Source organism: Silene latifolia, chromosome X, assembly GCF_048544455.1.
Source record: "Silene latifolia isolate original U9 population chromosome X, ASM4854445v1, whole genome shotgun sequence".
Taxonomy (NCBI): Eukaryota; Viridiplantae; Streptophyta; class Magnoliopsida; order Caryophyllales; family Caryophyllaceae; genus Silene; species Silene latifolia.
The window spans coordinates 263,503,839-263,575,927 of record NC_133537.1 but is presented as its reverse complement, the minus strand read 5'-3'; the positions used below and the strand labels follow the sequence as shown (position 1 = coordinate 263,575,927).

The 72,089-nt window shown below is 36.9% G+C and overlaps 2 protein-coding genes and 1 long non-coding RNA gene across 5 annotated transcripts; 2 read left to right on the top strand and 1 right to left on the bottom strand.

Moving 5' to 3' along the window:
- Positions 1 to 5,807: 5,807 nt before the first annotated feature.
- On the top strand, positions 5,808 to 8,065 carry LOC141621790 (uncharacterized). The gene is made up of 3 exons (XR_012532674.1): positions 5,808 to 6,319; positions 7,276 to 7,439; positions 7,736 to 8,065. It is a non-coding gene; the product is annotated as an uncharacterized LOC141621790 (long non-coding RNA).
- Positions 8,066 to 9,733: 1,668 nt separating this feature from the next.
- LOC141623955 (putative serine/threonine-protein kinase At1g54610) lies at positions 9,734 to 24,050 on the bottom strand. Of its 3 annotated transcripts, none has more exons than XM_074440116.1 (8): positions 22,875 to 24,050; positions 18,624 to 18,908; positions 18,196 to 18,513; positions 16,642 to 16,869; positions 15,252 to 15,352; positions 13,209 to 13,323; positions 10,844 to 11,302; positions 9,734 to 10,211 (listed from the first exon to the last, which is right to left on the bottom strand). In XM_074440116.1, exons 1-8 carry the CDS (start codon positions 23,256 to 23,258, stop codon positions 10,197 to 10,199), a joined length of 1,905 nt encoding a protein of 634 aa, XP_074296217.1. In that variant the 5' UTR covers positions 23,259 to 24,050; the 3' UTR covers positions 9,734 to 10,196. The 3 variants fall into 3 exon arrangements, with proteins under 3 accessions (XP_074296217.1, XP_074296216.1, XP_074296218.1); XM_074440115.1 differs by having other exon boundaries at positions 9,734 to 10,216; positions 22,875 to 24,045; XM_074440117.1 differs by lacking the exon at positions 16,642 to 16,869 and having other exon boundaries at positions 9,734 to 10,216; positions 22,875 to 24,045.
- Positions 24,051 to 33,411: 9,361 nt separating this feature from the next.
- On the top strand, positions 33,412 to 62,580 carry LOC141620040 (protein FAR1-RELATED SEQUENCE 5-like). Its single transcript, XM_074437014.1, has 5 exons — positions 33,412 to 33,430; positions 34,531 to 34,599; positions 34,746 to 34,823; positions 61,151 to 61,321; positions 61,379 to 62,580. The coding sequence occupies exons 1-5, from the start codon at positions 33,412 to 33,414 to the stop codon at positions 62,578 to 62,580; spliced, it is 1,539 nt and encodes a 512-aa protein (XP_074293115.1).
- The last annotated feature ends 9,509 nt before the right edge of the window (positions 62,581 to 72,089 follow it).

Below are 72,089 nucleotides of genomic sequence, written 5' to 3'. Positions count from 1 at the left end.
TTGAGTTTTAAATCATTTACATGTATTGTGATATTATTTGCTTCAGTGATAAATAATCACCATTAAGGCCCTTATTAAACTACCCTATTTAACATTTAGTTATTTTATTTAATAAATGACATATTGTTTCCCTTTAATATTATTATACTTTGTATTTATGTTACCATAATTTATTTTTTATCTTCACCTTCATTAACAAAATCTTTTTTCTTCCCTGTAATAAATTGTTGAAATTAATGTGAAGATTAATTACAAAAAAAATTCTTATATAAATATTATAATAATCCTAATTTAAAATTCCTTACCAAAATTGATTATTACTCCTTTATATAATTCACTTTTTGAAACTTACTCTCTTATATAATTTTTTTCCGGAAATTATTTCCATAAAATGTCACATTTATCAAATATTGCTCCCATTTAACGACTTCAGTCAATAAAATGAAAATATTCCATTCAAAAATTGAAATTTTGTACTAACTTTTGTTGTTTATGGCTATATTGTCTTTAGCCTCATTATAATGAATACTTCAACTACATCGAGAGGCCAGGAGAAAAGGATTTAACAAATTTGGGAGGAAGAGTTGATTTAAATTAAGCATATAATAAGGCTAATGGTAATGTAGTCAGATGTAAGAAAAATTAGTACCAAATTTCAAATTTTGGAGGAAATATTTCTCTTTTATTTGACCAAATTAAAATCACTAAATGGGAGCAATATTTGAAAAGAGTTATATTTTATGGGAGTAAGTTTCGAAAAAAAATTATATAAGGGAGTAAGTTTCAAAAAGCGAATTATACAAGGGAGTAATTATCAATTTACCCTTGTTTCTATATTAAATTAATTGTGTACAATAAAAATTTCATGAGTTAAAAAATTCCAAGACTCTACAGATCACATCTAAGTTTCATATTTTATAATTAAAATTGACATTTTAATTAAATTTTTCATAATTGAACGTGTTAGTGAATCGATTAAGTTTTTTCATACTAATTTTTTTTAACTGCCTTATTATGATAAAATATTGATTGAAAATGATATATATTTTTTTCTTTGATAATTGTTAAACTTAATTATTCAAAAATCGTACTACTTAAACATTACACATTTATTTATTTATATAAAATTTTAACAAATAAGTAGAATTTTTTATAGAAATATTAGTTGCTAACACAAAAAAAAAAAAAAAAAAAAAAACAAACTTTTTATTTCCCTCTCTTTTGTTATTAAACTACCCTATTTATTTAACCTTTATTTATTTAATTTAATGGGATGACCTCTTTGTTTTCCTTCAACATTATTATACTTTGTATTTATGTTACCATAATTTTTTATCTGCCCCTTCATTCACAAAATCTTTTTTCTCTCCTATAATAAATTGTTGAAATTAACGCGAAAATTAATTACAAAAATTTTCTTATATTAATATTATAATAATTGAGACAGTCCTACTGTGAAAAAAAAAAAACATCTTATTTATCACTCAACAAATGATTTTTGTTAACGCAAATGAAAAGTCGCATATTTATAATTTGTGTTACGGAGTAAATAGTCTTTGAGCTAGTAGTTTGTTTATATTGCAATGATTCCTCTTTAATTTGTTGGATCTCACATTACTAAGATCACTAGAAAAATTTATCACTAAAATAAAGTCACAATTTTAACAACGTACCTAAATAAAAGGATCTTATAGCATTTAAACATACCAAAAAAGCTATTGAGAGTAAATACGAAGAGCGATGGAATTCCAATAAGACAAATTATTATTAAAAAATGGAAAAATTCAAAATTACTCCCTTATATGTACACTTTTTTCAAAGTTACTCCCTTATAAAACAAAATTTCAAAATTACTCCCTTATAAGAGGCTTGCGATCAAAAATTGCTACCAAGACCTAACTCAAGTCATAATTAGAAGTATTTTCCGACTAAATTCAAACTTCTTACAATTTCCTTCCCAGTTTGCCCCTCTTCTTTTTACTCGAATCTCCTCATCACTCTCTGCCTCCTTCTCTCTCCTTACACTCGTTTCTCTCTCTTCTCTTCCTCCATCTCACTTGTCACCTCTTTTCTCTCTTTTGTATTCCTTCATCTCTTTATTTACTATGACATATTAAATCAATGTCAAGTTCTAATTCCCACTCAAATTCTCATTGTAGGTGTGATGGTCCAAGGTTGTGCTTTTGTGGTCTTGTAGCTTCTAAGCTAACTTCTTGCCAAATTTACAATCCATTACTAAGGCTCGCGGGTGTAAGTATTTTTGTTGGTTGAATCAATCTCAAACCAATTGGCAAAGAAAGGTGATTAATGAACTTGTAGGAAGAAATTGAAGTTAACTATTGGAAATCCAAACAGAATAAACAATTTACAAAGTAGAATAGAATTACAGTTGGACTTACCTAGTTAGCAATGATCGAAAGAGTAGTTGTAATTGGCGGATTAAGGTTAATTGCTTTTAACCCACTAATTTTGGTTGATGATATTTGAGAGTCAATCGATAGTCAATTATGGTAAACTGTAATGAGATTTGTGTTATAAACAAAGGGTAATTTCATCACTACATCTAATTATGACTTGATTTTGCTCTTGGTAGCAATTTTTGATCGGAAGCCTCTTATAAGGGAATAATTTTGAAATTTTGTTTTATAAGGGAGTAACTTTGAAAAAAGTGTACATATAAGAGAGTAATTTCGAATTTTTCCTTAAAAAATAAGGATTACAATTTTGTCATTTATTCTCGAACTCACTTTAGTAGCTAGTAGTCTAAAAGTTTTCGTCTATCAATTTTGTATTCAATCAAAAGGATTAGTCGCTAAAAAATCACACAAATTACGTAGTCGGGGGTTTGGGGATTTAGGAAGTGACCATTTTCATCCGAACATCTCAAAATATATACACCTGACAAAATAAGAAAACCATATAAGGACATGACATGAAATAATTAAAGGCACAATAATCTAGAGTACTATATCAAATCTTACTTGTTAAAAAACGCAAACAAAAATCATGGCAAGATAAAACATGCATACTGCTTACATCTCAAATCTGTACCATTAGAAGACAATATATCAGTGTATTTGAATTCCGATTAAAAAAGTCCTACAAAATAAATACTAAAGTAAAAGTTAAGATAATTTTACGATTGTGGTAAACAAATTTCGCTAAACACTTGCTAACAAATTACTTAAAGAGTCGAAGTTTTGGTGATTTAGGAAGCGACCATTGAACACCTCAAAACATATAAACCTGACAAAATAAAAAATCATATAAGGACATGGAATGACATAATAAAGGCCACAATCATCCAAAGTAATATATCAATAAGTTAATTTTACTTGCTAAAAAAACTAAACAATAATCATATCAAAATAGAACATACTACTTACCTCTTAAATCTCCTCAGTTAGAAGATAATATATTGGTGTATTTGAATTCCCATCAAAAAAATCCTACAAAGTAAATAATGAAATAAAAGTTAAGATAATTTTACGATTGGAGTAACAAATTCCAATAAACACTCAACTCGATAACAATTTGCGCCACATAATGCATTTGGCTTGTAATGTGGAAGACATCATTTAAAATCTACAAAACTTCCATATGCAAACAAATTGTTTGGTTTGAATAAAACCAAGAAGAAACTACTATGTAATTGGTAGAGCAAAGGGTGGATATCGACATGTAATAGTGTTCATCTATTGATGTCAATAATTTAAATGATAAAATGAATAAGACTTATAGTTAAATGGAATAAATGGGGAATTTTAAACGGTAGGAATAATTTCCTAAAAAAAACGTAGAATTAACAAACTCATAAATGAGCGGAGTAAATGGTAGAATGTTGATAGTTTTTTAATTAAATTGCTCAATTATTTGTTTTGACATTTAAGAAGCAAATATATATATGAAAATCTCTAATTAAATTTGGTAGGGTATTATAAGTGGAATTTACTTAAGAGATGTCACATACAGTATGTTTTAGATGGCTTAAGAACATGTCATGTCACATTGTTCAAGCTAGCCTTTTTATATTGTTTATAGATTATAGATAGATATAACATGTCACCACGTATCAGAGATTCATATTATCATTTTATATTACACACCATAATAGAAAAAAGAAAAACTCGACAAAAATGAAAGAGTATTCAAGCCAAAAGAAAAGTGTAAGCATTACCATTATTTTCTAATTTCATGTAATGTTATTGATATGTGAGTATGTCACCCTCCTGCAATACGAAAACAAACACAAAATAATAACTAAATTAGATTCTAACTATTAATTCAAAACATAATAAGGATAAAAATCAAAACAATACATTTAGTTCTCTATGTATTTTTTACCTACCGACTTTTGTAATAAAATGAAAATTAGGATTCGTGTGATATTTATATAAGATCATTTTTGTAATTAATTCTCCTATTAATTTCAACAATTTAGTTGGAGGAAGAAGAAAAATTTTGTGAATGAAGGGAAGATTAAAAATTTATCATAACATAATTACTAATAATGGTGATTAATAACATACTACCATTAAATAAAAGAAGTATATGTTACATAAATATGATAGTTTCATAACCAAAGTTGTAAGTGGAAAATAAAAAGTTTATATTAATTTATTTTTTGTGTTTGTTGTATTAATTTATTTAAGAATAATGATGATAATAATGACATTTTTGTTAGACATTTTGATACATTTTATGCATATATAAAAGGGTTAATTTAGTAAATTTACATTGTATAGGTTAGTGCCATGTCACAATTAAATTTTTGCCACTTGGCATTATCTACGTGGCTTTAATTGGTCATTTTTAAGGTAGCCTTTTAATAATATTTATAGATTAAATAATTAACGTAATTTATTTTCGCAGTACGTTTTTTTACTCATTTCAGTACTTTTTACGCATTAATTTCCATTTAGATACCCCTGACAAACAATTGCTCTAAACCTAATTCCTTCAACTACTAACCACACAACCTCTCAATTAAATCAAATTATCAATTATGGATGATAATTTGAGTATAAATCATGAATATAATTCGTTAAATACATATTAAATCAATGTTTTATGAGTTTTTAACCTTTTACTAATGATTTATTTGTTTTTTTTTTTGGCAACAATGATTTATTTGTTGTTTGATAACGAAATCACCGATTAAAATGTTGATGAAATCATTGTCATTTGACCATTTTAATCGATCATAATGATTATGATGTTGATGATCAGTAGATTAGCATGACCCACAAGTTAACTAAATTCGCATATCATGCTTGTATTCTAATAAGTCATTGGCTGATCTTGCAAATGTTGATCAAGAGACTCAAAATGATATACTGACATGTAAATTATCACAAATGTCACCTATACGATCGATCATGAGTTCACGACTATCAGAGGGCTAGTGGGTGGTCATGGCGATGTGTTGGGCAGGGGAGGGATTGGCAATGGGTGTGGTGGTTGTGGGCAGTGGAGGCAGTTGGTGGATGTGGGGAGATGGAGAAAGATGATAGGGTTTTGGAAAACACAAAGGGGAAATGAGAGGGTTAAAATGGTAAAAAGTGTACTGTAATCAGTAAAAGATGTACTGCGAAAATCAACACCCATAATTAATTACTCATTAATTAAATTATACAAAAGTTACACACATAAAAAACTAAAGTTACACCCAGAAAAAATTAAAATTACACTCATAAAGGGCAAAAGTTACGCCATCAAGAACTAAAGTTATACTCGTATAACATTAAAATTACATAAAATTGTCTTAAAATTACATAAATTCAAATTAATATATTCAAAATCACACTATCAAGTACTAAAATTACACTCGTAGAAGACTAAAGTTATACTCGTAAATCAGTAAAATTACATATAATAAATAAAAATTCTTCATTTCTTCATCCATCAATCGAAATCTCTTCACCCATCAATCTAAATCTCACATTTTCATCATCAATTTATAACGCCAAAGACTCATCAAGATCTTCATCGTCAATGTATACCGTCAAATACTCATCATCATCATCTTCATCATCATCAACATCATCATCATCATCATCATCTCCATCTTCATAAAAAACCCATAATGGCATGTCGATTGTGGTGGTGTGGTGAGTTAATTGGTTGGGTAGTGGTATTTTCGGTGGTTAATGGGTGGGTAGTGGTGGTGGGCGCCAATAGTGGTGGCGGTGGCGGTGATTACAACAGTGGTGTTGGCCACACACCTAGGCCATTGAAGTATTGTACAGTCATGAAGAACTGGAGGCAGCATTATTCCTGCAAATTCATCTTTAAATTGCAGCTCTGCACAACTAGTATTGTTCGTGAACAAATCTCTCTCTTGTAAATTTAATTTTCGAGGAAAAAATTCATCTATGTTTCCTGTCAATAACATTCTTATCCAACTTGCCTTCGACGGCTGGAATCAGTTGTTAATGGAATAGCTGTTTAAGTTTTGATTGCCTCCGCCTTTGTGTGTGTTTTTTTCTTTTTTTCTTTTTTTTTTTTTTTTCGGATAGTCTGCTTTCTACTACTGTACTGTTTTAGTTACTAGTTTTGCAATACATGTTTCTGATGCCTATTAAGTAGAATTAAATTTAATAACTTGATCGTCAAATTCCCAAGTCGACCCCTGAAACAGGACAAAAGATCGTTTTCTGCTATCTTTCTCAAGTAGATACACTCCTTTTACAAGCTAGATACACTCCTTTAGCTGGTTAGATACACATCTTTGACAAGCTAGGTACACTCATTTACCTTGTTAGATACACATATTTGACAAGCTAGATACACTTTTTTACCTTTGCTAGATAGTCATACACTCATTTGACAAGCTAGATACACTCTTTTATCTTGCTAGATACACTCTTTTACCTTGCTAGATACACAACTTTGCCAAGCTAGATACACTCCTTTACCTTACTGGATACACTTCTTTACCTTGTTAGATACGCATCTTAGGCAAGCTAGATACACTCCTTTATCAAACTAGATACGCTTCTTTACTTTGCTAAATACATGAGATGTATCTTGCTAGATACGCATCTTAGGCAAGCTAGATACACTCCTTTACTTTGCTAAATACACTCATGTACCTTGCTAGATACACATCTCTGGCAAGCTAGATACATTTGACTCACCTACAAAATCATTGCTTATTATTGTAGGTTTAATATGAATGGTATAGTATACTCCGTATTTTAGAAAATGATCCTCAATTTTTATCTTTTCTTTTTTAAACTTCAGCGTTTAATTTCGCTCGTCTTTGTACCCTAGGCAAAGGATGTGCTGTATCATTTATACACAACTGCTAGAGGTAATCTTCAGAGACTAATGCCGAAAGAGATACGAATTGTAAAGTATCTTCCCATGATTTGAGGATCCAGAAGAAAAAAATTCTGCTCTCAGTGATGCATTTGCTCTCAGTGATGCCTCTATACGTATGTCTATCTGTTTTAATGGTATTAAGAGTTGCTTTTTTAGTTTATTGAACTATCCAGAATCTTTCAGAGACCCCAATTTAGATGTGGTTCATTGTCTGATGGCATTAAATTCTTGTTTCAAGTCTTGATCAATGGTCTAATATCGGTCATTGCAGCATAAATGTCTCAAAATGCGGCCAGCATCCGATATTTGATAAATACCATGCCTTGCATCCCTCCCTCCATTTCATTTGAATTTTTCCTCCCTAAATGACTTCTTAGAAACTCACTGTGGTCTGTTATAAAACGTGTAGGACACCTGAGAAACTGCACACGTGGATCAAATCCGTCGTGAATGCTTATAATTTCAGCCAAGAAGGAACGCTGATCAGGGAAGCAAGGGATTTGATGAATCCGAAAATTATCCAAAAGTTGGGAGGAACTGCAGAAGATTGTGGAAGATAAATTCTTGTAAGATGAATCTGGGTTTCTGAAAGAATGATATTTAAACACACCATTGAAGATGATGGCCGATACATTGCTTATAATAAAACATTGCTTATTATTGTAGCTTTAATATGAATGGTATAGTATACTCCGTATTTTAGAGCGCGACATTATGACCAGTTATATTATACTTATTCGTACAAATCCAGTTTTTAAGTAGAAAAGTTCTAGAGTAACGGAATGAACAAAAAGACCCAAATTGCAATTTTCTTTTAATTTGATGACAGGAAGAATGAGAAAACAGCATTACGAGTTTGAGAGAGGTGCATTGAATTCAATCAATTCCAATACATACCCGAAATTCTCACATAATTCAAATTCAACAAAGGGTAGAACATACTGACATTATAATCTCAAACCGTCTATCCGTCAAAATTCAGAAGCCTCCTTTACGGCACCAGAATACTTGTAACATAATGCACATACCCAATTAAAAGTGGGGATTACACACTATGGCCAGATAAACCTGAAGGATGGAGAAAAATAACAAAAGAGTACAGTGATAAGATGATGGAACTAAGTCACAAACTCCTTGGCCTTCTTTCTGAAGCAATGGGTTTAGAAACTGATGCCTTAAGCAAGGCTTGTGCCGAAATGGACCGAAGGGTTATGATCAACTACTACTCTAAATGCCCACAACCTGACCTCACCCTTGGCCTCCTTCGCCACACCGATCCTGGAACCATTACTCTTCTTTACCAGGACTAGGTTGGTGGTCTCCAGGCCACCTGTGATGATGGTGTCACTTGGAGGTTCCTCCTATTTGACTCACCTACAAAATCATAAATCTCCAAACACCACCATTTGAATAACGATATCCAACGCAAAATCACAGCCCGAGTCCACAAGGCACAGAGAACCATCGCACTAGTCACTGTCGCCGGCGAATACTCCGGTGACCAAAGACGAAATGCTGGCCATTTTGTCACTTTCACGACGTTTACGTCTCTGGCCACTGCTTCGACTAACACCGACATACATCTGACCCCAATCACTATTGCCTTTCAATTAACAATCATCCCAAGCTTCAAATGAGAAATCCTAATTACCGATCGGCGCCTATCAATCGAATTCATCAACATTGATAATATCAAATCCTTAATCGAATGATGACAACTGATATTTCATCCTTCACATACCTTTATCACCCTATTTTTATACCATTAAATCCATCAGCCCGCCTCAACAAAATCACCAACTTCTTCAACTTTGACAATCGATCAGAAGAAGAAAAGCAAGACCGTCGGTGTCAGAGTTGCGTCTACGTGATCGGCGTTGAAGTCCCGTAGAGTAGGTCGCCTTCGGATGAGGGTGGTGGTCTGGGGAGGTGGAGGGAGGGTAGTGGGTGGGTGGAAGGGGATAAAGAAAATATATGGGGGGTTGGTTTGTAAAAGTAAAGCTTTTAATGTCGGGGGTAGTCGCGTGTTTTATTGACGTAAGGTAGTTCGCACCGTACTTTAGTTCGCATCTGATCCCGCCCCTATATAGAAATAGGATATATATGTTGGAAGTCAAATGGCAGATGGCACGCAAAACTCCCATTCGAGGATTGAGAGATATTAGGACTACTGAGACTGTTTGGCTACCGAGCTTTTGCAGCTTCTAGATTCAAACTTCAGACGCCTCGCAATGATAAGAAAGAGACCTACCCAATAACCAAAAGTTGGCAGCTCTGAAACCCTTGCAATTTTGCAAGTACTGTGATGGGTCCAGAATCCGATCTGCAGAACCCAGGCCGATTTCAGCTTGTTCCTTAAGATTTTCAATATGATCATAAAGAAATGGATAAATTACAAAATCATGCCTTTTAGATGAGAAGATACTTGTATACATCTATATATATTGCAACAAATATAATTCCTCTGAATCGTCACCTTGACGATCCAAACATATACACCTATTTGTGTGTATTTACATGAAATCATGGTATTAAATCTAGAATTTGTCATGGTCATGGTCTGGTTGTCGCAGCCTAACCTTGATTAATACGGCCAATATCAACTTACAATCCAGCAGAGGCGATAGTTCAAAATCTTCACAAAACCACCATGATTGGGTGTCGCAGCCTTGATTAGATATGTTACATTGTCCACCCCAATTCTCATAAGCAGCGGTTACTTTGATCATCTCACGAGTACTTTGCCATGCTTAAACTTGTCGAACCGAGCACGACGAGCTGCTTCATGGATCCTGAGATCATGCTCCTTGAGCATCCAATCCAGATCTTTTGATGGATCAGGTAATGGGCCGGAGAAATGAATCCTTTCGTCATTTGGTGCATAACTATGCTGGATAAAAGGGCAAAGCAGAAAATAGTCATTAGTTATGAGCAGAAAGTTAACTATTTTCTTTGTTTTCACGAGGCCAATAATATAGCTAACGTAATGACAAATAAAGGACAACCGTGTCCTACACTCTCAGGTGGGTTGAAAGTAAATGGCAATCACTTTCCTCACTTCTCCAAAAAGATGAGATAGATTTGTCCTAGTTTCTGTTCGTTAAGAAAAATGAGCATGACTTTTAACAGTTTCAAGTCTCGTGTCACAAACATCTCTGATGAATTCAGATACTCGAGATGTTACAAAGTTGTAATTTAAAATTCCTTTTCAAAGATGTGTACACAGTACACATATCCATACCCACTTCTTCAACGTCTAAGAAATTGAAGAACAGCACGTCCAGCACTTGTGTAGACGTATCTGACACTCACGTCCAAGATCATGTAACATAGCCATAACAAAATCACAGTTTGAATCAGCGAACTGATCTCCAGTTATATAGATTGCTCAATTTGTATCTTATGCAACCTAGGGAATGCCTTCTGAAGGATAGTTCACATCATGCAGGAAAGTTTACTCCCTCTAAATCAAAGATAATGCTGGTACATCACATCAGATAAATGCCATAAAACTTACTAGTGCTGATCTTCTAGTGCATGTATTTTCTTCATATTGAGGATAATCGGAGTGCAGCAAATTGTCATTTCGTATCCTATCCAAATCACTCGTAGTCACTGGAAATCTTCCTGTTGCATCTGTTGCTTTCTTATTTTGTAAGGAACCATGGCTTCCAGAATTATCTCCAGATGCCAAAGTCCTATTTGGTGCTAAGCTAGATAGAGTTGTTAGATTGGGCAGCCTTGAAAATGAAGAAGAATCTAATCTCTTCTCGTCAGCATTCGACCATCCCTTCCCCCCAGTTAATGGTCCCGAATATATACCTCTCTGATGAAGGCGGTCAAAAATTTCTTTACTCACTTCTTTGACATCTTGCGTATTCCTGCTAAGATCAAATATGGGACCCAAAGTTGAATCATGCCGACAGGGCCTGAACAATTCTTGTCGAGGCTTTGCTTGGGATTGGCTTTTCTTTTTCTGTAATCAAATAATGGAAACATTTTAGTAAATCCATTACACCATCCACTGGTGTGGATCTCACATACCATAAAACCACAATTAATTGAAAGGGCAGCGATTGAGAAGCCTTATTCAAGAAATAGCATGGGGTAGCAATCTCAATTGTTATATGAATTGCAGAAGCCTAACGAATTAACTCTAGATAATAAAGTCATACAACAACATTACGCCAATGCCATATGGGCTACCGTAAAGCTCGGAGTAAGTAGGGTCCGATAGAGGCAGGTTCACCAACGTGTTAACAAATTCCCAGACTACACTAATGGAAACTTGCGTCAAAAATCACATTTGAGTCAAAGTTGAGACGTTTTGATATATTCTAGGATAATAAAACAAAATTAAAAGATAATGTAGCAATATATGTGAAATATACCGAAAGTCAAATTTGCATTAGAAAAGGGTGTATCCGGTATCCCTCCCTCATAATATCACTCCAGTGAAATAAAACTAAATGTAAGGAGAAAAGGTATAGTAAGAAGGACAAAGGTGAGTTCAGGAACAGTGAGATAAACTGACATCAACTAAACAATGACTACTCAAAAATAGACAAAAGGTATTTTATGATAACATACCGACCACGGGTAACTAAATGAGTGAAAATATGGGAATGAATGATTGAAGAAATGCCCCGAATATGTGTAAAACTCTCGGTAAAACAATATGGATTTATGCTTAAGAGATCTACTACGGAAGCAATTATCTTATGACACTCATGATGCTAAACAGCTAAAGACTTACATATGAATGATTTTATTTTTAATCAATTAATAGAAGGCATATGATAAAGCAACGGAAGTATACATTGATGGGCCTAATAAAAGATAAGTATGAGGCAGCTACTATAAGAAAAGACAATGATGTATTGCGAAACATATTGACCTAATAAAAGACAAGTATGAGGCAGCTACTATAAGTGTACAACCTAACAATGGGAGAACAAAAGAGTACTTTACTACGATTTGGGCTGATTAGACGAAGGAGAGAATTAAAGAAACTTGGAACATTAGAGGCATACTTTGGGCGCCCGAGGCTTTATACTTAAGACTGAATATCTGGACTGTAGGTTAGCGAAAAGGGAGGTAGAGAGATGGGGATGATCACTTCTAATGGGAAGGTTTCTCAAACATCCATTTTTTTTGTCATCTAGCATCTATTACCCAAAAGGATGGAAAATTAAATGGCTTATAAAATTAAGGCGGGTTGCTTGACAAGAAATAGTGTCACATGGTTTCTATGTGATCCCGACATAGTGAATTTATTCTACCGCATGATAATTAGGCTTGCACTCTTATATAGCACTGAGTGTTGGGCACTAAAACAGTGTCATGTGCACAAAATGAAGATGGTGGAGATCAGTCTGCTACCGCTGCATCTATGACCATATAAAAAAGGATCGGCTCAAATTTGAAATATGAGGTTATTAGGGAGAAGGTAAGAGTTGCGTCAACGTCAATAGAATATAAGATGATGGAAAATCGTTAAGATGGTACTCCTAGTAACAGTACATTTACTGTATGATAAGATGAAAGGCTTTCTGCCTTAAAAATCTATAACACCTGGTATTACAGTGGAGTTATACTACAACAAAACCTTAGTCAACAAGGATTTAGGGATCACCTAATCCAATACCTAAGACACTTCAAAATACTTATTTCTATTAAAGATAAGCGAACTAATTTAAGGTAACCTCAACCCAGCCTCATATTTCACACTTTGCCAAATACTTAGCACTATAGGATCATAATGCATAATCTAATCAAATGCAAATTTTTTTTATACTACTGAACTACATACTAGAAATTGAAGTATCTAAAGGTGATTTAATCATTCAAGCTAAAGGGCACCTCAAAAATGCCTATTTTACCTGCAACGAAGAGACAAATTCAGCATTAACCTTGGCCGAGAGAGACGCTGCAGATTCTTGTGAGCCCTGTTTTATTTGATCAACTCTATCCCGCTTGTTCTCTAAAGCTTGATGCCTACAACCAAGAAAACAATGCAAAAAATACATCATTGTCATCTACTCATTACGTGTATAAAGATAAGAGTAGGAATTGATGTTCTCAACTCGCACTTCAGCAATTATCATTGTTAATAATCAAGACTGAAATCAGAAAACTTCCACAGTGCAATTAGTTTTGGCACACAGCATGAACCTCCAATCAGATGGAGTTATTTTATTTTTTCCATTCTATAGTACATTCAGTAGCCTCTTTCCATCAAACAAAATAATCAATAACAGCAAAAATGACAGCACTATTTGGGGCCATGGTAATAGTACACACGGTGGTTACCATTTACGCCTGAAGTTAGATAATTGACCAACAGTAAGCATATCCATAGCCTTGGTAATAGTACAAAAGTTTACATAAACCATTATTTTAGTCCCTCCTAAACAAATGCTCCTGGATATTGGCCAGGTAGAGGCGTCAAGGGAGGGGAAAGATGCATGTAACCTTTACACCGCCATAATATAGAAGTTACTTGAACTACTTCTGTTGGACAGATCATCCATCTATAGTATCTAAATGATAATTCACGAGTCCGGTGAACTAAAAATTCCAAGATTAGCAAAGTAAATCCGAAGCATCTATAAAATCACAAAAAATGACGATAAAACTACTTCAATTACTGAAAAAAATAAACTATTAACAGCCAAAAAGTAAATGGGTATTTCACCATTAGATTCGCCAACAGCGGCACCAGTCAAATTGGTACAAGGTGCTTGAGGCGCATGAGACGCATCCAAGGCGCTTGAGTTGAACCAAGAAGCATTACTATTTTGTTTCCAAATTTTTCTATTTTACTTTTCTCTTCTATACCTATTGCTTAATCGCTCTACCTAACGTTTAATGTTCACTTATAAATTCATGTTAGCTCCTTTAAAAACAAAAATGGGACTACTGTAGCACAAAATTTTATTCTAAAATATAATTTTTTTTTATAATCAATTGCGCCTCGTGTCCATAAGGCACGCGCCTTGCACCATGAAACCCCATGGCCTCAATGCCTCACGCCTTCTCACAGCAAGTTCAACAGGACCTCAATGCCTCAGAAGGCTTACATTCCAAGCGGTTAAGGAGTCAATTGCAGCACGTTCTTTATGCATTAAAAAGCAGTTTTTTTATCTGACCTTCATTTAAAAAATGAAAAATGGAGCGGTCATCAGCTCCTCCATGAAAACGACTACTCCATATGGTCCTAAGAGCCCAACTTGATTGGATAAAAAACTGTGGTACCCTTATCTGCCTTAGCCACAAAACAACCTAAGCCTATTCTGAATTAGACTTGGAACAGCAACATTAGCATTGACATCATAATTTCCCAACGTTCCATATAAGAAGCCTCCTATGTTTTCAGAAAGTAAAAATGACATAAAACGACAGTAAGAAAAATTAACTTTGAAAGACGGTCATATCTTAGGGTCAGAATATCGCCCGGCAGAATCAAGGCGCTAGTAGATTTCATTTAGTATTCATGCTTAGACATAGTCTACTGGTTGAGAAGAAACCAATACTACTGGTCATGTCAGCAAACGGACTACTACTCTGAGTCACAAAAGAACTAGCTTTATAAAAACTTACAATTATCCAAATGGTGGTGGAAAGTTACAATGTGCAGTGAAAATTTATAAATAGATTACAGTATGCTAACTAAACTTATTACTATAATTCAAACAGTGGCAAATGTATGAAGTGCTTAACCAAGTGCTGTCTTTGGCTCGCGCCGTTCATCGGGGTAAAAAGATTGAATTGAGCAACATATTTACTCACGTAACTCTATGGCACCCAGCTAAAAATGGTTCTGGATCTGCTTACTAGTTAAGGTTATAAATTAGCATTGAAAATAAGTAACATTATATTAAACGAAGACATACATAATTAATAAAAAAATATAACGAACCAACCTTTTTGTTTCTTCCTCACGTTTTCGTGCATCAATCTCTTTACTAGGGGGATATTCAGGTAAAGTTGAGGGATCACAAGCAAAAGGCTCTGTAGTGAAAAACTGCAATTCACGACGAATGGTAATTATATGCATGCTAACACTATACTTCAAGGAGGAAAAATAAGAGTACGCATAATGCCACAGGTAATGTAGACTTTTATGCAGAGACTAGGTGGAAATGAAAGGCCTTCCGGATAGAGGACACACAGCCACGGAAGTTATCTTCCCGTGGCAATCTCACTCCTAAAAATAGGAAGTTTAATGATGGCTGGCACAATCACCTTCTTATTATCCCAATAGAGGAAGACTGGAGAGCCTAATGCTTGATGTTATTCTCTCTATATGTGGACTATACCATTAATAGTTTAATACCAATATAAATAGGGTTTTTTGTCAGAAACTGCCTTTTATTTAGGGCCATTTGTGAACAACTACCTTTCATTTTATTTTTGGCTTTCAACTACCTTTTATTTCTTCATTTTGCGAAAGACTACCAAAAATTCCACTTCCGGCGAACAAAAGTCAACTTTCCGGCGTTGACTTGCTCTTTTCTCCCTTTTTCACACATATAACCCATATTTCTCCCTTTGTTCACCCAACAAAATCCGAAAAAGTTCATCTCCATGCCCAACACCTTATCAAAAGTTTGTTCAAAGCAATATCAACGCATCAACCATCTCAATCTCCATCTCCATCTCCGTCGTCACCTTTACTACCACTTTCACCTTCACCCTTACATTTCAACAACCTTACAGACTAATCATGATTCATCAACCTACTGTCCATCTAAGTCATATTAAAGTACCTTCTTTCTCTCTTCATGGTAAGATGGTGGGTATACGAAAACTAATGAGATAGTCGCACACAAGTGATCCTACGAGTGAATCCATGATTATTTTCAAATAGTTAACACAAGGAGTTAATTTTGCCAACAAAGCCATAATAGATCATTATTGTTGAAGAATTATTGACCATGTTAAGATTAATATCAATGATGATTTTGTTTCGGTGATTAGGACTTTGATTCGGGTAAGAGATAGACAAATTGAGGTGATTAATGTCGGGTTTAATCAATCTTTATCATCGATTATTAAGGTTATGAAGTAAGGAGTTAGATTCAACATGAAATGGTAAGTCAATGCCGGAAAGTTGACTTTTTTTTGTCGGAAGTGGATTTTTGGTAGTTTTTCGCAAAATGAAGAAATAAAAGGTAGTTGAAAGCCAAAAATAAAATGAAAGGTAGTTGTTCACAAATGACCCTAAATAAAAGGTAGTTTCTGACAAAAAACCCATATAAATATGATGTTTCATTCACTAATCCACAGTAATGAATATATGAAATTAAATACCTCGCTATTAAGGGCAGAAGAAGCAGTCCCACGAGAAGCAGGGTCCACAGAGAGTAAAGTCTCAACAAGAGCCAAAGCAGGAGTCGAAAGTTCCTGAAACCGTTCGGCAAGTCGTCTGGGGTATGGCCTTTGAGGTTTGAATGCTGTCGAGTGGAGAAACTTTGAGTTTTTCCAATATTCGTCAGGTGGAGAACCACAGAGTTTAAAAATTTTATGCAATTGCTCAACCTACATTGATTGAGAAATACTTTTAAACAATAAGCTTTGGCTAAACCATGTCGACTTGAGTAAAACCGAATTTAATGTTTTGATGATTGGAATTGGTGGTAGAACCAACATTAACGGAACAGCTAAAGCATGACATTGTTGGGAGCATCAACACCCTCTTACAAAATACTTACTTCGACCCTTTAGTTTCTTATTACTTTCTGGATCCTTGCCATTTTAAGTAAATTTGAACTTATGAATAGACAAGAGTGTCTTTAAAAAGGTAACAAAGAAGACATGGGGAAAAAGTGGGATGTGAGGAGAGGGTAGTGTCCGTGTCTAATGTAGGTTTAATTGTTGTGTAGCATAATTTCGAAACGGAGTGTCTGATACCGTATCCGAACGAACACCTTGTTGGCAAATATGAGTAACATAGATTTGCTCAAGGGTGGTCTTGAAACACATCAACTCCAAGTAATTATGAGCAAAATATAATACACATAAAAACAACGTAAATATTTGTAATGGAAAAAAAATTCAGGAGTGACAAATTAAAAAAATGCTAAAAACCACTATAAGACCTTCGACAATCAATAATCGGGAAACGGAATCGAAACACATTCTGAAGATCTAGAAGAGTGCGTGAGATACTAATCCAATAGACATAGATGAATCAATAAGTAAAATTTAGGAAATGATTCCTATAAGTTAAAGACCACTATAAGACCGCTATAAGACCTTCGACAATCAATAATCGGGAAACGGAATCGAAACACATTCTGAAGATCTAGAAGAGTGCGTGAGATACTAATCCAATAGACACAGATGAATCAATAAGTAAAATTTAGGAAATGATTCCTATAAGTTAAAGACCATCTTTCATCTATTCCATACTATATGAGGGGGTACGCTTATAGAACAAGATTGCTCAGGATGGTGTGATGAGGAGAGATGTAATGAGCTGCTGTAAAGTGTGAACTGTTGTGTAGTGGCAAACTTGAGAAGCTAGACTTGGGTGTTAAAAGAGAAATTTCGGCTATTTGACCTTTACCTTGTTCTTGTACCCAAAAGAAGTGAGATAACATTGTATAATGAAGGAAGTACTATCTAGACAACAACAAGAATAATGAATAGAAAGAAATAGGCTCAATAGAACATGAATTAAAATAAATAAATAAATCAAATCAAATCAAAAGGTACACATTTTAAACCAGCTCAAACGTGTGCCAATTAAAACTTCAAAAAAAACAAGCAAAAGGTTCAAAACGGCACATGTCTGCGATTGATCAGAAATTTAACCCAAACAAAATGTAAGTTCTATTTTCTGAAACAAAGGCAGCAAACTACCTCTGTCCTTCCAGGCATTATGGGCTTCCCAGTATATAGTTCTCCAAGAATACAACCAGCACTCCACAAATCAACAGCGACACCATAATGAGTTGCTCCAAGTAAAAGCTCAGGTGGTCGATACCAAAGAGTTACCACACGACTTGTCAGCGGCAGGCTTTTTTGGGGATCAAAAAAAGTAGCCAGCCCGAAATCCGCGATTTTCAAGATGCCAGATTCATTAATCAAAAGATTTGACCCCTTTATGTCACGATGCAACACTCCACGACTATGACAATGGTCAAGTCCACTTAATAGCTGCTGCATAAAACATTTTACCTGACAAAAATATATCTGCAACCTGAGAACTTGCATAGTAGAAAAACAGAATATAGTTAACATAAAAGGACGATGCACAAGCAATATTTTGAAATGTAAGATGAATGTACCTGCGGCTCTGTGAACTGGAGGCCTGGAAGGGATGAAAGACCAGTAAGATCATGTTCCATATACTCAAAGATAAGGTATAAACTTGTAGATGTGTTGGAAGTAATCAGCCCGTCTAATTTAATTATGTTCGGGTGGTCAAGTCTACGTAATATGAGAATTTCCCTTGCCATGAACTTGACACTTTCTCGGTCAAGGTTATCGAATCGTACTCTTTTCAGAGCAACAATGTTGCCACGGATAAGATCTCGAGCCCTGTACACACTACTATAAGTTCCTTCCCCAATCTGAAAAATAGGCAGAACGAATAGTGAATAACACAGTGCCCTGTTTCGTAATGGAAATTAGTCAGCTTAACCACCAAATGCATATTTCACCACTAAGGAACAACAATAAGGTAATTCTCCCTCTAGAAAATACATATAACTGCTAAAAGTTACAAAAGAAAGAGCTAGAGCTGAATTCCTCTATTTGCTAAATTACTTACTAAAGCAACAATTTAAGTTCACAGAAAATCTATCTATATTAATAAAGGAAGCTTTTTTCGAGCCATCACAGAGTCTCCAACTTTTACGAACTACCTATAATAAATCTATTCAATTTAAATTTGCAATTTTGTAATTTAAAGGATAATATTTGAATCTTACCTCAACAACAATACGTAGAACAGGTAGTTTGTATAACCAAATGATAGAGTTTGTATAATCAAATGATAGAGTTGATAGAGTTTGTATAATCAAATGATAGAGTTTGGCTACAGTACGTAGAATAGGTAGTTTTATTTAATAGAAATAAATAAACAATTTATTCCTAATAACTATACATAGTCTATATATTTGAGTAGGACACAATGTATATACTATATATAAATTCAACTCATCCTAGATTTTCCCTTCAATAACAATATTTTTGGTCTTTCCTGCTTATTAGTCTCAAGCTATACAGTTTTATATTACATATACAAGATGTTGGTTACAATGTTTTTACTAATAAATTTCTTTTGTTATAATGATAGGATGAACTATGAAGATGTCAACAACTCGAAAGGGAACGCGGAACTTGATTAATATCGATGGAAAGCACACTGCACACCACAAGTACAATGTATTAATGTGTCCTACTTCATTCATTAATATACTCTATTACAGAGTGTATAAATCTGTGATATTATTTCCCGTTGCATCTATTATTGATGAAAAGTTTTTAAAATTATGAAGAACAGAGTAATAATTAACAAACTTAGTGACGTTGCTAAGTGTGTTATTGTGAGTTAGCTAAGGCACGTTTAAATTTTGTTCTAATATGCAAATGATAGGTCATTGAAACATTTGAACGAGAACGGATTCGTAATGCGTACCACTTCTTTATTCGTGAAGTACGTACTACAACTACACGTACAATTACTTTTTTATAACTTTCCTCATGCATAGGTTCGTTGTGTTAATAAAGAGCTAAAAATTGACCTTACAAATAGGGATGACAGAACTGTGAAGACCTATCAGAGGAGGCGGATTAGAGGAAGAACGAGGATTGGAGATGATGAGATTTGCGTAGGGTTGGAGATGAACAAGGATTGTGTAGTAGTAGACTAAGCATTTTGTTCTGATTGGAAAAATAATGTTACAATGAAACGTAGGACAAAAGTTATTACTCCGACCGGTTATTTGTTTGTAAGTTAAATCTAAATAGAGGTTGTTTACATAAAGGTTGCTTAAAACGGATATATTAATAACAATAACATAATCCACTAGAATGAAATGATATTATTAAAAGATCTCTTTTACAAAGTCTATTTATAAGGTCGTCTTATATGGGAATTTATAAGGTCGTCTTATATCAGTTTAATTTTCTATTGTACATATTAACTACGAAACAATAAGAGCACAAATACTATTCTACAACAACTTTATAAGTTATCGAGCTCTCACACAAAGTCGTATTGAGCTATAATTTTGTTATATACAACCGGTTGTATAATACATTAACTGCAATTAGAATCATAAAGCAGGGCCAAAATACTCCGAAAATCCAACATATTTTGCTTTTTTAGATGATAAGAAGAAATCTTAATGCATATTAATCACGGTAATTAAGCTAGGTTTACGCTTACAAAAATGCATGTTACTAATTACAGTAATTATATCATGGACCGTGTGATAAGTAACTATTACTGTTTTATAATATTTTTTTTTATTATTGTTAATAAGTCTTTCTCAAAGGACCGTGTGATGAGTAATTATTTTCGTCATTCTTTAGCTATAAGACTGTTTTATAAGGTATTTTTTTTATTATTGTTAATAAGTCTTTCTCAAAGTTGAATTTAAAAAAACTCTCTACCAAGCGGTCCGTGCATCGCACGGGCATTAAATCTAGTATATATATACACAAGACTGACAAGTTGGACAACCAAATACTCCCTCCATTACACCAAAATGTTTATGTTTTCCTTTTAGGCTTTTCCAGCTGATCGTTTACGTTTCTAAGTTGTGTAAGTTTTACCTTTGTATAATGACCAATTTACCCCTCTTGTTTTTTTTACGAGGAACATCCCGTATGGGAATCGACCACATAAGCAGCCCACTATTATATCACTAACAATAGTAAATTAACTTCAACAGTTCAACTAAACCCGTTAAATCCTCAACAACCCAATCTTCACCCTAACATCGCTTAGCCTCAACACAGCTACCACCACCTTCATGCCTTCCTTTGCCTTTACTCCCTCAAGAATGATATTGTCGAGCAAGCAGCCGACCTCTAAATCGACCATCGACACCAACACCTCTCTCCCTAAACATTTACAACTCCACAACCAGATTTTACTTCTTTGTGTGAACCTAATCCCATGAAAACATCCTTTGCTGTGAAATGGATCTGGTATTGTGGAAATTCAGGAATGGCATGAAATAGGATGAGTGTGGTTATTTGTGCGGTGGTTGTAGGGGTGTGAATCTAGTGATATTCGGAAAGGCAAGAGCTTGGTAGTTGTGGAGCTTGATGGCTGTTTTGGTGGTTGTTATGGAGGTGTGATGGTGGAAAGTGATAGAGGTAGTAGTCGTGGTGCAGTGGGCAAGGAATGCGGCGGTGTCCGACATGGACCAGCAGCTGGTGGTGCTTAATGTTGAGGGGAAGGAACAAATAATAGGAGTTGGTTTTTTTTTTTTTTCTCCGACTCTTCTATATGCTCGTACACATGTCGACATTCTGCACTCCGCCAAGGTATGAAACTTGAGTACCTCATTTTAAGCCCAAATATACATGTTTTTCATAAAAATGGTCAAGTCCGACATAGTGGCGGAGCCATGATTTGAAGAAGATAGCGGAGGAGTGTAATAGTATAAGGTAAACTTGAAAAAAACCCAAAATTTTAACTAAAAACTTCGAAATTTCTATCCTCCAACGGGGACGACTGCCCCTGCCAGCCCTCCCCTAGCTACTGGTCCGATAATTGGACACGCGCCCGCGACAGATACTTCTAAATGAGTATAATTAACATAGAAGCACAAAACTGGCACTTTACACTCTCTAATCCACTTACTTTGCTCTACCTGAAACATTGTGTTAAAAGCAAATGGAAACTCCCATGCGGGACGGAGGGATTAAGCCATATATGCACTGAACAGTTTGCTTTTTGCCTTTTCATGACAAATTACAATACAAGGAAACAAATAAAATTGTACATCAAGGAATTAAAATTCAAATTTCAACAGTGCACAAAGGACCTCAATTAGAGCTTTGAATCCCTGGACATGAATTCAGTTTTAAACCCATGACACACAAAGTTGAGCATCCATGTTACCATTAAAATTTATCTTATAGTAACTGGCTAGTCAAATGACCAATCCAAGCATATAATGTATCATAAGTCCTAACACAATATAAGTCTTGCAGTCTTGGATACCAAAGCATTAATGTTCATCGTATTATCACATTGACAATTAATAACTTACAGATTACTAGTATTGCTAATAGATGTGAATATCAGGTTTTATTTCACTCTCCTAATACTAAAAACTGTCAATATACTATTTTGTAAATCACAATCTTAACATGGTTTAACTCCAAACTTTGGGCAATTCTATATCGAATACTTCTAAACAGTATATACAACTAGGAGTGTTAAGGTTCCTAGAGCTGAATTAACAAACAATATTATAAAGAATCAGCTACTTCACCATACAAGAAGCATAAAAAATAGAACAAATAAGTAGTGAAAAATAAGCAACTTGAAAAGTATGCTGCATAACACATACTTTATCCAATCTCTCGAAACTATCCGAACGTCTTGGAATCCAACCACTGATAGCTTCCCCAGCAGCTGAAGCGAGCCAAGAAGGCCAACCAGCAGCAACAAGCTCAGCTTCCTGGCCTTTGGGGATCATCCTAATGCTCGAAAAATTAGCTAAAGCATCATCATCGGGTTTGACTCTAGTTTTCTCAAAATTGTCCTCATTTAACCGAATTGAACGATTAGTTTGCCTATCAATCAATAAACTTCTACTATCACTTCTATTCATCAATGGGGGATTCCCTTCTCGACACGAAGACGCCCGAGAAAGCCTTTTACTTTGTGTTCTCTCTAATGGCCTCCTAATATCATCTTCAGTTACATATGGCTTAGTACTAACGCACCCCATAATTCACCCAAATACTTGAAAATCTCAATTAATTAAATTAAACCCTTTTTATTCACAATTAATTAAATGAACATCCATCCATCTCCATCTAGTAAATACCAATTACACAAACAATGCCCAGAATCCATAAAGAACCAAACTTTGGGAATCTCACTAAATTATAACAAAAACCCAACAAAATCTAACCTCATATAATCGCTTTTTCAAGCCATTGTAATTCACCAAATTCCCAAAAATAAAACAATTAACAATAATTACCCAATAAACGCACAAATTACGACATGGGCACCTTCAATCGAGTCCAAATTCAGGGTTTATGAGTGTTAAAGGGGACAAAAAAAGGGATATTTTTAGGGTTTACTTTTTGATGAATAAAAAAATTAATTCAAAGACAAAAAAAGGAGAATTTTCCCGGAATTAAAATCAAACGGGTACAAAGGAAGGAACAAAAAGAGGGAAAAAGGTGGCAATTTTTTGGGTGAATATCTAAGTAAATTGTACAGCAAAAGAAAACCCTAAAAAAAGAAAATGGTTGATAAGTTATAATTCTAGGTAATTTAAGTTGTAGTATTTGTATAATTGATTAATTGGGGGAGAACCGTTAGAAGGGTAGTTTAATGTCCTGGTCAATTTTTGAAATTATGGAAATGAATGCTAGTAGACTAACCAACATAACCATCGAGAGAGATCATAGAAATGAATATGAATGTGTTGCTTTTTTTTCCAAGTTGGGTGGGTTTGGTTTAGTGTGTTGGTGCCATTAATTTGGCGCCTTGATTGTGACTTTTAGGGATTTGTTATACTTGATGGAACTTCTCCTAACAAGTTGTACCAACCCCACAAGGGGTCTTCGTTTTCCTCTGGATGGTTTGAACAAGATTGTGTATATCAAGTGACATAAATTATACAATAAGATATACTGTATTAGAGTGTAAGACCATTCTTTAGTAAGTATATACTCCTTCGCAGTCACTATAATGTTCTCTCTTTTCCGAAACGGATTATTCAGCTAATGTTCTCCTTTCTATTTTTAGAAACTTTTACTCTTATTTATTCATTCCTCTCTCCTATCACCAAACCCCACACAACTCTTTTATTCATATTTTATTATTTTCCTTTATGTTTTGGTCTCACAATTCTTTATTTAACTACTACTCCCTCCTCTGTTCATTATATGACGTTTTGTATATGTGCACATGAATTAAGATGTGAATTTCCTCCACTTTCTTATCTCTCTTCATTTATTTACGGTACATATGTCAGTATGTGAATTCTAGTATTTTATAGGCATTTTGTTATAGAAAATGGTGCATTGTTAACCACTTGTCTTTCTTTTGCTTTTTTCTATTGGTTGGAATGGAAAAGCTGCATAAACCATATCTTGGAAGATGTGGAGCCTTAATAAATAAAGATTATAACGTCATATATAGAGTAAAAATAAGAAAACCTTAAAACGTCATATAAAAAAAACTGGAGGGAGTAATAATTCATCCCTCTCTCTATCACCAACCTCACACAACTCTTTTACTATTATTTTAATACTTTTCCTTAAGTATTGTGCTCATATCAAATGGAAACAATATAATGACGGGAGGAGTATATATATATATATATATATATATATATATATATATATATATATATATATATATATATATATATATAGAGAGAGAGAGAGAGAGAGAGAGAGAGAGAGGGTAGGATCCAGTGAGTTTGCCACTTTTCGTAAGTTACCTCCGCATATATATACAATTGATCTAACAAAATCAATTCCTCACAATTACACGTAACAAAAACAAAGATCGCTTCTCTCTCTAATCTGACTACTCCCCTGTCTCTAAACCTAATTTCTTTGTTTTCACATCAAACAAAAAACATGAAAATCAATTCATCGACAATTTCATCGAATTCTCCATAAAAACTAGAGTAATTCAAGTCGAAAATACAAAATTATTTCATTATCTTTGTTCAATTTGATTGATACACGCATCAATAGTCAATTTTTCCCCAAAATTTGCAGAAACCTCAGCGCGAATCGACAAAACAAAGGTAAGCGTAGATTATGTTAGTCAATATATGTTATTTTGCGAGTTATTTCAATTACTACTCCGTTAGTATGCTTGTTTATCATACCGTTGGCATTTGATTGATGATTTATCGTAAACCTGAAAAACTGCTGGTAATCTAGATTAGCACACCAACTGTTTGTTAAAATGTCTAATTGAATGAAGAAACTCAGTTATTGTAAAGAAGAAACGTGGTTATTTAATAGTTATTAAAATGCAGAAACTCTGTTATTGTAATGTATGAACTCAGTTATTATAATGTATAAACTCAGTTATTGTAAATGTAGAAACTCAGGTATTTGTAGTTATTGTAATGTAGAAACTCGGTTATTGTAATGAATAAATTTAGTTATTCTATATATGTGTTAGTTATTCGCTCGTTAGTTGTTTAAAGTCAGCTATAGTTATTTTACAATCCAATTATTGTAATATATTGACCGAGTTATTCTATATAATGTTCTTATAAAATGTTGTTGTTGTTGTTGTTGTAATATTACATCTCGATTATTATATTACTTTAACCCAGTTATTGTATTATTAAAACTCAGTTATTGTATCTTGTAGTTATTTCTTGGGTGTACTGTTAAGTGATAGTCTGTCTTTTGGTGATTTGCAGGTTGAATCAAGATAGACGCGGATAATTAACGTTCGATGGAAAAATTGATGTATATACTTGATCATTTTTTGTTAGTTTTCATCTTGTTTAATTGAATAACTCGATTATTGTAATGTAGAAACTCAGTTGTTGTAATGTGGAAACTCTTGTATTTGTAGTTATTCTAATGTAGAAACTCAGTTATTGTCATGTAAAGTTCTGATATTTGTAGTTATTGTAATGTAGAAGCTCAGTTATTGTAATGAGTAAATCGTGTTATTGTATTGAGATGAAACTCAAATATATTCAAATTTCTATCTTCCGTTTGGTTTCATCATGTTTAATTGAATACTAGTTTTTTTCATTCAATCAATAATTGAGATTGGTTAATTTCTATCTCGTTACTTAGACCTTGTTTGGTTACACCCTCAATTCATGGGAATTTAGAATTCCCATGAATTGAGTTTTTAGTAACTTGTTTGGTTACCCCTCCAAGGGAGAATTCAACTCCTACATGATGTAGGAGTTTGATTACCAACCCCTCCCTAGGTAATTGGAAACTCCCACATCTTATTTCCTTGAAAATTACCCATTTAGCCCTAAAAAAAAGAGAAAGTTTTAAAGCTTGCATAAACGTAGGATCACTTCCCTATTTCTCTCCTATGAAGTTATATCGTTTGCACACAGCTCATCAACACCACTCATCAACACCATTCACAAGCAAATAAGCAATAAGGTATGATCTCATCATATTATTTATTCCATCTACAATTTTTTTTGTCTATTCTCATCCATTATTGCTCTTCTCGATTGTATCTGTTTCATTTTTATTGTTAATTTGTATTTTTTTGATTGAATGTTTGGTTCGGATACTGTATGTATTAATTGAAAAAAAAAACTATTGTTTTTGTGATATTAACCTTTTCAAATTAGGATATGACATCAAATGTTAGATATTAATAAATTGGTATATGGTAGGCTAAGGTGATGAACCAGGGTTTTAGGGTGAGGTTTTTGAAGTAGGCATAATTCATTTGTCAAATATGTAAAAGAAACGTATAGTTAATAATGATGGGTTCGGTGATCGCTAATTTTGAATTGAAGGAGTAAAACGCAGGGGAGTGGACAAGTATGTCATTGATGATGACACAAGCTCTCTCAATGATGACACAAGCTCTCTAGAAATGGGACAAGTATGTCATCGATGATGACACAAGCTCTCTCAATTGACCACATCAACCAAACGAGCACAAAGAATCATACTTTTAACACAAATTCTTATTTGTGACGGTCGATATCCGTCACAAGCTTGTGACGGGTCAAGTAAAACCCATATAAGAGAATAAAGACAAATTATTTGTGAATCGTATACATTCTACTTTTTGTCTTATATACCTATATGAGTGATACTTGACCCGTCACAAGCTTGTGACGGATATATCCGTCACAAGTAAGACCTATTGTACTTTTAATAAGAGACTTCACGTGTTCTAAAATCAACTCAGGTTTCAACAAAACTCGATTAACTCTAGCTTCGTTCTTCTGCTGCCATATCACATATCATCCAGCAATGATTGATGCATTGACCATTTTCTTAATTTCTTTGGATTTGTTTTACATTGATTGCATTTAGAATGTCCTTGGGACTCACTTGAGCACAATTCTTCTGCTATTTTCACAGTCTTGAAATAAATTCTCATGACTCTCGACCCGTATAGTTGTTATTATAGTTAATAGCGTGATATTCATAGCTTGTTGGGTATTGTTGTTAACTTTCAATTATTTATTAATCTTAGGTGGGTGTTTTTCTACGATGGCTCGACTGTCTTTGAGTAAACGGAAGAAGATAGTTGTTACATGTATTGTGATATATAGACAAATGCTTTTGATGGTTATGGAGACTATTGTTGAATTATTATGTCTTCTAGCAAATTTAAATAGTAAGATTCCGAAATCTATGACATATGTGTTTGACAACTCCATTGATGAAAGAATTCAAGCAAGACTTTTAAATCTTAGGTCAATTATACAAGGGAATGATGTAGTATGTTTCGATAACCTTAGGATGGATGATCATGCTTTGGTAAGTTATGTGAGTTGCTTAGGGATGTCGGTAGGCTTGAAGGGAATAGAAACACGAGTTTAGAGGAAATGGTTGCATTATTTCTTTTTACACTTTCTCATGACACGAAAAATAGAAGAACTCAGTTATATTTTAGAAGAAGTGGAGAGACTGTATCCAGACATTTCAATTCAGTTCTTCGTGCCGTGCTTAGATGTCATCATCTTTTATTCAAGAAACCTGAACCGATCACTGAAAATTGTCAAGATGAAAGATGGAACTGTTTTAAGGTAAGAAAATAAATCATGATTTTATGGTGACTTTATGAGTTCCAATTTTATTTCTCTTTTTTTTTTTAGTTTACTAATGACATATGTGCGTCTATATTTTGTAGAATTGCTTGGGTGCTTTAGATGGAACACATATTAAGCTTCGTGTTGGAGGGGAGGATAAAGTTAGGTTTAGAACTAGGAGAGGAGAACTTACTACTAATGTTCTCGCGGCTTGCACACGGGATATGCAATTTGTTTATTTGTTACCCGGTTGGGAGGGTTCGGCACATGATAATAGAATTCTCCGTGATGCACTATCTAGGGATAATCCTTTGAGAGTACCGCAAGGTAATAACAATAACCGATTTGAGTTTGCTATTGTAAAATATTAACCAATTTAAGATATTAAGATATTATTGTCTCTATTTTAGGGTATTATTATCTATGCGATGCTGGATATATGAATTGTGAGGGATTTTTAACACCATTTAGAGGAGTAAGATATCATTTGAGTATTTGGAAGAAGGGTGCTCAACCAACATGCAAAGAAGAGTATTTTAACATGAAGCACTCTCAAGCAAGAAATGTCATAGAAAGATGTTTTGGATTGTTGAAAATGAGATGGGGTATTCTAAGAAATACCACTTGGTATTCTAGAAAAACAATGTCTAGGATAATTTTTGGGTGTGCCTTATTGCATAATTTTATTCGAACAAACATGACGGTAGATCCTTTGGAATCTCTCGTACAAGATGGTGGTGAGGAGGAAGATGATGAATGCATTGATACCATGGAAACAAGTGCTGCTTGGACTACATTTAGAAATGAGCTAGCTACTCAAATGTATAATGCTTGGTTGGAAACAACAACTTCGTAAATTTGACATATGGTTTTTGAATGTACTTTGTATTTGACTATTTGTTACCATTGAGAGATGTTAGAATGCTCTATTTAGTTTTTTTTATAAACTTGTTTATGCATTTATTTTTGTTTTGTATATCTATGTTTTATTGTTTTATAATGATTATTGAATTCATTTATAAATCTTTTTTAGAGTCAGATTTTTGTCATTGTGATGACTACTCACTCAAGGTGGTCAAGTACTGAGGATCAAGCACTTGTAAGTGCTATGCAAGATCTTCTCGACCTTGGTGGATGGAAAGCAGATAACGGTCAGTTCAAAAATGGTGCGTACTCCAAGATTGAAACTCTTTTGGAGGAAAAATTGCTTGGATGTGGAAAGAGAGCCAAACCTCATATTGAATCAAGAGTTAAGACTTTAAGAAAACAATTTGATGCGATTACGGATATGTTAAGTCCACAGGCTAGTGGTTTCGGTTGGAATGATGAACAAAAGTTTGTTACATGTGAACAATCAGTTTGGGAAGCTTGGCTAAAGGTAATTTTGAGCTACACGTATTTATTTTAATGTACTCCCAACATTTCGGTTATTTGTTAGTCTTCTGAAGTCGGAAATATCCGTCTTAATATTATATAAAAGGGTCAAATATCATCTCACATGGATTAATACATCCGACTTATTAAGACGATTACATCCATCTTAAAACATTAAGTTTCAAGTTGTTTCTTACTAGTACTAGGAATGTAAGTATGCATAGTAGTGGGAAAGTATGCATAGTAGTGATAGTATTGTACTCCTTTGTTTAGTCCGTTAGGGATGACTTCAAGTGACCTTGCTGTTGCATTCTTGCTGGACAAGGCCTATTCAAGATTGCTGCCCGATAAATAAAGTGTACCAACTCTATTAAATAAGCTCTTTCTATTCATTGAAAAGGTTCTAATATATGACGTTATTTGTTTACCAACTAGGTTTAGCTAAAGATAATTTTCACTTATGTATTTTTAATGTATTGTTAATGAATTTTAACTATATGTTTAACATATTATATAATTATTATGTTCTATCGACAGAGTCACAAAAATGCTGCAGGATTAAGAAATAGGCCTTTCCCCTTATATGACGAATTAGCAAAAATTTGGGGTAAAGATAGGGCTAACGGCAACGAGGGCGGCAGCGTGCAAGATGCACCAGAGGAGATGGAGAACGAAGCTAGAGGTGAACAAGAAGAAATTGAAGAAGAAGAAATTCATATCTCTAACACATCAGGGATGTCAAGTACTGAAGTTGAGGCGTCGCCATCAAGTGCACCTGTTAATAAGAAGACAAAAAAGGCTAGAACTGAAACAATTGAAGCCTTAAGAGAATTTTCTGGCCAGCTTAATAAAATGACTAATGTGATGGAAACCGCGGGCGAGCACATAGGAAGGCTTGCCAATTGTTTTAAACATGAGTCCGAGTCTGCTGACAGAAGAATGCAAGTTATTTCGGAAGTAATGAAGATCGAAGGGTTAACACGTGCTGAAGTTATTTTGGCTTCAAAAAAAAATTGCTACAGCTCCCCTTGACGTTGATTTTTTTTTTCCAGCCTTCCGGATGATTATAGAAGTGCATATGTGCATGGCTTGTTGATTCCGGAGCGGTCTAATTAGTTCTAGCTTGTTTGGAAGCACTTCTAGCGGGCGAATTTGTTAAATTATAATAATTGGCATTTGAATTTTGTTCAAGTTCGAAATTGGACAAAAGTTGTAGCTTATGATCGCATATGCGGTGTAGCTAGATAATTTGTTTTTTTTTTTCGATAATGAAACTTTAGATGAATTGGAATTAATGTTGCTTTTGGTGTGAAATTGTCGTTACTTTGATTTAATTCTTAAGTAGAGTTAAAATGTTATATTATAGGTTGAACAAATAAGGTGTAGTAATATCATGGAGGGGTATATTGGTAAAAAAAATTAAATTCAGGTGAATTGACATGGTTCAACCAAACACTATATGAGAGTTTAATTCCTAGGAAACACAAACTCCCACAAGGCAACCAAACATGTTTTTTACATTTCATGGGAATTACATATGGGAGTTGAATTCCAGTGAATTGCATATTAACACAGGAGTTCAATTCCCGCATCAACCAAACGAGCACTTATTTACTCCAAGTAATGTTTGTAATTTTGAAAAAGATCTCGAAAACTTTGTTAACGAGTGCAGTTTTTTTTATGAAAGAGCTCACTAATAGATATATACAAAATGTATATTGTGTATGATGATTGGTGCCAATAATCTTCTAATCGAAGAAATTTTGAAATCGACATGGCTTTTGATCAAAAAAATGGATCGTTTTTTAAGACAACACTAACTCAAATGTAGTCAACTTTCCATCATTTGTATCTTCTCATCTTTTCTAACAAAATAAGTGGTCATTTCGTTATAACAACGTTAAAAAACAACAACTTATATTCATTACATAACTATTTTGTCTCCATCACAGTAAATTTAAGCATCTCTAACAATATATGCATCTTCATCATTACATCTAAGCATCTTAAACAATACATCTAACAATAATAACATCCGTAACATTACATATGTATCTCCAATGCTACGTCTATAAGTATTTCTTCCCGACGAGAACCATGTTTGCCGGTGTTTTCACCATTCTTCTGCCAATATTTCTTCCTGACGAAAATCATGTCTTGTCTATTGATGAGGGCTAAACCGGAAGAAAACGAAAGCTCATTAAAATAAATAAAAACAAAAAAACGCGTTAGTTGAAAATAACTATGCAACTGAAATACAATAACCACCTATAAGTATTGAATTAACCATAAAAACACTATAAAATAACTGGATAGTCTAGAGAAATAAAAGCACAGTTTGTCAGAATAGAATAACTAAGCAAATGAAATACAATAATCCAACAAATGCATTCAAATAATTGAACTAACACAATACAATAACCGTCTATCTCAAATAAATAATAATGTACCCAAAAAACTAGAATACCTACTCTGAAATAATATGTGGTTATTTTAATACTCATATTCAAGTATTTCATTTTTCAATCCTCATACTCAAGAATTTTAATATTCATATTCAAGTATTTTAACGTTCATATTCAAGTATTTCAATCATGATGGTCGAGTATTTAATTAATTTTTGAAATTTACATAATTAAGTATTAGCTTGAACAAATTAACAAAAAATAAAATCAAAATCAAACTTACATACAGATAAATATGAGAGAAAAAAACATAATCCATGATTGCAATCTCGCCATATAATCCGCCAACGACACAATAATGTAAAAAAAAGACGTCATCTTACATCAACTCTAATTTGAAATAACTAAATTAAATCAATATAATAACTAAGTTTGAATAATACAATAACTCGACTAAAGCAATACAATAACTATTACTAACAACATAACACAATAAACAAGAAATGATTACAGAATACAATAACTGAGTTTGAATAATACAATAACTCGATCAAAGTAATACAATAACTATATACAGATTAATACATCAACCAAAAACTAACTACAAATACAATAACTGAATTTGAATTTGAATAATACAATAACTCGAGTAAAGTAATACAATAACGGTAACACATCTAAATCAAAAACCCTAGAAATTATCAAAGATACAAAATAACACAATTGAATAAAAAAAAACTTATCAAACAACTTACAAACAACATGAAAATGTACAGGATCATTTAGAATTCTCATATCAAACTCAAAACCCTATAAATTATTGGAAAAAAAAATGAGGAAATATTAACAACAAAATATAAGTATAGAAGGACATACAACGAATCAACGAAAATGAAACGGATATTTAGATAAGAACGATAATGAAAACGCACAAATCAGATCTAGAAAAACAAAATTAGTACCTTACCTATAGTGAAATTGAAGAGAAATACGAAGATGAAGCGAAATAGACAACGAAATCTCCTTAATTGATGACAAATTTGAATGAGATGATGATGATTAAGCCTGCAACTTGAACGAATTTGATGAAGATTCAATTTGAGAAATTTGAACGAGGATGTCGTTGTTCTATTTTTTTGTCCCGTCTTTTTAGGGAGAGGGGGAGAGAGAGAGAGAGAGAGAGAGAGAGAGAGAGAGAGAGTGAGTGAGAGAGAGAGAGAGAGAGAGAGAGAGAGAGAGAGAGAGAGAGAGAGAGAGAGAGAGAGTGATTTTTCTAATAATGAGGGAGGTTGAGAGAAAAGTGAGTATATATAAGTTAAGTAAGATTTAATCTCAGCCATCCATCTTAAATTAGATCAATGGTCCAGATTCAGAGGGGTAACTCACCAAAAAAACCAAACTCATATGATCCTATTTCTATATATATATATATATATATATATATATATATATATATATATATATATATATATATATATATATATATATATATATATATATATATATATATATATATATATATAGGGGTTCTGTGTACGAACTACCTTAACGTACGAACCGTACGAACCACCTAAAAAGGGAAACTACACGCGATGTACTAAATCCTCCATCAAAACGAACAAAACTTGTTCGAAAACACTCCACCTAAAAACGGAAATACCTTCATCTCCATTGATGCACCTCATCCTATTTTCCGCCATTTTTATTCTTGTCCACGCGAATCTAAGAGGTAAGCTTTTATTCAGATTTCTATTTTGTATTACATGCACAATTGAAAATCGGAAAATTAGGGTTTGAACAAATTGAAATTCTTAAAATTAGGGTTTACAAAATTTAATCGTAGATCGTATTTTGGATTTTGATGGTAACTTACTTTGTGTTCTGATACTATTTTTAGGATGGTTATAATTTCATCATATTTTCCTGCTTCAGGTATGAATTATTGTTCTAAATACATTTTTGAAAACTATTTTTCGATTGAATTAATTGAATTAGGGATCCATTTCTGAAATTGCTTAAGGTATTGTAGGCGATAACGGAAAAGAGGACGATTCAATCATAGAAGAAGTTATAGGTACACATTACTGATTTTTTCTTTCCTTATTGGGGGGGGTGTCAGATACATGCTTCTAGCTAGCTAAAACTTCTATCTCTAAATAGTATGTATCTAGAGAACTGAACGAGTGTATCTAGAATCACAAAGATGTGTACCTCTGGATAATTTTTCTGCCTGTTTTAGTAGTTATGTTTTTTTTTTGTATTTTTTTTGGTTTAATGGGGGGCATGTCAGAATAAATTTCTTAGCAAAGATACATCTCTTCAAGCTGTTAGATACATGATTCCAGCTAACTAAAAAGAAGTGTATCTGGCTAGCTAAAACAGTGTATCTAGCTTGCAAAAGATCTGAATCTAAAAACACATGTATCGTGACATATGAATTAGTGTATCTAATTTGAATGAGATGTGTACCTGTGCAGATAGTATACCTGCTACTAATGTCCATGCTTCAGATATACTGGTTGTACTTCCCTTGACTGATGCACCAGGTACAAAAAATGTAGCTTGAGCATGTATCTAAAGATATTAACTAGTGTATCTAATATCATAGTAATGTGTACCTATGGAGTATTTTTCTGCCCCTTTTAGTACTGGAACATAATGCGTATTCTACTGTGTCTCATTTCCTGTGCAGACAGTATATCTGCTGCTAATGTCGATGCTCTAATCAACAATGATATACCTCCTGTGCTTCCATTGACTAATGCACCAGGTAAAAAAATTGTTGCTTGTTCATTAACAATAATTGATTTGACTAATGTAATGTACCTGCCTTAAAATAACAACCTTTTGTAGATACCTCATTTCTGCACCTCCCGCAAACCACTCGGTGATGATTGGGCCACATGTTTGGTACACGGAACGATTTATGATAGTTCGTAAGTTTATCGTCAAGTAATAGCTCAAACACTTGTGTCTACCCCTTGGTCGTCATCTAGGTGTCATTACGGTCGTTTTGACAGTAATTAGAGTACATTTGGAGTCCGGGTCAAAAACCGTCTTCATTTTTAATAACCGTTTAAAATGCCGAGTCAGAATATTCTGGAATGTTCCGGATATTTCTATTCCATATTTTCAATCTTTTAATCTTTGGTAAATTATATCCCGAAATTATTTTATAAATAATAAGGAAATTAAGATCAAACCGCAATTCCATAATAGAAACGCGGAAATCTTTCTTCCGCAGGAGGAAACCATTGGGGAAAGGGCGCAGCAGGTGCTGCGCCTCTTCCAAGAGACGCAATGGCTGCTGCGCCTCTTCCCTAGCTCCTTTCTGCGTATTTTCAAATCTTTTCGGGATTTACTTCCAAAGTTTCACCGAAACCCTAATTCCTCCGTGTGATTAGTTTAAATAGAGACCTTCGGTCCTCATATTTCTCACGCGAGTGTCCGCCCTTCTCTTCTCCCTTTGCATTCTAAGACCACGCTCTTGCTTTTTGGCGTCTACGTGCTTGAACTTTCGACCACGTAAGCTCGGATCCTTCTGAGTACCAGCCTTGTTTTGCATGACCGACCAATTTGACCAACTCCAGATCAATCAACTTAATCAATCTTGTTCGTTTTCCTCTTAGAGGGCACTTTCATCGTACATTGGAGTGGTGCATCACTAAACGTTAACTTAGTTAATCTCATTTCATCAAACATGTAAGTTTGAGGGTGTAAATCCCATCTTTTATTATTGTACTTTATTTTTGTAATCATTATTATAAGGTTTACGTTGAAAATATATTCAAAACCGATTTACAAAACCTTTATTCAAACCCTTTTTAACGGATTAACGGGAGACAGATGTCGAGAAGGAGCGCAAGAATCGCCGCCTCTTGAAGGGACACAAGACTGCTTGCGCCTCTTCCTGAGGCTGCCGCAGTTCCTGCTCTCCTTCTTCTTCCTCCGTCTTCTGTTATTTTCGTCTGTTATTTCTTGTTTCGTCTTTGCTTCTTCTTATTTCATTCGCATATTAATTTTAACATATAATTCATTAATAATTCATCTTTAAATTCCCGAATTAAATCCCAAGTAATTAATATTTGCGGGTTTTCGTCATTAAATCAATCCGGATTTTAGAGATTCGATTCATCAATATCAAGTCTCTAGAATTCGACCTTTGGTATATTTTCACCTGTTCATCGTCATCATTGTCAATAGTTTAACATTAATTTAACCTAATTACTTAGTTTTAACCAATTTAATTCATAATTAATCTTGTAATTAGCGTTTAATTCGTTCTAATTAATTTGAGTCCCTCTTTTATTGTTTTTATGACCAATTCATATGTAAATAATATGTTAAAACACTTCCATCCGAGTCAAATATTATTAATCGATCATTAAATCCACCAATGAATATTAACGATTTGCAATTCCGGCTTCACAGCCAGAATTCACCTCAGGAACAGACGCAGTGAGCACTGCGCCTCTTCCAAAGGACGCAGCCGTGCTGCGCCTGTTCCGGGTTGAATTCTGCCCCTGAACTTTCGTTATTGCTTTGACCTAATTCGTTAGCTTACGTATTAATTAACTATTACTCGTATTATCACCTAATAATCTGTTCGCTTATTTATTTTCCCTTTTCTTTTCCTAAATTATCCGTTTTAAATGTATTTTCGACGTAGATCAATTAACCTAGCTAATGTAATTATTGTAATTTTAATTATTGTAATTTTATTGTATCTTTATTATTGTTTGTATGCTCTCACATGCAATTAACCTAAATTTCTACCTCGACATCAATGCAAGTTAAATTACGTGTTTACCGACTTAGTTAATTCTCACATGTTAGGATTAATCTAATGGATGTTGCATAGCATGCATACAACCTTCAACATATCGAGTATAGACGATTTTCCCTAATCATTAGTAGAGGCCGCTATCGAGGCGGGCGGGATTAGGTGTTCGATCAAAAGAGCTTCCTAATACGTACCCTCACCCCTTACTCTAGATCTCTGTGAACATCCGTGTTCATTGGCATCCACGAGAGTCATTCTAGACATAGAATGCTAAAGGTAACGAGTTCTTGGTGTTCATGTCACTACTTTGTGTCTTGACATGGCATGAGGTATTCGAACGGTTTCCAATTTTCCACAATAAATTGGTGGCGACTCCACAAATGCAAAGCTTGCTCGCTTTCTCCCCGAGTGACCCCCGTGGGCCCGCGTCCACAGTTTGGCAACTCCGCTGGGGACTAATACACTTACGTGTAGCCAAGGGTGAAACTTGAAAATGGTTAGGGAATAGTTTGTATGAGACAGTTGTCGGTTTTCATAACTCGGTCTTCCTAGATCGTTTATTCGGCCTTCCTAGGCCAACCCAACCCATTCGACCAATCGTCCCGTCTAGACGGTCCAAATTCTTATTTGGGCCTAAGGATGGATAGCGATTGACGTCAACCATACCATGGTGCTTACTCATGTTTGTACCAAGGGCTTTCACTACTCGAGGAAATGGACTAGGAATCGGCCTTACTCCTGTTTGGTACGAGCCTCTCCACAGACCCCGGGTTTGATTGTTCGGTATGGCAACCCACCCTTTAAACCAAAACCCTTTTAAATGCACTCAACATCCCGTTATAATGCCTGTTGTGATCACCATTTTCTAAACAAAACCATGACGAATTTTGTAAAATCCAAAACCTCTTTCAAAATGTAAATTTTCGAAAATAGGCCAAATTTAGCGCAACACTAGTCGAAACTCTGTCCAATTGTCGAGTCAAAATTCGGGCTTCGAAGCCATTTCAAAACCTCACTTCGAGTCCACTCCTACAACTACACTATAGTTGACTAGGACCAACATTTCCAAACTTTGTCATTTCTTCAAACCTCACTTGACACAAGTGGCACACTCCCACTTCATAAGTCGAACCTTTTCTTTGATTAAGTGTTGCTAGAATGGTCGATCGTGTTTTGATTCGTCGTCGATCTCTTATCCAGTTTTTCAAGATGTCTGGAACTAGTCACGCAAGTGTCAATGGACAACCATCGAATGGTAATGATCTAATCCTAGCCGCGCTAACTCGTCTCCAAGCTAGACAAGACCAAGTGTATAATCGCCTCAATACGATCGAGGGCTGAATTGTTGCTGTAGAAACTAGGCTGCCTCCTGCAGAAAATGAAGTGCCTCATGATTTTGTGAATGACTTCGCAAATGAAAATCCACCACCTTTTGTGGGAGCACAAGAGGTCAACCCTCCCGTAGGTCCGACAAGCCGAAAACGACTCCAATATTTGGAGGAACAACTGATGTACCTCAAAGGGGATGATATCTATAGGGAAAACAATCGCAAGTATGAGGCCGTGAGTTCCAAATTGCCAACCAACTTCAACATGACGGATATCCCGAAATTCAAGGGGCACGAAAACCCTTTGAACCATATCCGTGCTTTCAAGGATTATATGTCTATCAAAGGCATTAAACCCGAGATGTTCTTAAGGATCTTTCCTTCATCTCTTGATACCATTCCTAAGCAATGGTTTTATTCCCTAGAACACAAGAAGATTGCCACCTGGGATAATGCCGCAATCGAGTTTGCTAAGCAATATGCGGATAATGCTGAGATCCAAGTCAATATGCGCACCTTAGAGGTTCTTACCCAAAATGATAAATAAGGCTTCACTGACTTCCTAAGTAGGTGGAGGAAGACTAGTACCCAACTTGTCGAACGTCCAGATGAAGCTACCCTCGTAGAAAAACTCGTGGGCAATTTAAAGCCCATTTATGCAAATCATTTGAGGTATCAAAACATTAAGACCTTCAAAGACTTAACTGTACTAGGGACAAGGATCGAAGATGACATCCGTAAACAACTTTTGTCCAAAATGGTAGGTCGTGGATATCAAGGCTCAACAAGTCATTCTTACGGCTCTACTAGCAAGACTGATGAGGTTAACCTTCTCGAACCATCAAAGAAGAGTATCCCACAAAGAAAGTTCACAAATATTGGGGATACATACTCCAATGCTCTGAAGAGATTGATGAAATAGGGTAAGTTTCAACCCATAGGGCCTACACCTGAACCTGAAAAGAAATCCAAGTCCTGGGACGAGAATTCGTACTGCAAATATCATAGAGGTAAGGGACACGATACAGAAAAATGTTACAAGCTAAAACATGTACTTCAAGACATGATTGAAGACGGTCGCCTACCAATACCGCCTGGAGGTAAGCCTAACAATACTCAAAATCCTCTTGGAATTCTGATGATTACAAGTGAAGAATCTACCTTAGATTGTTCACGCCTCATTTCTCCAGTCGAAGATGAGATCTATGCAATAGAAGATGAAGGAGACTACTCCACCATTTCCCCTACTATCACCGACACTATCGCATGGGCAAAGAGTGTGAATAGGCAAGTCTCAGAATTAGAAAGTGTAGTGGCAACCCTACGTAATCCAAGTATGACACCTGAAGAACGTGCGCCACTAAATCTCTCTCAAAATGTTACAATGCAAGAAGTAATAGCCGTGGTTGATGAACTAATCAACCAAATCGTCCAATTGGAGGCCGAAATCATGAGGTTGAGAGAGCTTGCTACTGTCAATGGATTATGGGCCGACGATGATGAAGATGAATACCTCACTGAACACTACCTAGTCAAAGTCAGTGAGGAGGTAGTCCAAAATAGCGAGGACCAAGATATAGACCACCTTACTCGTTCAGGGCGTCCATATCAAAACATTTCCCAAAATGGTCCTATAGAAAATGGTCCAATCACCAATACCAACGTTGTCACGCCAAATGATAACGACGATACCTCTACTGACCATTTACTAAAGCAACTACAGAAGACAAAGGCTGATCTTTCAGTCTGGCAACTAGTTGCAAGCTTGTTCCCACATCGCCAAGTTTTACTGCAAGCTTTGGCCAAATTAAACGTGGCGCATAACTCCATACCCGATGACGTAGTCAACTTGGTCTTCCAAGATTCGCATAAGCTAAGTAACCCTGTTACTTTCTCGGATGAAGATTTGCCACCTTTCGGCGCTACTCACAACCTGGCTCTATACATTACTGTCATTTGCTTAAAGAAGAATGTAGCAATGACTTTGGTAGATGATGTCTCGACAGTCAACGTCATACCATTAAAAACAACGTACAAATTAGGCATGAAAGAGTCAGATTGAACCCCTACCAACCAAGGTATTCGCGCATATGATGGTACACGACGAAAAGTGATAGGACTAGTTAACCTTACCATAGCCACAGGGCCAATTGAACGAAAAGTTAACTTCTAAATAGTGGACATTGAAGCATCCTTCAACATACTTCTGGGAAGACTGATACGTGCATTTTATATAGTCCTTTTTGGCCTTTTTATGCACGTATTTCTATGCTATTATCGTAGTTTTATGCTAGGAAATGCCCCGAATATGCTACTTTGGTTTGTTTTGTTCTATTTGCAGGAATGGACCAGAAAGTAGTGAAATCAAACCTTTTACCGTCCTTTTAGCATACATTTGGAGGAAGAGTGAATTTGGAGCGGGAATGTAGCTATTTTGAGATGCGCAAAGAAGAAAGATAGCTAGGCGAGCAAAGGAAGAACTTCAAATTACTAGTGCCTACTTTGAAGAGCCATATCTCTAGTTCTACAACTGATATTCAGGTGATTATAATTGGAGATGAAATCTTGTCCTCTTAGCTTTCCAACTCCACCGGAATCGCCCTGTTTGCCCAAGTAACGAACAAATGGCAGCCGTTTGAAGTTCAAAGTCTTGTGGTGAATTGTCTTATTGGAAAGTACTCGATCGAGTACAATTATGTTTGACCGAGTCCTTTTTCTACTCGATCGAGTAGTTGCATTTTAGGGTTTACTCGATCGAGTAGATTTTCTATTCGATCGAGTGGTTTGAGCTTTATTTCACTCGATCGAGTAGTTTAAAAGGGCTCGATCGAGTGGTTTCTATTGGGCTCGGGCCTTTTTAGCTTTAATCCGTCATTAGGTTAAATAAAAGTTCTATTTTCTTATAAATAGGAAGAGGGACGTCATGTGTAACTCTCTTCCCTATTTCATACACTACTTTACAATACTTTTTCCCTGTTACTTTTCTACTGTTCTCTGCTTTCCGGATTTTACTCTGTAATTCTCCTTTCTCTTTTCCTCTCTTTATTTAATGTTTATTCGTTTACCATTTGCTCTTCCCTTTATTATGTCTAGCTAATTTCTCTGCTAGGATTAGGTGATTCAATGGACTGTTGTTAATTGCTAATTAGGTTTATAGATTTGTCGTTGTTGTTTTAGTCTATGTTGTTAATCACTGCTATAATTGTATCCTGCTAGTTGAGTCGACGCAATTAGCTTATTTAACTTTGGTAAGCCTTGACCTAGACCGGAAGGTTGGAAGGGGTGAGACCTGCAGTGAGCAATATGATGCTTTAGTGAGGGCGGAAGTTAAGCTAATAGCATTTTAGGGCGAATTGAGACCGAAAGGAGATATTCGTTGCCCCTTAGACTGACACATCGACTAATCTGTGACCTTAACTGCAATTAATCGACGTTCATTGATGAACCGACATCCTAGTTCCCTCTTTCTTCTGTTAATTTCTCTTATTCATTTTTCTCTTGCCTTAATCTTATTAGTTTAGTTCAAATATTTAAAACCCCCATCTTGTGACGTAGACAGACCGAATAGACAAGTAGATAGTGACCACCTTCCTGTGGAGATCGACCCTAATTACCGCTGACTTCTGTTAGTAGTAGCTAGGTATTTATTTTTGATACCTGACGACGGTATCAAATTTTGGCGCCGTTGTCGGGGAGGCAACTACTTTATCTGCTTGTTTTATTTTTTTCTGTCTTTAACCTCAAGGGATTTATTCCTTGAGGCAGTTCTCATCTTTTTCTTTAGTGCTGTTTTGATAGGTCCTACAGGTCCTACCTAAACAGTTCTAGATAAAATATTGTCAAAGGGAAGGCTTGAGTACCTTTGACCCGTCACCCATGTTCCATTATATGGCGCAACAGTGATTTATCATGGGAGATGTGGTGTCACGAGCACAATGCGACTTTTGCTTAGCTGAAAATGACAAGGTCTATGCATTCAAGCAGCGTAGTCGAGCTAGTCAACCTTCTGTAGTTGTGCCGCCACATCTACCCTATCAGCGAGGCTATCAAAAGCCTCCATTTATCTGGCCACCGCAACAACAAGCTCCTCCTTCTGATAAGCGGAAATAAAAGTTTGCTGAGTTGATGTCTTTGGTGAAGGCACTTGCACTCAAAAGGCAAGAATATGATAGACAGGTTTGTGCGCAAATTGATGAGCTCGAGTCAAATAGCTCAAATTAGTCATTGAGTCGAAAATTAGGCAACTAGAGGAAGCCTGCGTTACCTACGCAGAGAGCGGTTTTTCCCATGAAGAACCCGTGTTGCCTAATGCTGATGATGATTTTTATGACTCGGATTACGAAGTTCTATCAGATAATGATGTCTTACACGAGGATTTCAAAGATCAGACAAAGAAAAATCACTCGATCGAGTGAAATATATTGGTCAATCGAGTGAATTACTCAAGAATCGTTCGATCGAACACTTTATTCCACTCGATCGAATCGTCAGGAACTACTCGATCGAGTTGTTTCATGCACTCGATCGAGTGAAAATCAAGAGGAGAGTCTTCGATCGAGTAACATTTCTACTCGATCGACTGAATTGGCCAGTGTGAGCAATAAAACGTCATGTGGGTTTGTTCTAAATGACGATTTTGCTGAAGATAATGGTTACGGTGAATCTCCCCTTTTCAAGGCCGAGCTAGATGCGCTTGAGACTGCGATTTACGGGACGGATTCCACTAAGGAGGGTGATGAGAAGGCAACTGAGTCGGTAATTGCTCCTAACGCGGAAGAGGTAATATCTTCCTTTGTCAATGATTCCGTCATTGAGAGCGAACAATCTGAGGTCGTGAGCTATAATTCTATTATTGTTGATATTAATATTTTGCTATCTCATTTGACTCCTATTTTTTCTTCTTCCGATGCTCTATCCCTTCCCAGTTGGTCATGTAATTTAACGATTTTTCACCGTTCTTATCATTTCAATTTTGTTAATCTGAAACGCTTCCCTAGATTATTATTAATTGCTCCCGAGCTCCTGTATTTTGTGGACAAATTTAGGAGCTGTCATAGGAAATTTGTCAGGCTTAAACGATTAAACATTTCAATTTCCTATTTTATTTTTATATTATGGTGCTACTTATGCTCTTGTGTAGCACATGCGCAGATATATGATCTCATGCTAAGAGCTTTGAGCTGTTTTGATTGTGACTGATTGGAGCAGCTGATAAAGAAAAGAAGGTCGAGCTGGGACCTGTCTGAAACTAGCGCTACCCGGGAGGCAACCCGGAGATTTAATTTTTAGTTGTTTTTCAAACATTTCAGTTTTTATTGTGTTTAATAATCGGTCTTCTCGATCGAGTTCTTTACTTCCTTCAATCGGACATTTTTATAGCCCTTCTTCCTCGATCGAGCTGTTTTAGATGCCCACGTCACTCGATCGAGTAATCTACTCTCTCGATCGAGTGCTTTTGCTTGGATTCGCTTCCTGCGACGCTGTTCTAGAGCTATTTAGCGGCCTCCCACGTTGCCGGCTGGTTTGGGGAGGTCCCTACTTTGCGTCATCTTGTGAGTTTTCTACAGCTTCGCTCTCTCCTTTTTAGTTTGCATTTCCTTTCCTTAATTTTGAGTACAATGAGGGCATTGTACGGTTTGGTTTGGGGAGGTTATGCATCCATATCTGTGTATGCATGCTGTCTTTATTGCATTTATGTTGTCACGTTTAATTTTTGTATGCATTGTTGTTTATTTTCATAAAAATCAAAATCTCATAAAAATTAAAAAAATTTCAAAACAAAAAAAAAATTCAAAAAATTCACGTTTATTTCTGCATATAGGCTGAGTCGGACGGTAGATTTGCGTGATGAAATTGCACTTTAATTTGTCTTTTTGCTTAAGCCTTGCATAAATTATTATTCTTTTTAGCTTTGTCTTATTGCATATCTACGAGTTTATGTTAAAATTTAGCTAAACGAATAGACTTGACCTGAAAATTTTGGCAAACTACTTATAATTTCTAAGGATTAGAGCTCATATAACTGGTGTCATTCATGACCGGTTTATATAGGAATTGAGAGTAGTACTCCTTGCAGAGCATGTTTATCATTTTTGCACTTTTATGACATTTGATTTCTTGTCAAATGCATACATTCGGGTTTGTGGTCGGTGTCACATGCAGGGAGGTGGTTACAAATTTTCCCCTTTTCTTATATTTTTCACCCATTTAGCTCCACTTAAGCCAAATCTTGCCTTTTTGACCCATTAGCTACATCCAAAACTCAGCCTGCCTAGTCAAGCTAGTTTAGTTTGTCTTTTGTGGTATATTTTTACGTCTGCAGATTGGCCGTGTGTATTTTGATTGGAGTTGGTGTATATAAGGAGGGAGAAAAGAAAAGAGAAAAAAAAAGAATTGAAATTGAAAAAGAAAGAGAAAAACGTGAGAAGAAAAAAAAAAAGAAAAAAAATGAAAAAGATCAAGAATCACGTGTACAGGAAGAAAACCAAAAGAATGGAAATCAAAGTATCTTAGCTGGTTTGCATTTTGAGTCCGTCTGTGCTTATTTCTATCTTGTGACGGTCTCACTCCTCCGTCTTATTCCATATTTTTTGAGGAGATAGTGTTTTTGGTTAGTGAGATGTGTGCCAAATGGAGGGCACCTGTACCTTATTTTCTAGACAGCTGAGATTTGGATGGTCCTATATGGTCTTGTTTAGGAACTAGCTTGACGCTTTTAGCTCCACATTTCCATAATTTGTTTTGCCTTTTCTCACCTGAACCTCACTATTCCTATACTATTTGTAAGCCCTCGGCTGTGACGGATATTGTTGGTTGGAATGTATGTGTAGTACTTGAATCGTCTATCATTTTTGTTGCATGCATGTTTATGTGGGTCGCAGTTTAGGTGAGCGATTATTTTTCTTTCTCTCTTACATATATATGTTCACCCTTTGATTCATGAGAGAAGAGTGACCCGTGAGAGTCCATTATTAAAGGTCTTGCAAGGTCGACGGTTCAACTTTATTATAAACATCTTACAACTCGTTTGCATTTGACTGCTTTGCTATAAGTGTTAGTTTGCTTGCATTAAACTGGTTTAAGTGGGCATTTGTAGCTAGCTCTGAGTTATCTTTTCCGTTTCATTAGTTTGCATTTAGTTTACTCGAGGACGAGTAAAGGTTTGGTTTGGGGAGATTTTATACGTGCATTTTATATAGTCCTTTTTGGCCTTTTTATGCACGTATTTCTATGCTATTATCGTAGTTTTATGCTACGAAATGCCCCGAATATGCTACTTTGGTTTGTTTTGTTCTATTTGCAGGAATGGACTAGAAAGTAGTGAAATCGAGCCTTTTACCGTCCATTTAGCATGCATTTGGAGAAAGAGTGAATTTGGAGCGGGAATGTAGCTATTTTGAGATGCGCAAAGAAGAAAGATAGCTAGGCGAGCAAAGGAAGAACTTCAAATTGCTAGTGCCTACTTTGAAGAGCCATATCTCGAGTTCTACAACTAATATTCAGGCGATTCTAATTAGAGATGAAAGCTTGTCCTCTTAGCTTTCCAACGCCACCAGAATCGCCCTGTTTGCCCAAGTAACGAAGAAATGGCAGCCGTTTGAAGTTCAGTGTGCGACGCAGGAATTGTGCGCTGGAAAGTACTCGATCGAGTACAATTATGTTCGATCGAGTCCTTTTTCTACTCGATCGAGTAGTTGCATTTTAGGGTTTACTCGATCGAGTAGATTTTCTATTCGATCGAGTGGTTTGAGCTTTATTTTACTCGATCGAGTAGTTTAAAAGGGCTCGATCGAGTGGTTTCTATTGGGCTCGGGCCTTTTTAGCTTTAATCCGTCATTAGGTTAAATAAAAGTTCTATTTTCTTATAAATAGGAAGAGGGACGTCATGTGTAACTCTCTTCCCTATTTCATACACTACTTTACAATACTTATTCCCTGTTACTTTTCTACTGTTCTCTGCTTTCCGGATTTTACTCTGTAATTCTCCTTTCTCTTTTCCTCTCTTTATTTAATGTTTATTCTTTTACCATTTGCTCTTCCCTTTATTATGTCTAGCTAATTTCTCTGCTAGGATTAGGTGATTCGATGGACTGTTGTTAATTGCTAATTAGGTTTATAGATTTGTCGTTGTTGTTTTAGTCTATGTTGTTAATCACTGCTATAATTGTATCCTGCTAGTTGAGTCGACGCAATTAGCTTATTTAACTTTGGTAAGCCTTGACCTAGACCGGAAGGTTGGAAGGGGTGAGACCTGCAGTGAGCAATAGGATGCTTTAGTGAGGGCGGAAGTTAAGCTAATAACATTTTAGGGCGAATTGAAACCGGAATGAGATATTCGTTGCCCCTTAGACTGACACATCGACTAATCTGTGACCTTAACTGCAATTAATCGACGTTCATTGATGAACCGACATCCTAGTTCCATCTTTCTTCTGTTAATTTCTCTTATTCATTTTTCTCTTGCCTTAATCTTATTAGTTTAGTTCAAATATTTAAAACCCCCATCTTGTGACGTAGACAGACCGAATAGACAAGTAGATAGTGACCGCCTCCCTGTGGAGATCGACCCTACTTACCGCTGACTTCCGTTAGTAGTAGCTAGGTATTTATTTTTGGTACCTGATAACGGTATCAAAGACCTTGGATTCACGCTTCCAAAGCGGTAACATCCACCCTCCACCAGAAAATCAAGATCCCACTAGATGGTAAAGTGGTGACGATCACTTCGTCACCCATCAAGGCGGTAATAGAAAAGAGGTCAAGCAACCAAGTACTTGCATCCAAAGATATATGAGCTTGGGGGCTTCCATAACATAAACCTTGTAGAGAGTGAGTTGGCACCTTTGTATTTCGATCCCTACTCTAATTTAGTGGTCAACCACATACTCAAATCTCAGGGATACTTCCCGGGAATGCCATTGATTCCTGTCCAAAGAAATACCTTTGCACCTTACAAAGAAGGCAACTAGCAAAGGATACCACTATGACTAGGATACAAACCCACCAAGAAGGAAGCCCTAGAAATGCTCACTCAATTCCAAAACCGCAAGAATGTGGGATTCCAAATGCGGCCCTACCTCCCTACCCTAAATGGATACTTTGTTAGAGAAGGGAGTCAAGAACTCTTTCACGGATTTCCCGAGCCTTGGCACTACATAGGAAAACAACTAGCTGGAATCGAGATCTTTCACGACTGCTACTTTATTCCCACAGAAACGGTTCCTACCGTCAAGACTCGTCAAGCACCTTGCTTAGACGAACAAGCTGTTAGCTTACTATTTGGAGAAGATTGGTTTGTTAGAGCCGCGCAGGACGAGATCATTACCATGATACTTCAAGACGATCACTTCAACCCTACCACATTGATCACAGAAACTAGTTCGAATCAACAGAAAGGATGGAGAAAATCGATCAAGTGGACAAACAACCAAGGAAGACTCTTCAAGCTCACCACTGGAGAAGGATAGATGTTCAAAGGAGAACCAGAAGACGATGAATTCGAGTCAAAGTCAGAGTCGGAGTCCGAGTCGGAGTCTAGAGAAGTCCCTAGAGAGTCTCCTCCTGTCGTCACTCCCACTCCCCTTGTTCCTCCTAGCTTAGCATCAAGTAGTAACAGTAGTTTGGGAAATGTCCCAACAAATGTCCCTTTACCGCCACCGACTACTCGAAGATGGCCTCTTTGTTTCAACTCTTTTCAAATTTTAATATGAATAAATCAGGTTCTGCTTACTCTTTGTGTTATTCTGAATGCAATTCTGTTTACGATGATAATGAGGATGACCCAGACCCAGACTCAATCGAAATACCTCCTTACATAGCCAAAGAAATACTACAAGAGGGGCCAGTTATAGAAACACCGAACCCATCAACGTGGGAACCGAACTAGAACCCCAAGAACTTAGGATAGGGACGACCTTGAGCCCCGCCGAAAGGGCCAGTTTTATAGACCTCCTACACGAGTTCAAGGACGTTTTTGCTTGGTCCTACAAAGACATGCCAGGGATCGACATGGATATCGCAGAGCACAGAATACCAATCAAACCAGGTTTCAAACCCGTGAAACAGAAGCTTCATCGAATGAGAACAGAGTGGGCTCTTAAGATCAAAGAAGAAGTGGATAAGCAATTCAAAGCCGGGTTCATCAAAGTATCCGAATACTCAGACTGGGTAGCCAACATAGTGCCCGTACCCAAGAAGGATGGGAGAATCCGTGTTTGTGTTGATTTCAGAGACTTAAACAAAGCGAGTCCCAAGGACGACTTTCCTCTACCACATATCGACATATTGGTGGATAATACAGCGGATCACGCGTTGCTATCCTTCATTGATGGATATGCAGGGTATAATCAGATCAAGATGGCCAAAGAAGACATGCACAAAACCGCCTTCGTCACTCAGTGGGGCACCTATTGCTACACGGTTATGCCATTTGGGTTAATCAATGCCGAAGCTACATATCAACGCACCGCAACTACACTACTACATGACATGATGCATAAAGAAGTTGAGGTATACGTAGATGATATGATTGTCAATTCCAAGGATAGACAGGGGCACATTGCGAACCTTCGCAAATTGTTCTCAAGACTACGAAAGTACAACATGAGACTCAATCCACAGAAATGTGCATTTGGGGTAACATCCGGCAAACTCCTGGAATATGTCGTTAGCCAACGAGCGATAGAAATAGACCCTTCCAAGATCAAAGCTCTAAATCGAAATGCCGCAACCTCAAACAGAGAAGGAAGTTAGAGGATTCTTGGGCAAAGTGCAGTACATAAGTCGATTCATATCGAAACTCACCATGATCTGTGAACCTATCTTCAAAAAGCTAAAGAAAACGGATCACACCATGTGGGATGATGACTGTCAAAAGGCATTCGACCGAATCAAGGAGATACTAGCCAAACCACCAGTGCTCATGCCACCCCAACGAGATCAACCTCTTGGTTTATATCTCACAGTAACTGAAACAGCCATGGGTGCCATGCTGGCCCAAACTGTGGGAAAAGAAGAAAGAGCTATCTACTACTTTGGTAAGAAGTTCTTGGAGTATGAGTGCAAGTACACACCACTCGAAAAGACATGCCTCGCTCTTGTGTGGGCAACGAAGAAACTACGCCATTACATGCTTAGCTACTCCATGAAAATATACTCCAAAATGGATCCTGTCAAATATCTCTTAGAAAAACCTGTTCTCAATGGACGCCTAGCGAGATGGACTTTGATGCTCTCAGAGTTCGATCTCAAATATGTACCTCTGAAAGTTATAAAAGGGCGCGATGTCGCTGAGTTCTTCGCAGAAAATTGCATCAATGATGCACAAACTATAGACACCTGGTCGTTTCCGGATGAGGACATACTCCAAACCGATGTAGACTCCTGGGACCTTTATTTTGATGGAGCGTCGAACTTAAGAGGATTTGGAATATGAGTGTTGCTTATTTCTCCTGAAGGCGAGCATACACCACCCTCTGTCAAACTCGACTTCGAGGTGACAAATAATGCGGCAGAATATGAGGCTTGCCTCATTGGACTACAAGCAACAGTAGCTTTAGGCATCAAGAATATTCGGGTACATGGAGATTCATCTTTGATCATCAACCAAATTACGGGATCTTTGAAAATTCGGAGTGAAAGTCTAGCACCCTATCAAGCCAGGATAGACCAAGTTTCCCAATCCTTCGATCAAGTAACGTACCTACACCTACCTCGAGAAGAGAATCAATTTGCAGATGCTCTTGCAAAACTCACATCTTTGATTAATATGCCGGATGATATGGTAGAAATGCCTTTATACATCGAACGACGGTCAGAACCAGCTTATGTGCACCAAATTACAAATGAAGAAGAAAACCCAGAGGAACCTTGGTTCCAAGCAATTCTAAACTTCAAACTCAATGGCACCTATCCACCAGACATGGACAAAAGGGGACAACGTGCTATACGCTTACTAGCCTCCCAATACGTCCTCATGCAAGGAAAATTATATAAAAGAACACCTCTTGGTGTAGTCCTGCGTTGCCTTGATCATTCACAAGCACGGAAAGTGATGGAAGAAGTCCATGATGGAGAATGTGGCCCTCACATGAGTGGACCAATGATGGCAAAGAAAATTACGCGTTTGGGGTATTATTGGACCACAATGGAATTCGATTGCATCAAATATGTCAGACATTGTCATAACTGCCAAATCTTCGGGAATGTGCAACACGTCCCTCATTCACTACTCTACACCATGACATCTCCTTGGCCATTTTCTGCTTGGGGAATCGACATCATCGAAAAGATCACCCCAGCCGGAACAGGAGGTCACTGTTTCATTTTGGTGGCTATCGACTATTTTACCAAAGGGGTAGAAGCTGCTTTTTATACTAGTCTCACAGCCAAGAACGTGGCAAAATTCATACAAACCAATATCATTTGTCGATACGGTTGCCCACATGAGATCATCAGTGACAACGGATTACATTTCCAGGCTGAGACTGAATAATATCTAGCCAAGTACAAAATCAAACATCACCATTCCTCGCTGTATAGACCACAAACTAATGATGCAGTAGAGGCAGCGAACAAAAATGTTGTCACAATCCTCAAGAAAAATGATTGACAATTATCGAGATTGGCCAAGTAAGATACCATTTGCCTTCTGGGGATATCGCACATCCGTTAGGATGCCCACTGGGGCCACTCCTTTCTATTTGACCTACGGTATGGAAGCCGTGCAACCAGTCGAGCTCGAAATACCATCCTTGCATATTCTACTCGAAAGTCAAATCCCAGAAGCCTATTGGAAGAGGGATAGATATGAAGAACTCATCCTCCTGGATGAACGAATATTGCGCGCATTACATAATGTGCAAACATATCAGGCACGTATCAAACGAGCCTTCAACAAAAGGGTTAAGCCAAGAAACATCAAAGAAGGAGACTTAGTTCTCAAATCAGTTAGAGCTCTTTTACCTGTCGATTCACGAGGAAAGTTCAAACCCAACTGGGCCGGACCATTTCTAGTCAAGTCCATACTCCCGGGGGGCGCGGTTAGAATCACAGACCTAGATGGGAATGAGTTTGCCAACTCAACTAACCTCGACCAACTGAAACGTAACTATACCTAGAATAGGAACAAAAACGCGCCTCGCGTAACACTACGTGTCGCTCCTGTGGCACGGAATAAAAACGGCCCCTGGCCAGCTGAAATAAAATTTACGTCACCTTGCTCTTGCATTTTGACAAATCGTCATCCTCATATCATCAAATAAACTGAATTGTGCTTTAGGAGTAAGTAAAGCTCATGCTTATTTTCTAGTTCATTACAAGCTCTTGCTTAGAACAATTATTCTTTTACATTTACTTGAACTACACGCAAGGGTTTGATTTCATTTTTTAAATGAATACGTAGGCAATCCTTCACAGGATATAACCCATTATTATTTTAAATGTAAATAGAAGGACATTTGCATATGCATTTGGAATTCGACAAGAATAATAAAAGAAAATCACAACGGTTGCATAACCAATCAACCTTTTTATTTATTTCCTTCCATAATAATAATAATATGCCACATAATAAAAATAATGCTAAAACAAATAGGCTAGGATTCTAAAAACTCCACCATTTTATTACAAACAATAATAATAATAAATAATACTAAGACTTAGGCTATTCTTCCATTTTCCCTTTGCCTTTGTCATTCTTGTCATATTTCCTATCTCGACCACTAGCCGGGCGCTCCTGCGCTATCTCAGATCTAATCACCAATGGTCTCTCTCGTGGTCTAGCCTGGCCATTCTTATCAACCACCTTTTCGACGACAGGAGAGGTTTCCGGTTTCTTCGACGGATGAACAACTCGAAATCCGGCTTCTTCCTCTTCCTCGGTCCAGTGCTTCTCTTTCTCCTTCTCTACGTCATGAACCTTGTAGTCAACAGGCTCGCGCTTCCTCAGTCTCTCGCGCTCCTCAGGAGTAGTAGCCTTCCTCCACTGCAAGTAGGAATCTGATACCCATAATGCGCTAACAGAAGAGTTTAGGAACCACATGTTTCTTTGAGCCCATTTGATGGCCCACTCTCTTCGACTCTCGGTAGTAAGTGTCATGGCAGTCTGAGGAACAATGTCAAGCCTCAGAATCATCTGCTTCAATCCAACCTGCCTCATCAGCCTCTCGGGGAAGGTGCATATCATGAATTCTAAGCCAGGAATGCGCACCGATCGGGTAGGATCCAGAGACGATACTCCAGTAACAGACTTAAGATGCCACCAGGGTACAATCCATCTAATCAGGGGTCCATCCTCGTTCTTCAACTTATTCTCCCAGTAGTTGCAAACCCTAGTAAAATCCACCATGTAAAGCTTGGTCCTTATTGCAATTGAGCGAGCATGATAAGCAGGAACATTAACTGGGGGCTCGATCAGTCGAAGACGCTCCATAAGCCAAACCTACCAAAGCAGGTATTAGTATCCAACACACAAAAAAAAAACGAAAAACGAAAAAACAAAAAAACAAAAAAAAAAACAAAAAAAAAAAACAAAAAACAAGAGAAAAAGAAAAAGAAAGAAAAAGTTGTATTCTTTTACCTGCAAGATGATGGGACTTTCTAAATAAGGAAGGTCGTGGTTGGCTTTCCTGTTATCTAACCCCAATAGGATCTCTCCTAAACATAGGCAAGCTGGGCTCCTGCGCAGCTCCATCTGCTCAACTAGGCTCAAATAGCGAGGATCACCTCTCATATCCTCGTCAACATGCCCTTGAAGGACATAACCATGCAATAGGCAAAATCCAAATGCCCTACGCCTCGCCACATAGGAGATAGAAGGGTCTGCCCTATTTATGAATCGATCGATAAAATCAAGCATTCAGACTCCTTTTGAGGTCACAAGACGATCAACCTCAGCTCTTGTCAATCCAAGCAAATCCCTAAATTTATTCTTATATCCTTGAGAAGTAGAGGGAATAGCAGGCATATGTTCTGGGTCCCAACCACCAATTGCGCAATTTCTTCAGAAACGGATGATATCACCTCCAGGGAAGGCAAACACGTGGAAGTTCGGGTCCCAATACTCAAGACAAGCATCCAAGAACGGTTTGACGACCTTGATTAGCTTCAAGCTCAAAATCGATCCAAAGTTGTAGGCACCCATATCGTGTTTCTCCACATTTGAAAATTCGTTGGTCCATTCTTTGAGACGGATTTCTAAAGTATTCATGATGTATGATTAATTAGAGAGTTTTTATGTAATAGACGGAAGAAAGACGGAAGAGTTATATGAATAAAACCTCCATCGACGTCTATATTTATACTAAAAGCTGTTTCCTAAAATCTGCCAGGACGGACACACTGGGGAAAGGGTGCAGCACCTGCTGCACCTCTTCAAAGGGACGCAGCTCATGCCGCGCCTCTTCCTCAACTGTATTTCGGTGATTTTTCGCGTTGGATCTTTCCTAATTCCTTAAAGCATAATTTCCTATTCGTATGGGTTATTATTTTTGGTAATTCCATCCAATTACCGTATTTTGAGCTTCCTAATTCCACGGGCACGTATTTCGAGGCGAGATCGGCATTTTCGTCAATTCAGTACACTTATCCATTTCTATTTAATTTTTCTTTTTTTGGGGAATCATTTCACCGATTTAATTATTTATTTTTCAAACTTATCCATTTATTTTTTATTTTTTCTTTTGGGGAATCATTTCACTCCCGTTTCATATCATATTTCAAACTTATATGTTTTCATTTTCATTTTTTTTAAAAGGGGTAACCCTCCCTACCGTCCGGTCATGTTCGGCAAATTTTTTTGCATTTTTTTCGAGTCTTTGTCTTGCGCTAATATAAGCCATGTGTACAAATATGTGTTTTATGTGCAATTTCTATGTAAATTTCGGCAGTATGACGGCATAAACCGTCATCTACCAAACCTGTTCAAAGCTAACCTGCAGGTACAAAAAAGACAACCCAGCAGCAAAGGCACTCAGGCTGTTATATACACACAACAAAAAAGAAATATGTACACCAAACTGGGGGCTCGTGCTCGAAACAAAGTCCGAAAGTCCAAAATAAAGGTCCTAAAAATGTACAAAAGTATATGCAGTACAACCAACAAACAAAAACAACAGGAAAACAAACAAACTACTGCTGGTCGCCGCCCAACTCGGTAACTCTCGCCTTGAGAGCGGCAATCTCGGCGTCGCGGACCTCTAGCTCCCTCAGCAGGCGAGTTGTCTCCTCTCGGGACTGCGCTAGCTCTCGCTCTAAGTCACGCTCCCTCTGAAAATGACAGGAATTGGCTCATGTCAATCATTTCAAACATAAAGAAAGTTAGAAAACGAAGTAAACGGAAGGTTCATACCTGGCGTCCTTGAGTGCCAGCAAGTGCCTCGACGGCAGTAGCCCGTAGCCGGTTGGCTACCCTCCACAAAGCCACGAACCGAGATGGCGCTACCTGCATTTCAATAAACAAGGATTCTCAATGATTAGACAAAGTTAAAGAAATGTATTCTTATACAAAAAAGCTAATTAAGTTGGGGAACTTACCCTCCGGATCAGGTACTGCCAGTCATCCAGGCCACCATCTGTCACCGCCTCGCCAAAGTCGCGAAGCTTGGAGATCGTCGTCATCCCCGCCGCATCAGTGTACTCGAGGGTCTCGGGGTACGCTGGGGTTCGACGCCCGCCGCCTCAACCTCCTGCAAAATTCAAATGGTTTCCATTAATCGATGATCATTCATCATGTTTTCAAACCAATCGAAAGAAAGGTGAAGTACTTACCACGACCGGCCAGTACACCAACCTCCGGTAGAGGAATGCCGAGTAGTCCTCGCCAGGAAGAAGGAGAGCGTCGCCACCGACGTCAGCCAGGTCAGCCTCTCCCTCTCAGCATCAGAAGGTTCCCTGAACATCGTCCGAGGAGGATCGATGGGGACCGTGAAGGCATCTCGAGAGCACTGGCGAGTCAAACGCTCGCCCAAGTACCACACGGGACCCATCGACGTCTTCAGCAGTAACCGGCTCGAGCTCCTGGGTTGAAGGACCTCAGCCACAAAAGGAGGAACGCCAGTGTAGTCCGCCCAAGGTCTGGGCACCCACTAAGATAAGCAAACAAGAGGTCATTCTTACGATCAGTTTTAAAAGGAATCGATGAGAAAACAAATGAAGGAAAGTGATACTCACGCCACTCAGCTGCAGGGCGTTCACGTCCCGTCGACAGACGTCGTGAGAAGAACGCTGACTCTTCTTGCGACACATCACCCAATCCCTCGCGACGGGATAGGCTCTCTCCCCTGGCTCCGTCCTCTTGGGCGCAAAGCCCAGAAAGTAGGAGTACACCCACATCTGCAAAACAAGGTAATCAATGACGATCTTTCGTGATTTGATAAGAAAAGAAAATGATCTTTCATGATATGAAATGAAGGTTCATACCTCCAGCAGCAGTCCAGGACCAACAGTGGCAGGAGAAGTCCCCTTCTCCACCAGCTCCGGACGAACCACGGCCCTCATATAGCGAATGAGGACCGGAAAACCAGCACTGACCCAGTCCCAACGACCCAGGCCACTCAGGTCAGAAAGGAAGGGAAGAAGCTTCGTCGGCAACCTCTCTCCCTTCTCTCTGAGGTAGAGCGAAGACAAAAAGCACCAGAGCCACAAACGAGCTCTCTGCTCCGCAGTGCAAGGAGGAGGAGCCGTCTTCCTCCCATCGATCGTCACCACCGTCGGGACCTTCCCAGCAAAGTAATCCCGGACGTAGGAACTCGGCACCAACCCGGGAACCGCAGCAGCTTTCGCCGCTAGGTTCCAACCGATCAAGCTCCTAGCCTCAACCGAGTACACTCTCATGGCTGTCTCTGGCCACACCACAACCTCAGTACCACACGGCAAGCCATAAATCATGTCGTAATCCTCCAACGTGACCCCAACCTCGCCAAAAGGCATGTGAAAGGTCAAGGTCGTGTCCCAGAACCGATCAAGGAAAGCTCGAATCAGGCAAAGGTTAGCCCGAATCTTCCTTCCCTTGATGTCCCTCCACGCTCGTACCAAGGCTCCAAATGCTCCCCGCTCGATGATGGTCTGCTCCTCCGCCGACAGTCTCCCGTAAGCCTCCATCATCGTAGTGTAACCCGAGAAAGACCTGATGTTCCCGGCCTCCTATTTTGATTCAAAGCGAGAGTTATCCTTAACACGAATGAAAGAGAAAAGGGATAGCAAATGAAAATAAAAGAAGGTGAATAAAAGAATGATGAATTCAATTTACCAAGCTCTTCACCGTCCTGTAGGACAAGTGACTCTCCGCTACCCAGATGAGATGTCAGTTATCCCATCTCTCAGCCCACTCGGATGCTCCCCTCAGCTGATGACCGCCTCGTCCAACATTGGCCCGCCTCGGGGCCTCCTTCTCAACAACCTCCACCTCGACGACCTCGTCCTCAGCTGCCACTGCAGCAGCAAAAGCCTGCTCTAACGCCTCCTCGAGCGTACGAGAAGAGTAAAGAACAGTGTCCACGTCCATGGGACCTCTCCCTGACGTAGAAGCCTCGTCACCTGCAAAATTAAAGTGAATTAGGCCGCGTCAATAGACGACGAGCCTTAATTAGGGGATTTTTGATCCTTCAAAGCTCCGAAATCGCTCTTTTCTCGCCATCTTTGACCATTTTCCCAAAACCCGACCGCTCATGTGGTAATATGGGTCAAGTCAAGTCTAAATTGAAGCCTAGTCATGGGTTCGAGTCGGAATTTCGATAGCATTTCGTTATAATGGTGATTATGCCCTAGAAAAGTGTCCTGAAAAAGCCGTCACAAATCAAAAATCCGAAATGGTAGGAAGTTTACCCATCATACAAGGATTCCAAATATCAAGTTTCATCACAAATGGGCAATCCTAAGGCTATTTTCGAAGCAATTTACGGTTCAGCTATGAGACCGTCACAATTTCACTCAAACGTTCAAAACTCAATAAAAATTTGAAATGAACACATGGTTATGATACTTATACTGCCAATTATCCATTTACAAAGTCAATTTTACAAGGCAAAATCGTTTGGGGGAAAAGCCCCAAATTTTCGACATTTTTAGGGTTGGAAACCCTAATTTGTCGGTCCAAATTGTTCAAATGCAAAAGATTAATGCAAAAATAATACACATACCTCAATTAGTCATGGCAAATGCAAGATTTTGATCAAATTTTGACAAGAAATGGTTGGAATTTGAGAGAGTATTTGATGATTTATGTTTCGAAAATTATGAATAAAACACGATTTTTATCGAGTTTTTACTCAGACAGGGACACATCCAGGAAAGGACGCAGCAGGTGCTGCGCCTCTTCCAAGAGACGCAGCCCTTGCTGCACCTCTTCCTCCGTTCCCCTCCAAGTCAATTTTCGAAAATTCGTTATAAGTTCGTTATTTGTGGGCCCATCTTTGGTGCGCCTCTTCCTCAAAACCATATATCATATATTTGGTCCATTTGATGTTTATTCTTCGCCCGGACCCGTATTTTCGAGTAAACTACGAACTATCGCGGCACTTTATCAAGACCTCGCTTGCCACAACGAGCGAATACCCTCTGACATGTGTTTTGACACGCCTCGGTTATGTTCCCCCAGCGAGAGTTCCAGACAGCGAATCGTCCCTCTCAACACGTGGAGTTCAACATCAATCTCGAGTTTTGTCGAAGTTTGTTTGAAGACCGACCCAAGCAAATTTTTCCCAGCGAGAGTTCCGGACAACCAATTGTCCCTATCAACACGTGGAGTTCAACATCAATCTTAAGTTTTTACCGAAGTTTGTTTGAAGACCGACCCAAGCAGATTTCACCCAGTAGTTTCTATCAACGTCCTGCTGCCCTTCGATATTACGTTACGTTTCCCCTTGGAGTCTCAAGGAATTTCAGGTATGGTCTCTTCTTATGGCTGGTGAGCCTCCTTACGTAGTCTAATGGACTTTAAACGACCCTCCCCGATAGTCGACAGACTCTAAAATGTTCCCGACGACAGGTCCTTGGCTCAGATCCCTTGAGCCGCCTCGCGTCGTCAGGTTGTAATCTTCGATTGACCTGATGGCTATACTTTGACTTTCGCCTTGTCCAATCCTCAGTCAAAGTGGGGGCTCTGTAGATACCTCATTTCTTCATTTCTGCACCTCCCGCAAACCACCCGGTGATGATTGAGCCGCATGTTTGGTACACGGAACGATTTATGACAGTTCGTAAGTTTATCGTCAAGTGATAGCTCAAACACTTGTGTCTACCCCTTGGTCGTCATCTAGGTGTCATTACGGTCGTTTTGACAGTAATTAGAGTACATTTGGTGTCCGGGTCAAAAACCGTCTTCATTTTCTAATAACCGTTTAAAATGCCGAGTCGGAATATTCTGGAATGTTCCGGATATTTCTATTCCATATTTTCAATCTTTTAATCTTTGGTAAATTATATCCCGAAATTATTTTATAAATAATAAGGAAATCAAGATCAAACCGCAATTCCATAATAGAAACGCGAAAATCTTTCTTCCGCAGGAGGAAACCCTTGGGAAAGGGCGCAGCAGTGTGCGCCTCTTCCAAGAGACGCAGTGGGCTCGCTGCGCCTCTTCCCCAGCTCCTTTCTGCGTATTTTCAAATCTTTTCGGGATTTACTTCCAAAGTTTCACCGAAACCCTAATTCCTCCGTGTGATTAGTATAAATAGAGACCTTCGGTCCTCATATTTCTCACGCGAGTGTCCGCCCTTCTCTTCTCCCTTTGCATTCTAAGACCACGCTCTTGCTTTTTGGCGTCTACGTGCTTAAAATTTCGACCACGTAAGCTCGGATCCTTCTGAGTACCAGCCTTGTTTTGCATGACCGACCAATTTGACCAACTCTAGATCAATCAACTTAATCAATCTTGTTCGTTTTCCTCTTAGAGGGCACTTTCATCGTACATTGGAGTGGTGCATCACTAAACGTTAACTTAGTTAATCTCATTTCATCAAACATGTAAGTCTGAGGGAGTAAATCCCATCTCTTATTATTGTACTTTATTTTTGTAATCATTATTATAAGGTTTACGTTGAAAATATATTCAAAACCGATTTACAAAACCTTTATTCAAACCCTTTTTAACGGATTAACGGGAGACAGATGTCGAGAAGGAGCGCAAAGAATCGCTGCGCGCCTCTTGAAGGGACGCAGCACTGCTGCGCCTCTTTTTTAAGGCCGCCGCGCCTCGCTCTCCTTCTTCTTCCTCCGTCTTCTGTTATTTTCGTCTGTTATTTCTTGTTTCGTCTTTGCTTGTTCTTATTTCATTCGCATATTAATTTTAACATATAATTCATTAATAATTCATCTTTAAATTCCCGACTTAAATCCCAAGTAATTAATATTTGCGGGTTTTCGTCATTAAATCAATCCGGGTTTTAGAGATTCGATTCATCAATATCAAGTCTCTGGAATTCGACCTTTGGTATATTTTCATCTGTTCATCCTCATCATTGTCAATAGTTTAACATTAATTTAACCTAATTAGTTAGTTTTAACAAATTTAATTCATAAATAATCTTGTAATTAGCGTTTAATTCGTTCTAATTAATTTGAGTCCGTCTTTTATTGTTTTTATGACCAATTCATATGTAAATAATATGTTAAAACACTTCCATCTGAGTCAAATATTATTAATCGATCATTAAATCCACAAATGAATATTAACGATTTGCAATTCCGGCTTCACAGCCAGAATTCACCTCAGGAATAGACGCAGTGAGCACTGCGCCTCTTCCAAAGGATGTAGCCGTGCTGCGCCTGTTCCGGGTTGAATTCTGCCCCTGAACTTTCGTTATTGCTTTGACCTAATTCGTTAGCTTACGTATTAATTAACTATTACTCGTATTATCACCTAATAATTTGTTCGTTTATTCATTTTCCCTTTTCTTTTCCCAAATTATCCCTTTTAAATGTATTTTCGACGTAGATCAATTAACCCAATGTAATTATTGTAATTTTAATTATTGTATTATATTGTATCTTTATAATTGTTTGTATGCTCTCACATGCAATTAACCTAAATTTCTACCTCGACATCAATGCATGTTAAATTACGTGTTTACCGAATTAGTTAATTCTCACATGTTAGGATTAATCTAATGGATGTTGCATAGCATGCATATAACCTTCAACATATCGAGTATAGACGATTTTCCCTAATCATTAGTAGAGGCCGCTATCGAGGCGGGCGGGATTAGGTGTTCGATCAAAAGAGCTTCCTAATACGTACCCTCACCCCTTACTCCAGATCTCTGTGAACATCCGTGTTCATTGGCATCCACGAGAGTCATTTTAGACATAGAATGCTAAGGGTAACGAGTTCTTGGTGTTCATGTCACTACTTTGTGTCTTGACATGGCATGAGGTATTCGAACGGTTTCCAATTTTCCACAATAAATTGGTGGCGACTCCACAAATGCAAAGCTTGCTCGCTTTCTACCCGAGCGACCCCCGTGGGCCGGCGTCCACACCTTTTGGTTAATTGTCTTGTAGAAACCCTAGAAGTTGGTTCTGGAAATATAATTTTTGGATTCTCAAGCTGTCCAGAAGATGTTAAACCAATCAACGGTATGATATTTTCAAAGTTGGAAGATGGCATAGAATTTTACAACAAATATGCAAAAGTTTGTGGGTATATTCCAAGGTTAGATTCAACAAAATTGGTTAATGAGATTATTACACACAAGCGTTGTGTGTGTAATAAAGAAGGAAAAAGTAGGAATGAGGGGATTAAAAGAAAGAGGACTGTTACGAGAACAAGATGTGAAGCTAAGGTTAGTTTTAAGAGAATTGATACCGGTGAATACAAAATTTATGATTTTGTTGAGGTTCACACACATGCTATGGTTACACCAGCTACAATGATTCATTTGAAACCATCTAGGAATTTGAATCTCTTTCACAAGAAAATGATCATGGATAATTCAAGAGTAAATCATGGTCCGGTGGATTCATTTAGAATGTTTAAATAATATGTAAAAGGGTACAAAAATGTTGGGGCTTCTTTAGAAGATTTCAAAAAAATTTCAAGGGATGTTAGGAAATATATCAAGGAATATGATGCTGAGATGTTACTGGAGACTTTCATGCAAAAGAAGGATATGTCTCCATCATTTTATTTCGACTTTGAGGTGGATGATGAGAAAAGACTAAGTAAGTTTTTTTAGGCAGATCCAATCTCAATTAAAAACTATGCCCTTTTTGGTGAAGCCATCTCTTTTGATGCTACTTATAACTTCAATGAATATAAATTGGTGTTTTGTCCGTTTACGGGTGTGGACAACCATAAAAGATGCGTCACTTTTGCGGGTGGTTTGTTAAGAAAGGAAGATGGAGAATCATTTACCTGGTTGTTTGAGAATTTTGTGAAGGCTATGGGTGATTACTATCCTACTACAATAATAACTGACCAATGCAGAGGCATCAATCAAGCTGTAAAAGATGTTTTTGGTGACAAAACACAACACCGATTATGCATGTGGCATATAATGAAAAAGTTGTCAGACAAAGTCGGTCCAACAATTTGCCAAAACACAAAGTTTTTGAAGGAAATAAATTCTATTGTTTGGGATGGAGAGATTGATACACAAGAATTCGAATTGAGATGGAAATCGATCCTTTCCTTGTATGAGCTTTCTGATCATGAGTGGCTGAAGTCAATGTTTGACATTCGTTCAAGTTGGATTCCCGCCTACTTTAGAGACATATATCTTGGCGGGATTATGCGCACAACATCAAGGTCAGAATCTGAAAATAGCTTCTTTGGGAATTTCACTAACCCGCACCTCACTCTTGTCGAGTTTTGGATGCGTTTCCAATCGGCTATGGATGCGCAGCATTGGAAATATTCTAAGGTGACTGCTGATGATAAGAACATTTCTCCAAAATTATCAACACCTCTCCTTTTAGAAAAGAACATTGCTGAATTTTACACAACCGCTGTTTTTTATGAATTTCAAGAAGAACTCCAAGCTGCATGTTTTACTTGTGGTCTTTCACCGAGGACAACTGAAGACAACAATGAGCATATTTCAATAATGGACCGTGAGAAAGACAAGGTATACAAAGTTGATTTAAGTGGTAATAAATTTTCTTGTTCGTGTAAGATGTTTGAAAGAATCGAGTTACTTTGTAAGCATGTTCTGTGGGTGTTAAAAGATAGAGGGTTTGATGATATACCTAGGGAGTATCTATTAGACAGATGGAGCAAATATGCAACCTGTCGTCCTATTTTTAATGTTGTTGGAACAACACTCCTAGCTGTTTGTCTATCAATAGAAAACCACCAAAGCAAGATAAGTGAATTGTGGTCGGAGGTATTTACTACGGTTTCGCTTGTTGAAGATAATGAGGAACTTGGTGATGAGCTGCTTGAACTTTTTCGCAGTTTCAACGAGAAATTGATGATTTGAGTTAAGCGTGGGAAGTCAAAAAATAAGAAAGCTGAAATTGAGATGCTTATTGGGTCAAAAATATCGACTAAAGCTAGTGTTCTACCACCAGAAAAGTGTAAGAATAAGGGATCAGGAAGACGGATTACTTCAAACAAGGAAAAGGCAGTACAAGAAAATGCCAAGCCTTTGAGAAAATGTCGTGCTTGCGGTGAAATGACTCATCATGATAGTAGAAATTGCCCAAGTCGAGTCACTCAAAAGTGATTTCAGTTTGATTTCAGTTAGGAAAAGTGTAAGCCGTATTAAGTATTCTAAGAACTTTCTAGTATGTAAAGACTTCTAAGAAGTATGTAGTATTTGACTTTAAATTGTGGAAGGATTGTCATGTTTGATTAACGTATGTAAAAACTTTCTCGCATCTTGGGCCACAATTTCTTAGCGTGGTTTGTGCTTATTTAGGATGGACCCCTGGAGCCGTGATGGAGTGGTTTTGTCTTTGTATTATATTAGCAATTTAGGTCTTGACCATGCCGATAGCAAATTTGATGATATGGTCATGGCATCATGCCACTGACTGGCAGTTTTCTACTTGTATTATTTTAGCAATTTAGGTCTTAGCTCAAACTTGAGCTTGATAGCAAACTTTGATGATACAATGGGAATAGTGATATGGTGTGGTTTTTCTCGTATGTTGAATGTTGCATGTGGTATTTCTTCTTTCCATAATCGTCATATGTGCCATTACTGCCTCGCTCATTGTGCTCACCAAATCACCACTAAGTCATGCTAGCTATAGTTAGCCCAGGTGTGATTCCCCACATCAATTAAGATTATTTGACAACACTATAATTTAGAATCAAAAATCAAATTAGAGACGACCACAAATTGTTCAGAGGAATTTTGATGAATTAAAAATTGAATTTACTTTATCGGTTATACCAACCTGCGATATGTGTTAATAGGAATTTTGTTATTTTCATTTCTGTCATAATAACTACTTGCTGAGTAGTATTAACAGTAGCCATACATCGAAAAAGGATCGAAATAAAATTACATTTGATGAACAAAAACCATTGTGTCAAAAATGTTCCAGGAATGTTTGAACACCACACTATTAATTTCAATTACACTTCAGTACCCACAAATATCCACAAAACACACTCTCATCTGCTAAAATAATCTAGGAACTCACCTGGCCAAAAAACATGAAAAAAGTAACGTTAAGTTAGTTTAATTCCTCAGAAAATAAAATTATCATCTCCGGCAGATGTGTATCCACAAAGCCGGGGCTGTGTATTCACACACCAGCCGATGTGTATCCAGACAGCCAGAGATGTGTATGTACACAGTTACAGGTGTGGATCCACATAGCAGTAGGAATGTATCCACCCCAGCAACGGGGGTGTATCCGCACATTTAGAGATGTGTATCCAGACAGCCAGAGATGCGTATGTACACAGCTGCAGGTGTGTATCCACACAGCAGTAGGAATGTATCCACACAGCAGCTGGGGTGTATCCGCACAGCCGGAGATGTGTATCTACAAAACAGCAGGTGTGTATCCGCACAGCCGGAGAAGTGTATCCACACAGCAACCAGTGTGTACCCAGAAAGCCATAGATGTGTATTTACACAACCAGGAATGTGTACCCACGCATCAGCAGGTGTGTACCCACACAACCAGGGATGTGTACCAACACAGCAGGAGGTGTGTATCTACACACTGAAAGAAGTGTATCCAGCAATTTAAGTTTGTGTAACCTAATAATGTGTTCTATCGCACCTAGAGCTGTCTATCCATCCACCTATATATGTGTATCTATCAGTTCCACATATTCAAAATTTACCTTCGCCGTATTTTTCTCCCACTTGAGTAGTTTCAACATAATTTGTTGACGATAAGCAATGATATTCTGCAAATTAAAATGACACGCGTAAAGTGAAAATCCGTAAAATATAAAAATTTACTTATCAAGTCTATTACTCACTTTGAAATGGTTTTTGTCCTCCCATAATTTTTTATCGTGTATTTCACCCTCCAGAAACTTCATAACAAATAGTCCGCAATCATAACTACACATATAGTATGAGATTATTAGAGTGAAAAAACTGCATTCTGTTAAAGAGACAACAATGGAAATCTAATATATGAAACCCCCCTTACCCCAGCTTAATAAATAAGGAATTTTTAAGAAAACTTACGTGTTTTCTTGCTGAGGTACATCGATAATAATAGTAGTAAACAAGATGATGCCCCTAAGATGATTGTAACCATTGTGGTGCTCAAACTGATTTGCAACATGGAACACCTTTGAATGACAACCAATCATCAAAAATAGTAATAAAATAGTTTCATCCTAACTGATAGTAAAAATGCAAAAATATAACAAAAAAAAGTAGAGTCCATACGATATCCTCCACATAAGAATTATACTCCTCAATATCATCTGCTTTTTTTTACTTTGACTTGCATGAGTCCAAGATATAATTTTCCTGCTTCTTGAGGTCCGACACACAAGCTAACCAATAATTACCATTTTTGCCAATTGTGAAAAACACCTACCAAGATAAAAAAATCAAAATGAATTATCCGAGAAACAAGCTAACCAATGTCATAGCAGCAAAGGTCATACCATGACATTCCACCCGACTCCAAAACAACTTTTAGCCTAGAGTCATATATATATCGATATATTCAATTACATAATTTTTTCGCAGAGGAAAAGAGGGAGATGAGACCCACTAGATTCCCAACAAATTTACCTTTTCAATAGTTGCTCCATTTTCAGGCTTGTAGTGCATCTTAAGATGAGGGCACCAGACAATGTTTCCTTTCTGAGGACTTAATGTGGGCTTAGCAAACTGAAATTATAAAATAGTTTAGATATTGAGTACTAATACATCTGAAAACTGCATTTTTGAATCTGAATCAACATGTATATCTTAATTACCTACCTGCACTGTTGTTGGCAAGTATAGAATATCAGTTCTATCATATGTGTACATCACACCATACATATCAAGCACCTACATATAAATGATCATGTTCTAAATGTCACAAAAAGATCAGTATAAATAATAATAATAATAATAAAAGGTCTAGGAAACTTACCAAATCCATTACCCAGTGCCGATTTTGCAAACTTTGCATTCCTTTTCGACACACACCCATCCACTCAGTATTCACAAGAATCTCGTTTAAACTATATATGAATATAATTAGAACATAAAAGTGCATTAACAAAAATTAATTGTGCAAATATGTTATCGGTTTGACAACTTACTCGACGTCTTTACCCCTTTTCATTACAACAGCAAGAAGTTCTGTGTCTGTAAGTTAACGTTGACATTGATGTTGTGACTGCCTTCTATTTTGGAACTCTTGGTCAACTACTTCAAATCTATAAAAATCAGTGACAAATCAAAAATTAAATTTATCACCAACTTTACAACTTCATTAAAAAGTTTATGATTATATTTAGTGAAGGAATAGAGGGATACCTCATATCAAAATACAAAGATCCGGCTTCTGATAAGACTTTATCCTTCAGTTGATTACCGTCGAAACAACAAATCTGAGAGCAAACTCTTGCGGCAAAAAGCTTAACTTGGTTGTGCTACAAAACAAATTGGAATATATGTTAAGCATTACATGTATCTAGAAACAAATTAATTAGAATATATCTTAAGCATTATATAGCTAGATAGAGACTAACAATTGATTGAATTGTATCTAGGTAGCTAGATGTATGAATCTAGCAAACTTAAAGCAGTGCATGCAACTAAATAAAACCCAAAAGTCCAATTTTATACTATATTAATCACAACTTACATCATTTAGACCCAAAGGAAAACCTTTTCTAGTGCCTCTGTACTTCTCCAACAAACGCATGAGATAAATCCCGGAATTAACTCCATCACCCATATTTGATTTCGGAATATACTCCTCCGTCACCAGATTCTTGACGTCTTGTATAGATGGAATCTTATTTCGGACCAAGTAATTCATAACAAATTGTACCTGCATTTGACAAATTTGTTCAGCAAACCAAAATAATATCACATTCAGAAAGGACTTTACAGGTCATACCGTAGACTGAATCATTGTTGCATAAGTGACAGATTTTGGCTTCATCACATCCAGGATTTCTAACTTCATTGCTATGAAGTTAAAACAAAACACAAATGGCGTCTCAGAGATTATTGGAACAAATATCTGCAATTTCATGTTTGTAAAAAGTCAGAAAACTTGCGGTTTAGAAATAATAGTAAACTGGCACATTGACTAATAAAAAATAATGCAAAAACATAACATAAACTAAACCCTAATATTTACTTACGAGATTTGCTCCTGCAAAATTGTGATCGATGCCGGCAGTATGAGTAGCAATACATGGATCCTGGTGATAAAAAAAATTATAAGAAATGTCGGGAGTATGACCGCAAAAGAGATAAACATGAGTAATTCCAAGAATATCATCAGATTGTTATACAACTTACTTCATCATCGATTTGCGGGAGATACAACCTATACGGTGAACTAGCTACTCTACGTGTTTCATTTTGGTTCAAAATGAAACACCAAGCATGTATGACAGATTTAGGCACTATGTCACCTGTCACTAACGTCTTCAAATCTGCCCGACTAAGTTTATGGTGATCACATTGGAATAGGATCTCACTGAATAAACATGTATTGATAAAAGTTAGTTATCACAATCATGCTTTATAAACAAAGTGTGTAACATAAATTCATACACAATGTCAGTAAAATCATACATTTTATCAGATGATTCTGAAAATACATATTCCAATATATCTTTTTCAACTTTATTCAAATTCCCAGCAACTATAATACTTCTCTGAAGGAAAGGAGATCTGAAAAATTGTTATTCAACTCTCTTCTTCTTAAGCATTGCTCTTGTAATGGGTACTGGTTCTTTTGGTGGCAATGAGGAAATGGGTTCAACAACAAGTGGTTCCACAACTTCAACTCCGTCTCCAAGATCTACGGCCTTTTCACAGAACTTTTTTAACTCATCTTCTTGTGATTGTGATTCTGAACTAAGTAATCTAAATGAAGGTGGGGTAAAATCATTATCCGATGGGAGGGATGGAGGTGTAAACTTTGGAGGGGAGGGGTGTATAAACCGTGGAGACCGACGAACAAATGTAGAGGATTTTTGTTTTTTCTCAAAATTCAGTGGCTCAAACTCTTGCGACTCGGAGTCCAAAACAATAGGAGAAGCTGACTTAGCCTTGGTGTTGATGAAAACAGGAACTGAAGCCGTTACACAAGTTGATTTGTTGATAACATTACTTGTCTCCTTTGCTGGCCGTTTTCCCATAGCAATTTCTAATTTAACAAAAGCTGCCAACAACTCATCCTCATTTGCAAATTTGAGTTTATCAAACTTAGTAAGTGGATCCTGCTCCTCACTATCACCTTCATTACAAACAGCTCCATTATCTCTCACTTTGTCAGCTCATCTCTTGTTCACTTTTTCAGCTCCCTTCTCTTCCACTCTGACAGACTCATCAACTTTCTTTTCAGGAATATTCAATCCCTCTGTTGTAGGTTGTGATGAATAGAGGAAATCACTTAAAGCAGACGTTATTTGAGCCATCTGTTGTACAATCTTACTGTCAGGATAATTCGTTCTAGCTTCTCACTAGCTTCTCCCAGAGACTTTGAGAAGCTAGAATATGCAAGAGCAAGATTGTTTGCATCTTCTGCCAATTTCTTGAAAGTAAACATACTGCTACGTTTACTGTCCTCCTCCACTATCTCAGTAGCCTTCGGGTCCTCAGTAGCCTTTGGGTCCTCTCTAGCCTTCAGGTCTTCAGTAGCCTCTTGTTCTCGAATAAAAGCCTTAGGCATATCCAATTGTGTTGGGATACTAAAAGTTACATGCTGAACCGTAGCCTTGAAAATGCGACATAGAACACCTCCAGTACCAAACCCATCCTTCATCTCATCCTTAAGTCTAGATTTTATCCTTTCTTTCGTCCATGATGCTATTGTTGGAAATACTCGAGGGACTGAAAAATAACTGAAGGATACTCTATCAAGATAGATAAACACGAACACCATGATACGCCCAGCAAAATTATCATTTTCATACCTTCTCCAATTTTTAACAGCTTCAATAACTGTTGTCTAGTAAATTTGCACCAGTTTAATGATGAAACAGCTGAAATATCTTCTAGACACTTCAACACTCGTAAGGTGGCACAAGTCCCTTTTACGCCCATTAGAAATGCTGAGACAATGAATACAATAAAGTTTATTTTAAACTCTTCCCCGCCGTCTCTTTGGCTGATAATCAGTTGTAGTATGTCCTTAACATCAACCTTTGTGGGATCTTTTGTATTGAATTGTGTCAACCATCTACTCTTTAACTCAACAAAATCAACACTCCTATCTGTTGGGGAAGCTATCGTGACATCATTTGCACCCATAGGAATACCAAGTGATAAATGAACATCTTCATCCGTTATTTTAAGTTGCCCTTTCATATAGGAGCATGACGATATGCTGAATCTGGTAACTAGCCAATGAGCAAGAGCACCTGGAACCATATCTGTCCGGAGATTAAGAACACCACCAAAGCCCATGTCCTTTATATCAGTTACTTGTTTTGCACTCAAATTACTGTTGATAAATGTCAATAACAACATTTTAGGTGACATACGTGTCCTCAAATAACACTGCCTCAAGTCATCGTCATCTTTTATATTCCTTTTAACGGCTTTCTTGGATGGACTTCTCTTAGTAATAGCATTCTGATTTTGTTTGCTTGTACTTGCACCACCATTATATAGCGTCAACTTATCCATGTGTGGTAATCTAAAAATATGATTAAAATGTGTGGTTAAAAACAAGTGTATCTATAAAGCTAAATATACCATTCACAAATACATTACTGACGAATGACAAGAATTTTACATTGTAAAGTAGAAAAATGGAATAAGAAGCACAAATAGCAAGCACAAATCTTCTAAGGAAGTGAGCCAATAACATTTGACAGACACACGTATCAAACTTTAAATAGTGTAGCTAGCGTGCTAGACGTAAGTATCTAACTACTGTAAAAGATGTATCCACGTAATAGACATATATATCTAGTTACTAAACACAGATGCATCTATCTAGGCAACAAGAGCTATGTATCTATCGAGCGGAAAATGATCAAACGAGGGGACAAAAATCCTAAAATTACAACGTGAAACACTTTAGGGTGAACCCTCTGAGGGACCGTGATTAAAGTAGAAGATTCATGCTAATATTGGATACAAAGTAAAAAATTATATTACAATAGAGGGTATGCAAAATGTTAAACAACTAACTACATAATTATACAAAAGAAGTACATAATTATACAAAAGTTTATAACAACTACATAATTATACACAATAACTACTAAACTGCTAACAAAAGGAAAACTTTAAAAACCTTACACATGTAACACCCTAAGTACACATAAACTAGCTTGGGGTATATGTCGAGCGGGAAAGGGAAATAAAAAAAAGAGAGATTTTCACGAGTTATTAGCAAATCTGCAGCAATGGAAATTGCTGTACTTCGTGTCTCACTAAGCAACACCAACACTTGGCCAATTGCAATATCATTAGGAATGTTAAGATGCGGATTAGGACATTCATTTTTTGCTTGGTGAAAATAGAGGATGAGCTTCACTGTCATATTGTTCGTTAAAAAAAACATTTGCAGCTTTGATAAAGTATGTTAGGACCCCTACGAGCAATCCGTATCCCATTCAAATCATTTAGTACAAAAGACTCCAAGAATGCCACGTCAACACGAGGTGCATTTGGATGTATGAGAAATAGTTGACACCAATTTCTACAAACCATTGCCATATTTGCCTTATCTTCGTACAAATCAAGTCGTGTGAAGATCTCATTCATTAAATCTTGATTATTAAAAACATCATATTGTGCTTCATAGCTTGTGCCATTGAGGTTAACTTCCTTTAACGGATCAAATGAAAAACCCATTCCCGTTTGCTTTTCAGTGACATAATTTCCAATAAATCGTTCTTTATCTTCTGCTAGAATATTAACAACACACCCATTGCACCAATTTTCCATAGATGATTATGTAGACTTAATAAGACTTGATTATCTGGACCTACATTTTTAGCAAGTTAGTAAAAAAAGATTATTAGTTACAAACAATGAAACTGAAAATAACTAAGATGAAATTATAATTTTACTTATCAAAGAAAATCAAATTCTGCTAAATTATGTTTCGACACAACTCCTCCACATCAGACTTATCAAAGAATATTGAGAAATGCACAGACTATTGATAGCAGTTACATAAATCAATTTGTGTATCCGGTAAAAGTAACATGTGTATTCCGTAAGTGACAAAATGTGTATCTATAGTAACAAGACCTAAGATGAAATCCTAATTCTAGCCTTAGCCAATTAGAATCTTCTGAATTCTGACCCAACAAAACTCGCTAAACATTAATATAATGGTGAGACGTTGTAACAACCCGGATTTTCAGGACTTTATTTAATAAGTCGAAAATAGGAAACAGCGGAAGATACATTACATATCCGAGTCATTACTATTCTCTACTAACCCAAATATAAAGAATATTAAATATTACAATTGTTTCTAACAATTTACAACACTTTCTAATAAAAATATATCTAAATTCCATCTTCAGCTTCATCTGTCTCGGAAATGTTCGGTCTCAACAAATCTGATAAACAAATCTGATAAACCTAACGTTTTTTTTTAAAAAATTTTGTAAAAATTTTATAAACAAGACAACAAACGTCAGGTGGGTAGATTAACTTCTTTAAACAACTATAAAACATAACGTAAACAATCATAACAGAATCATACGTCCATAATTTTAACACATAATTTTTGAGAAAGCAAATAAATTTTCCAATGCCGTATTGTTTTTAGTAACATTTTATCACGATATACCGGCCAATTACCGTACACGTCCCCACTATATGACCAATAGTTGAAACCTGTATGATAATCATATATCGCCAATCACACTGGTGATACCAGGGGGCTTACATTTATTATCCCTGTTTACCGTGGTGACATAAGCACGTTTAAAACAAAATTTGTCCACTCATCTCCAGGGTCGAATGCCGGTGCGTGGGGTTGACAGACCCACACCACGGACTACTCACCACCCGGCTAGTTATCTCCGAGGTCTACCACCTATCACCAAGACCTTCGGAAACCCGGATGCGATCCACCTAACACGTACGAGACTGATCAGGTCCCCCACCTAAAGCATGGCCACACTCCCGCCTACTCTCGAGTCTTAAGGATAGGTCCACCAAAGACCCTTCGTACGTACGAACGGTTTTATACGGTTAAGCTAATTGCTATTCTTCCATGTCATTACGTACACAATAGTAACAACATGCTTTCCCGCTCAATGAGCTTTCGAATTCAGCCCTAAAAATGCCTAAGAAAATATGAAATATTTCGAAATTCATTTTTAAAACATTATGTGTTAACT

Bases quoted from the DNA above. Each gene is read 5' to 3' on its own strand.
- LOC141623955 (XM_074440115.1), bottom strand. From the start codon at position 23,258: ATGGGGTGCGTTAGTACTAAGCCATATGTAACTGAAGATGATATTAGG. The intron at 18,909-22,874 runs GTATGTGTTATG...CCTATTTTTCAG, and splicing joins GTTTCGAGAGATTGGATAAA to ATTGGGGAAGGAACTTATAG. The intron at 18,514-18,623 runs GTACATTCATCT...TATTTTTGTCAG, and splicing joins TCCAGTTCACAGAGCCGCAG to GTAAAATGTTTTATGCAGCA.
- LOC141620040 (XM_074437014.1), top strand. The intron at 34,600-34,745 runs GTACAAAAAATG...TTTCCTGTGCAG, and splicing joins TCCCTTGACTGATGCACCAG to ACAGTATATCTGCTGCTAAT. The intron at 34,824-61,150 runs GTAAAAAAATTG...AATATGTAAAAG, and splicing joins TCCATTGACTAATGCACCAG to GGTACAAAAATGTTGGGGCT.